Raw genomic sequence first — 72089 nt, 5'->3', positions numbered from 1 at the left:
CAGACAGGGCTCGTTTTCAATCCATCTGTCTCTCTGAATCAGTGGACACGTAGGGCCGAGAAGCTTGCGTAGGGGTTTTGCCCACCTATCGGGAGTCAAATTCAGAGCCGGGGAGGCTCTGTTTGGAAACTGGTGGTACCATGCATTTGGAATTCCAGGGGGTAACAAACACGTCAAAATTCATTTCTAGTGGGGGCCATGGTCAACAAGAGCCTTTTTTTTTCATTGACCTCACATTTGACACTAAAATCCAATCGCACCTTCCCCCATGCGATTACATTTTCATGTCAGTTTTCTAGCTCTGTCCTAAAAGCCCTCTCAAAACCCTCATTCTCCTTTTGCACATAGCACTCTCTTTAAGGTTGTTGTGGGTTTCATTCTTGACTACCACTGTCAAAACTAGCTTTGATAGGCAAAATTAGCCTTTAGATTGGGCATGCTAGTTTACAGGAAGTGTAAATTTTACATATGCCAATTCTGTTTAATATATTCCAGAGGTGGTCTGCCTAACCCCAGCTTGCTTAGTATATCTGAATCTCATGTATTTGAGTTGGTGAGAAAAGAGGTTAGGTATTCCATCACATCATCCACAGGCATTTGTGATTGTTAGAACTATACAAGGTTGTTTATGCTTAGGGTTGGGTGAATCAAGGGTTTGAATTAAGTCCATACCTTTTTTCTGCTTTAGTTATAGATGAAATAACGTCTTGTTTTCTGGTGGAGGTCCCTTGGTATACTCTTTGCCGATGATAAATTACTGATTTGACAAGATAGTAATGATATATAAAAGCAACTAGAACTTTGAAGGAAGATATTAAATAAAAATAGTTTACAAATTAGTAGAACAAAGACTAAATATATCGAGTGAAAGTGAGAACAATGTCATAAGAATACAATATATGCTTATTCAATAATGCCACAAGTTTCAATGTTTAGTGTAACCTCCAAAGCAATTATCGAATTTTTAACATAAAATTTTTACTAATTTCTTTTTCTTTAAATTCTTTTTTTCAAAAACATAATAGAAGATCGTTCTTTCTTTAAAACTCTTTTTCAAATGCAAGTTTACAAACTAGGATAAAAAATCATAGAACAATTTGTACAATTACGCAAGACATAAAGGTCATTCATTTCACAAAATGTAACTTGTATAAAATATTTATCGACATATACATCAATGTACAAAGTTCACAAAACTACATAAGCAGTTACAGGTCTACGCCCATGAATGTCTACGAGTTATCCGTGTGTCCTCTGTTGTCACATTTGCCTACCATTGGGCACCTGAAAATAATAACAATCATAGGATGAGACAACACGTCTCAGAGTGGTCCAACTACTCTACACGATCGTGACAAGGTAGTAGCACAAAATCAAATCAATTGAAAAACCACTTGGTCAAATTTTACTTATAAAACTAGAAGAGTCGACCTTCAACTCAGCAGGTGTGGACCTACAAGTGAAACTCACCCCGAGAAAGAAACTCAGAAGGAGTTGACCTTGATGAACCAGGGGTCAACCCTCAACTAGGGTTAAATCTCTCTAAAAGAACAGGGAGGAGTTGACCCTATATTCTCAGAATTCGACCCTCAAAATAAAACATAAAAAGAAAAAAGACTAGTCGACTCTCCCAATCAAGGGGTTGACATTTGGCCCAACTAAACCATAAACTAAATCAAAGAGAAGTCAACCCACCCAACTCAGGGGTCAACTCTCAAATAAACTGAATTTCACTGTGAGTCAGCCCTCCCATACTCAAGAGTCGACTCTAAGCATGGTCCACTATGTTTACCTTCATGCATGAGTATATTATTCATCTCTTTATTTAGTTGTTTTTGCATTATATGTCATACTCATACACAAATTTTGTTACAATCTTGTTTACCGTCATGAAGACACCACTCCCTCGACACTATGGGTATCATCGGGTCATTCAAGGGGTGTTCATTTATTCATTCATTTCATTTTTTTTAAATCCCCAAGTGGTTACTGTGATACTTGCACCAGAGTTCGGGACCTTCGTCATGGCATCCCTCTTCGTGGGACAACAAAGTTTGAGATACTATTTATCCATCTCCATGTGTTATTGTAGTGCACTACTAAGACTTACTACAATAGCTCCACCTTCGCGTCAAATATCAAAGTCTAGTTATCACACTCCAAAATTTAAAACCTGAAATTTTATCAAAAATTATGAAAAAATCGAGACAATAGAAAATGATGTTTTTGTTGTTGCTACTGGGTTTTGCAATTCTGGAAGGGTCATAAGGGTGAATCAATATCAGTCATATCAGAGTAGAACCAAAATATTATTTACATAACCATTATCAAAAATGTCATATTCATAATATAAAGCTTGGGAAAACAAAATATTATGAACAAAATCCCAAGCTAAGCCCTAGATCCTCTTAAGAGTGTTGGTCCTCGATGCTACTCTTGCCCTGCTATATTCATTATCCTGAACCTGAACAAAAATCCATTAAAGGGTCAGACTTGTGACAGTCTGGTAAGTCTATACCAATTTCAAGTAATTCAGAATATTAAAACATATTCAAGTACCACAATTTAGCACTATTGATACAACTCAGATGTCACAGTTCATCCATAGTTACAACTAGAGTTATTCCATAAAAAAAGTATGTACAAAACATAGAAAAGAACATACTTAGTTGTTTTGCATTATCAGGGCATATTTTGATCTTCAACTGTGTGATTCAAAGGTCTTTATTTTGATATTTAACCATCCACCCTAGTACATGGGGGATGACCATTGTAGATAGCTAAAACATCTCGGGGGTATATTGTTCTTAATTATTTTAATCTGGGTGCTTGCGAAGCAAACCCAAAGTAGGTGATCTGTGATAAGGAGAAATCATCGCTAAGGCAGAACAAAAAATATATCACTTAGGACACATAGATAGCCCCGACCTCCAAAACCTATGAGTGAGTAAAGACCACTATGAGGTCTTGCTCTAAAAAATAATAAAATTACTTACCCTCTCTAGGGTAAATATCATTTTTTAATGAGTTTGAAGTGTTATCTTTATTACAGAGATCATTATTTAATGTGTCTCACTTTTGTAGGCCAAATTGGGGTTTAGTGTAACACCCCAAAATTTTATCAAAAATTTTGAAGATTTTTTTTTTGCAAACACAACGGAATAAGAGATTTGAAACTAATTCAAACTTTGGGTGGGTTACAATAACATAACTACACACACCATTGGGTTTAAAGAAATTAATTCAAACCAATACTCAATAAATTCAAAGTTTACATGTCTAAAAAAAATCTAACTTAATATAAAAATATCCAAAATGAAGCTGGATCCCTTGAGAATAATGGTGATCCATTTGACGCCGCCAAGCAACCCGCCATCAATCCAACTCATGTATTAGTTAAAAAATGTTAAAGTATGAGGCATTAATCCACAACTCCAGTAGGATACACCAAACGACATAAACATGAATATAACCCAAATACAAGATATAAGCATTGATATATCTTCAGACAATCAACTAAAGCATGTAACACAACATAACAATATAAGTCTAATGCATATGTTCACAACCAAATATGCTTACAATCAATATTCATGTCAATTATCCTACTAAGCATAACTTTAAAAATAAACAGATAATTCATGATAATCCCTACAATCATGTACAATCTATAGTAATGCCAGTGATTCAGTACTTAATATTTTGTTTCTCTTTTTTCGCCCTGAAGGGTATACACTCAGGGTTTCTAACTTCGATTCAACTAAGTCAATGGGGTGTTTGTTATGCCATGTGATTTATTAGCCCCATTGATTAGAAAAATCAACCAACTCCCTTCAAAGCTTTTCACTAGAGTGGTCCGTGATTGAGAGAATTTCTCAGTGATCCATACATAATCAATTCCAACTCTATGGAGATTTGAGACATACCACCTAGGCCATACGATAGTCCAACACCCTACAATCGATGACTAGAAACCAACGAAGATGCCTAGCTCTTCAAAACAACCAATGGTTGACCGGTCGAATATACCACTATCCTCTCCAAAGTGGTCCTGGGTGTGAATAGGTCGCTAGGTGTTATTTAAATTTAAGCTCATAAATTAATTTTAAATGCTCTTAGAACACTGGCTCCCTAGCCTAGCTCCACTCGAAAATATTTCATAACACAAGGTTGTTTTTAACGCATTCAAATTGCTCGTAGTGCAAACCCCATCTCTAGTTAACTTTGAGCATGACCTTCTCGAGACAGTTATATGATTATGTGCATATCTTTCTAAGTTATTTCAATCGTGGTGCTCAACAAGCACTCATGGGTCCCATCGAACTTAGACTCACTCACGAGCCATGTTTATGCTCATATCACATATTCATTATCATCATATATTAATTTATATGTTCACATGCTTATATAAAGGATGCATGTATAACTTCATTCATGACTATGCTCATTCAACAAAATCACATGTGCATTCTATTATTTCTTAAGATCACAGCTCATGATGCATAATACACATTTCGATATATGACATATGACTTCTTAACATAATGATTTAACATGAAGAACATTTAGTTAAGATGTATAAAATATCACAAATCATGTATTATTCATCACTCGTCATGCTTAGCAATGTAAAAAATAATTAGGCATTAACACATGTTAATTGGAAAATTCGGATCCATGTTTACCTAATTTTTAAAAAATCACCAAAAATCAAAGAAAATAGTTTTGGCTTCCAAAATTTAACTAGGATTGCCCTAACATGTCAAGAACAAAACAACAAAATTTCAGCCCCAAACTTTTTCTCATAAATCCATGAAAATTATTTAATAGACCTCTAACTATAAAAATTACAAGACATATTTTGTAACCTGCAAAAAAAAATTCCAACTTGATTTTTTTTTTTAGATTTATTGTGAACTCTTTTGACAAAAGCCTTTTTAAAGTCTTCTACGATGTCTTGGATTCTACTCAAAATTTTTACAAATTATTTTGAGTAGGTTTTTAGATTTTTCAAAACAACTAGTCAAAACAGTCCTGCAGATAGGATAGAAAATTTGTGCTCTGTTACAATGAATGTTATGCCCCCAAAACTGATTCAAATTGATCAAAACAAGATTCTAAAATCAAGTTCCAAATGTGTATAACATCTCAATATTTTTTATTTTTATTTTTATTTTTATTTTTATTTTTATTTTTATTTTTATTTTTATTTTTATTTTTATTTTTATTTTTTTATTTTTACTTTTTTTTTTATTTTTATTTTTATATTTATATTTATATTTATATTTATATTTATATTTATATTTATTTTTTAGATTCATATTCTAAGATAAACAGATTTGTTTCAAAAATTGGTCGCATTAAAAACAAGAACAAAATAACAAAGATTTTAAAACTCACAATACATTAAAAAATCAAGATCAAGGATGATATCAAACCATAATCAAGCATGATCATAGGTATTTTAAACCTCTTTACAATGCATTATAATAATTAATTAGACTTTGTCAAGCTTACATAATGAAAATATGAGCATGATTAAATACTAAATCATGGATCTTTAAAAAAAAACATATGCTTAACCCTAAATCACATAAAATCAATCAAAACCATCACATCATGATTTTTGTAGAGATATTAACATGCTTATTAACATTATTAACATGAAATACATTAATTAACATGCTCATGTGAATTCAATTTGATTATGAAACATCAAACCCCAAAACTGATTTTTCCCAAGTTTCTCTACAAAACGGTTTTTCATGAATTAACATGAGTCTAGGCATAAACAAATTTCAGAACTTAAAACACATGCTTGCACCATACTAAATCATTAATCATACATTAGATGTGTTTATCTAAACCAATATCTACATAAAAACATAGAACATAGGCCTTCCCAAACCAAACTTTGATTAAAGGCATAAAAATCTAGCTTTTCAAAAACCATTTTAGTCAAAAACCCCAAGGTGACTATAATTCACCAAAAGCAATTTTTCAAGAGTGAAAATCATATTTAAAGAAAATGTTTTCAGGTCTGATCTACATTGGCTTGGATATGAAAATTGATCGTACTCATAACTCATGTGTTTGGATCAACCTATGTTTGTACGATTGATGCACACACCTACCTCGTCCCCACCCTTTTTCCTCTTCTTCTTTGTTTCTAAAAAATAAATCTCATACCCTATTTCAAAAGTTTCTATTTTGCTTTCTTTTTTTTTACTTTTACTATTTTCTTTTTTTCTTTTCCCTTCTTTTTCCTTATGAATTTCAAAATATTTAAGATTTTAGAAACAAATATCTAGCAAAGGGGACGTCCTACCCTCCTTGGTTGACTTGCTACATTATTTACATTAGTGTATTTATTTAATTGTGATAAAAATCCAAACTTTCTAAATTGGATCTTGGATCCATATTAAGTCTTGAATTTTATACCAAATCCAAAATCCATAAAATTTTAAACCTAATTTGGATCCAAACCCACATACCAAATCCAAATTTAATAGAAATTAAATTCAAACTCTAATTCAAATTCTATTTAAATTCTAATTTACATGAAATTAACCATGAGTTAAATTCGAACTTCATTTTCACTCTAGTTAAAATTTCAATTCAACTGAGATTAAAAATTCAAGTTAATAAGCATAATTAATTCTAATCTCAATGCATATTTGAATAAATAAATATTCATAAATGAGACAATAAAATCATCTTTATTTATTAAAATAATCACAAAAAATTTATGGGTATTATATTTAGTAACTCAAGTACTTGTTCAGGGTAATAACAATAGTCCTGTGTACCCAACCCATCGAGAGATTTCTCTATATAAATGAGCACTTCACCTATAAGGTAGATATCAAATTTTAGGTGTGTGTAGAAATATTTCATTTATGATATAGTGTCCTTCTTTGCACTTCTAGGGTTAAAGTTATCCTGTGCTTGCACGTGAGCCAACCTAATGCAAATATATGCCCTACGCTATTGTACGCTTATGGCACCAAAAAGGTTCCTCGAACCTTGCCCTCTCTTGAGCCACAAGTGTATTATTTTATGCCCTTATTTTGTGGTGAAATATCTCATCACTTGTAGGGTTCCACGAACCCAAAGCTCCATTATTGAGCTAGCAATTATTATTGCATGCTTATCATACACAAGTATATTCATTCTTTTATGCGTGTCCACATGTATTATTTCACAAAATGATATATGCAAACTTTTCATGTGAATGTAAGGTATGCAAAATTTAAAATAATATATGCTAACAATATGATAAAACATATGAATTATGTACATGAAACAAAACATATAGCGAAACACATACAAAATTATGGTTTGCACATAAAATGATGCATGTGAATAAACTATTATTTTTGTGTAACAAAACACATGCAAAAATTAGGGTTTACACATAAAATGATGCATGTGAATAAACTATTATTTTTATGAGGAGCAAACACATGAAAAATTAGGTTTTGCACATAAAACGATGCATAAAAATAACTATTATTTTATTCATAACAAACATATACGATATGAGAATCTAGTTATGTAAAATAATATTAGTTTATGTGTAATGAAAAACACATGCGAGATTATCAAAACATAAACTAATTATACACAAGTATATTCACAACAGAATATATTTTTAACATCAAAATTACGAGCATTTGGCATAGGGACCTACCCTATAGAGCGTATCGACAAGAGATGGAAAATGATCAAAATATCCTAAGAGAATTTCCTCCAAATACAAATCTTTGGCTATCCCTATGTGTGCATAAGTACGTCGACAGAGGTAGAGTCGACTTACGTGAACCAATAGAAAGAAATAACTGATTTGAGAAAATTTGGGTCACTAAGAAAGGGAACCAGGTTTCTTTGAGAACCAAATCACTAAGGGAACCCGAGTCTTTAGGAGGGGAAACTGAGCCAAGGGGGATTGAACTGAGTCAAGGAGACTAAACCAAGCCAAAAGGAGTCTGAACTGGGTCAAGGAGAGGTTGGGATGGTTGCAGCCATCAAAAGAGGTGGTGAGAGGGATGAAACAAAGAGAAGAAGGAATGAGAGAGAGAGAGAGAGAGAGAGAGAGAGAGAGAGAGAGTCTTCCAATGAGTGAAAGAGAAGGGGGGTGAGGATTTAAATAAGGGAGGGAGTGGGCTTTGGTGTTGCCAAGTGGCAACACCAAAGCCCTCTGCGTGAGGGGATCTCTTCTAACAATTGTTAATTTCATTAACACTTGTTAGCTTGGTCAAAACCATGGGTAAAACCGAGGTACAATTTTGGTGAAGGGAGAAAATGGGTTTGGATCTTGGGTAAGATCTAGATCCAACCCATATGACCCAACCAAATCTAATCGGGTTAGTTTGGTTATATTACTTATGTTTTAACTTTTACTAACTAGATCCCTATGTTTTTCCTTAATTTTATTTAACATCAAATGAAAACCTTTAATTATAAATGATGTTTTATAAAGTAAAAAATTGACAAAAATGATTATATAATTAACTGAACTAGGTCAACAAGATCATGAACAATCATGACCCTAAGGTTGCTACGAACCCCGAAATCTACTAAAAATTATCATTTTACCACAAAATCTACTGAAAATTATTATTTTACCATGAAATCTACTGGAAATTATCATTTACCCATCGAAATTGTCGGGCATGTTATGTGCTCATACAAACTTTGATTTTAATGAAATCACTTTCGTTCTCTTTTAATGAAATCACTTTCGTTCTCTTCAAAATTTTGATGTGGTTGCAATCATGCACTCAAACAACATAAAATAATCATAAAAAATATCTAAAACATACATATTTATAACTGATCAGAAATACCAAAAAATTATCGGTTATTATACTAGTGTTCCTTAAGTCACCGTGGTGAAAAACAAATCCCTACAATCTAAAAGACAAAAGCTCACTCATCTATCTAACTCCCATGGGGTTGGTGCATGCTTGTTCACATTTGACAAGCTAGCTTAAGCCATAAATATTGATGAGCTTATGTCACCCTTTGTGACAAACATTTAGTGCATCTTGTTTTTAATTAATGTTTCTTATGTATCAAATTCTCCCAACGTACCTACCCTCTTGGTACCTTGGGTCAACACTCAAAACATGATTTTGTAACAAGATACATCTAGGATCATCACCCTAAAATTTTTAACTGTATGTATACATGCCTCTTTCTTCTCATTGATATTACCATCCTCGTAATACGTATCACTATAATTAATAGGACTCCACATCCACATGCAGTACACAACATACAATAAGAAATATGCATCTATGCATGAACTGGGTCACTCTTAGACCAATTGAAATCAAGTGAGTGTCTCGTTGCACAAAGATTGATCAAAATCAACAAACATTGGTCTCACCGACCCATACACAATTATTTCGGGCTGGTTCCTGTGAATCCCATGTTGAATGACACTTACTAGCACACAAATCCATCATATAAACCATATAAACCATTAAGCAGTCGAACCTTCTGAGTTCAGAAGTCGACTCACCCCCTGTAGAGTCGACTCTGGCTCTTTAGGAGTTGACCCAAGCTAACAGGGGTTAACTCTTAGTCCATAAGAGTCAACCCTTAGTGTTTAGGGGTCGACCGTGACACTATAGGAGTTGACTTCTAATATATAGAAGTTGACTCTCATAAAAATAGGGGTCGACTCTCTGTCCCCAAAAACGCAGGACAAAAACCTGTAACATGAGGGAGTCGACTCCTAATTTGCATAAGTCGACTCCTAATTTGCAGGAGTCGACTCTCAACACAAATGAGTCAACTCTCGAAGACAAAACTGAATGCATAACATAAGGGAGTCAACTCCTGATCTACAGGAGTCAACCTCAGACAAGGCCAAACCAAATATCCAAGCTTCAAAACAATATTTTCAACAGAAATTTCATGAATTTCATCATAAAACACATGATAAATAGTTCAAGCGTTAATTTCTACGAGAAACATGTTCAAAATTGCATTCAAAACTCATACCCACCTAAATACACAAGTATGCTTTAAAAATAATATTTTCTAGACATTAAATAGTCAGATATGCTAGATTTTCACAAAGTTCAAATTTAAACAAGGTTTGTTAACTTCTTAAAATAAAGTAGCATACCATGAATTTTTCTCTGCATAAAACACTCATGAACTACACATAAAATCATTTACCAAAGCATGTCAAAAATCAAGGAAACTAGCATGGTTTCTAACACAAATTCATCTACATGCTAACATGCCCCTAGAGGTTCGTGGAGTAAAGTGATCACACCACTTTGCGCAAGAAATCCAAAGAATCTACTCAATAAATTGGATTCAACCCCAAATCAAAGCACAAATCTTCAAAGTTCAGCAGATATCATACACCTATATGTTCTTCATTCGTAGAAACATCCTCCACAAAAAAAATCAGCTCCACACCCCCACACCTTTCACTTAGGCATGTGAAAGGGATGGGGTCCAATACTAGAAAGAAGAGAAAATGGAGGTGAGAGAGATGAGTGAGTAGAGAGTGTGTAGGGCAGTGAGGGAGATAAGAGAAAGAGTGAGGAGAGAAAGTAAGAATATGCATGAATAAAGAGAAAGAGAATGAGAGAGTTTAGGTTTAATTAAAACTATTTAACCCAAATCATAGTAGGTTAATACATGTCAACACAAATAAATGAGTGGGGATCGAGCTGTACATTTTAATGATAGTTTCCCTATAAAAAATACCAAAATACCCTTAATGATAATTAAATCTCCCATCATACCCTTATTCTACCAAAATTGCCCTTAATTGCTCCTTTAATTTTAATACAATAAAACCAAGAGTTTTTTTAAACAAATTCTAAACCTATCCCATGACAAAGTTGCCCTTCACCTTTTCTAGAATTTTTGGGCATGTCCCTTGCCCAAAATTATGGTTTTGTCCTTGGTTCAAATTGGGTTTGATCCAAACCCAATTTTGATGATTTCAAGGTCTACCCCTCTGGATAATCTCATATACTTTAATATTAACCACAATTTGCATGTAAAATCTCATATGTTTATATTAAAATATGAAAATTACTAGTTTGTAAAAATTCAGGGTGTTACATTTAGGGTTTATATTACAGCAGAATGAGAATTTGAATAAGATATCACTATAACAGCAATGCCAATTAGGTTAAGTGACATGTCATGTGATAAAAGAATACCTCTACAACTAAAGGAACGTTTTTACAAGACTACCATAAGGCCAACAATATTATATGGAGTTGAATGTTAGAAGACTAAGAAGCGACAACAAGACAAAGTGTATATTGTGGAGATGTGTATGTTAAGTTGGATGACTAGGACCAATGAGGCCTTAGCTTGTCTGGAAGAAGCAACTAGAGTATGTCATTACTTGTGTTGGGACATTGCAGGTACTGGTAGGGGTCTGCTTAACCCCAACTTGCCTATAAAAAACCTGAATGATTGGGGTTATAAGAAAGAATAAAATTTAAAACAAATATATTAGAATGTGTCTAGGAGTCTGACTAATGAAGAATAAAATAAGTGAATGTGGCTTAAGATGAGTCGAACATGTTGCGTGAAGACCTCTCAAAGCGTCTGTGATAAAGGTTGACATGATACAATTTGGAGCTAGAAAATGTGGAGTACTAGTGAAGACTTGGAAAGAGACCGTTAGAGATGACACCAAAGATTGTAAAGTGACCAAAGTTTTAGCTCTAGATAGACTTGAATGAAAGATTAGGAGTGGTAAAGCATATAATTGGGATGAGGATTCATGATATATATATATATATATATATATATATATATATATATAAAGTGTAATGTGTAGAACAAATATATATATTTTATGTATAAATAACATAAATTTTTTTTACACGAGCCAACTCGTGTTCTATTCGTCTAGTTCAGGGAGAAGCCAATCTTGAGCTTGGCATGGCTAAACATGAGCATGAGACGAGTCACGAGCTCAATACACTAATAAATGAGTCAAGCCCAAACATGCCCCTTCTTTTGGTTCGTTTAGGCCCACATCATTTTGGGACCAAAATGTACATAGCGACTTTTTTTTAGGAGTATCATTGTATTTCCTTCTTTCTAATGCTTTTCTATAGGTGGGCTGGAAAATAACTCAAAAAGTTATTTCATTTGTTACGGGCTAGTCCCTTTTCCATAGTCAAGAAAAATGGTAGAAAAACAGTTGGTGGGACAACTTATCAACAATTTCAGGCCACCACATGGTTGAGAGAGGAAAATGAAACAACTTAGAAAATCTATGGTGAGAGGGCGACAGACTTGTGGGAGAAGACCCCAAAACTAACCTTTCAAAATGTAAATTTATAAAGAAGGGCCATGGCCGATCGCTATTTAAAAAAAAAAAAATAGCATCATACCTCAATCAAGTAGTGATTCCATGATCAAGAAAAATTCCATAGCATTCATCATTTCATGATTCCAGTTGTACAAATTTGAGGGGCAGTTTTAAAACAAATAGGAAAGATAGACCATACTTTTCACGGGCCATTGCTTTGGTGGACTGAGCTCACTTCCTCGTTCAAATGCATAAAACTCAATTCCGGCTACCAGTTCCTAAATAGTTAGTTGGAGGTTGGTGCACGTTTTAATTTTTTGAAAGGCAAGCTGGGATTAGATAGACTCCTTATCAGTTACACAACTATACCATTGGGTTTTGAACTTGCAACGTTCCGACACAAGGTAACGTGCACTATGGGGGGTTAGACCGTTAAGCAGGTGATCTAGGTTCAAATCTCATGAGTGTCAACTGTTGTGCAAGTGAAAGCGTGGGGACAGGCAATGGTTAAGCCCACAGAGTTTGAAGCTGTAGGGACAGGGACCGAGAGTCTGATCTTGGGGTGAAAAGATCAAGTGCAATTTGATTGCACAAATATTTGTCCATTAAGCCCCCGATACAGACAGGCCTTGTCAGTTGTGAGACCATGCACAAATTTTGTACCATGTGATTGCACCCGATCCGGATTCCATCTTTGGTTTCTCTTCTTGTAAATATCAAAAAAGTTTGCAACAACCGGTTCCTAAACAGAGCCTTTAATTCCGGTCACCTTCCCACCATTCGAGAGGAGAGGGTGGGGGTGCTGATGGAGTCGGGGGAGCCATGGCGCCGTTTGGACGGTAAGGTGGCGTTGGTGACGGGGGCATCATCCGGCATCGGCCGTGACCTCTGTGTCGACCTTGCCAAGGCCGGCTGCGACGTCGTCGCCGCCGCCCGGAGGGCCGACCTCCTCCAATCCCTTTGCGACGAGGTCGCCGCCTTGACCCCGCCGGGGCCAGTCTGGTCCTGCGGCAGGATAGCTGCCGTCCCGCTCGATATCAGTCAGAACAGTGATGCCGTCGACGCCGCCGTCCAGGTGGCGTGGGGCGTGTTCGGGAGGATCGACGTCCTAATCAACAATGGCGGGGTTAGAGGTAAGGCTCATCATCATCTGATTGAGCAGTTTCCTTGTTCGGATTATGATCGGTTGGAATGTGTTATCGATTCAGAGCTCCTCGTTGGTGCATGTGAATGGGGAAGCCTTTGAGGGTTTCACATTGGGGATTAGGGCTTTTTTTCTATTGCTCGCGGAGTGACTGGTGGTTCTTGATGTAGCCACGAGTTTTGCTAATTTTGTTCGTTTATCGGTTGTTTCTAATGATGCTTAGTGGTCTGAGTTACACTTTTGGGTTTTATGCTGCTAAAAAATTCAGGTTTTCTCAGCTTCGTATGATCCGTGAAACCATTCTTTGAGAAAAAAAGAACATTTCCGTGTTCTTGCCTGTTCAGGATTTCTTTACTTGCAATTTGAACTAAAGGCTAACTCATCATTATTCAAATACTCCTATCTCTGAAATGAGAACACTAGGATTGGATCTCAAGAATCTGATTGTTTGTTGTAACTACCTGATCCGGGGCCTCTCGAGCAACCCATATAGACAACTCAGAGTCTACGATGGTGGCCAAACATATGAATCACTCACCGGCCCAGACTACGGATAGTGCTACAGCTGCTCGTCGGTTGCAAGCCGGGAGCTCACAAGTTCAATCGGTAGCTAGTCGAAGAGCTAGAGTGGTTATACCTACTCTCAAGGTGTCTCAAGGAGTTATACCTGCCTCCAAGGTGTCTTAAGAAGCTATTACCTGCCCCAAAGGTTTTGTGGTTCATGCTACATCCTACATGTGTTTGGTGGGTAATATTTTAATCCTTAAGAGTCACTTAAGAACGTCTGATATATTCTCAAGTTACTTACGAGGTACACACCTCAACATTGCTCCAGACCATGCCTTCTAGTAGAGTTCCCCATCATGTTCTGTGTGGTTATCCTATACACAACTTTCTTTCAATATTTACATTTTGAAGTTAGTGCATTATACAATCATCAATGTATGTCCACTAACTACTTTTTAACACATGTTCACATGTCTGAACTGTTAAGGATGACAACCCACCACAGATTAATTCACGACACTTACAATGTCCCTCCTAAGGCATAAGCGTGATATTCTTCAAGGTAATACCTATCCTGAGACTCTGAAACTCTACCCTCAATTCTCACATAACACATCAATCTCTTACTTGCAATCATGTCACGCCACATTCATATAAGAAAATATGCATAATTAGGTTTAAGCATCACACTTAAACTTTATAGATTCTTAGGCATGCAAAACAATGTCTATTCACAATAAACATTACTAACATACTTAAAGCACTTGGAATCACATTGAAAGATGCCTAAACTAGCTAGCATGTGTTTTAATCAAGTAAGGAGGAATTTGCAAATGTCCACTTACGTGGAATGCTTAAATTCCAATTCTCAGTCTCACACAACTTTTGATCTGAAATCAATGAATATCTCGTATCATCGTCAAAATTATCAACATACCCTTGGACTTAAATGTCAAACTCTGACTCCATTCTTTTAGAGTTTGCCATCACATCCTTTGTTAATGGATCCTACTCGAGAAGTAGAATCTAAGGATTCAAAAATCACCTAAATCCGTCTTCGATGTATCAAGTTATGCCTTGTTTACTATGTAGGCTTACCAAGGGCAAAACAATATTTTTTTTCTTTCGACCAATCATAGCAACATCTATGTCATCTTTACGCTATGTTACTTTCAGATCCACATCCATACTAAATTTCAAAATGGATCGTTTAGGTTCTCAACTAAATTCCAATTTGGATCCTAGATCTGGTATTCTCGATCCAATCCCGCTTGCAATGGTTTATCTCGATCTTGATCAAGTCCATCTACAAGAATGGATCCAACTTATTCTATTCCAACTGAGCCAACCTCAAACAAAACTTGACTCGACTCGATCCGGTTAGATAGAGTCGGTTCGTGCATTCCATCCACCCGACTTGGTTTAGTCGGTCTGTCTAGCTAGACTCCAAAACCAACTCGGTCTATTTTGACTGAGTTGGTTCTAATCAGTAATTAGACTCGACTCGACACTGGCCGAGTCGTTCTGTTAACAAAGAGACTTGACTCGATCTGTCAAACTGAGTCGGTCCATCGAACCACCTAGACCTGACTCGGTCTGTCGCCTAGTCTAGACCCCACTGAGTCGGTCTTGCTGTCAACACAGACCCGCTCGGTCTGTTCGGACCGAGCCGATTTGTCAAAAAGCACAGACCCTACTCGGTCTTCTCCAGACCGAATCGGTCTGTTGCTTAACCCAAACCTGACTCGGTCTGTTCAAACTAAGTCAGTTTGTTTTATATTTTTCGTTTGGATTGGTCTGGGCACGCCCAGACTGAGCCTACTTGGTCAGGCTGACCCAGCTCAGTCTGGGTCACCCAAGCCGATGGCGGACTCGGTCTACAGAAATGTAGACTGAGTCTGCCAGCAGTCTCTCAACAGTTCCGGCAATGTCGGACTGTTGCCATTTTCTGTAAATGGGGGGGGGGGGGGGGGGGAGGGCATTGCTGGCGATCGCCGACGGATGTCGTCCCCCTCTCCTTCTCCAGTGACGTTTGCAGAGGGGGAAGCTTTGCTACCCCTCCCTCTGACCGTGGCACAGGGACAGGGTTTTCCCTGTCCCTGTTTCACTGAAACTCGCCGGCAACTCAACGTTAAAACAACAAAGAAAAACAAAAGAGAGGGCGAGGAGGGCTTACCTGACGTTGGTGCTCCTTCCCGTTCTCCCTCTTCTCCTCAGTACTTCGAATGGGGAAGGGGAGGAGCCCCCCCATTTTTACGCACATTTCAAAGTTTTGGGGGGAACCGTTTCCCCCCCTTCTTCCTCTCCCACGTTCAATTTCGTGGGAGAGGAAGGGGGCGGCGGTTCCCCCTTCTGTCGTAACTGCCCCACGACAGGGAAGGCATTACAATAACTATGTTTGGGTTTTGGTCAGGAGGATCGGGTAACTGTGAGAAGGGAGAGTGTTGGTGAAATTTGTGGTCTTACTGTTTAAGGGGCAGCTTTAGGTGTGGTGACTTATCGAGTAAATTGGGATAAGTTGCAAAGTTGCGTGATGCTGGATAAGTTAAGAAATTGCTTATTCTTATCTTGTTGGTACGGTTAAGTGTTGGTGGGTTGCCCCAAGGGGGGGTGGCGTAGTGGGGTGGGGCCTTGGCCGCTAAACGGGCGGTGAGGGTTCAATTCCAATGGGCGTTTCCCCTCTGCGCAAGCCAACCCCCAGCATAGGCCCCAGGGGCAGGGGTCCTAGCCATGGAGTTTTACTCCGCTGGCACAATGACCATAGGTATGGCAGGCTAAGCCAGTGCGGCCAGGTCTTCTTGCCGGGTGCTGTATTTTTGGATTATAAATCGAATAACAAATGGTTTGGTGGGTTGGTTGTCTACCTTGAAGGCTTGCTCATGTAAGGAGACGCAGGATGTTGAGTTTATGCACTGGTATGGGCATTGCCTTGAAGCCCAACTTAGAGAGTGCAAGGGGATGTGTGTTTGACTGTCTAGTGATAGCTAAGACGTGTCTGACTTTTTGGTGATAGCTGATGGTTAACGGATGGGATTTATATTTGGTGTGGACCTTAACAGTAAAATTCCCCTTACCGCTCTCCAAAATAAAAAAAGAAAGAAAGAAAAAGCATTTGTCCCTTCGTTGAAGTAATGAAGCATGAGGAAGAGCTGTGAATCCTAGTGTATCACTTTTGTGCAGTCAGGAAATCAACCTTCAAAAAATTAGACTATTTTCTAGAAGAGCTATTAGACTTTGATAGATGAAAATGGTGATTGATAGGAAAGAAAATTGTGTTTTCCAGACCTGGCTAATATTGCAGAAGAACATAGGTATCAGTTGGCAATATGTGAAATGAATTAATCAAGGTGATGCATGTATCCTTGCTGTGAAACTTTAGTTATCCATCACTTTATCCTGCTTGTTCCAAAATGCACACATCAGTTTTAAAAGCCATTTGATAATATTCAAGGAAATTTGACGTGAAACACATTTAAATGTGTTGGAGGCTCTGATGTATTGGCTATGGTTTCTAGCCCAAGTAGAAGGATGCTTAGTAAAAAGATCATCTAATCAATTTTATCAGTCTTCTGAGAAGCAATGTTTTCACTATATAATTCAACTCCGTCGTCTGTTAAGGATAATTTACATGCAAATTCATGTACTGAAATTGAAAATTGATGCATCACAAAATAAAAAAGAAGGTGGTAGGGTTCAAAATGGCTTTTATCCATGCTGTTCTCTACATGTACTTGAAGCTTTTGTGGTATGATCTTGTCACTCTTAATTATAAAGGTATAGCTGTTGCGTCGAGTGAGATCAAGTTGATACAAGGAATGTTTCTCTAATATTTGTTATATCTAGTTTTTGCTTTCTTGCTTATTTGTTTCAGACCCAAACAGAAACCACATGCATTATTTTTGGTGTAACATATCTTTGAGTGACGGAGTGATTGAAATCTTTGTTGTTCCTCATTGAGAGAGACATTTTTTCAGTAAAATGGCTTCCATGATACATAGACCAACAAAAAGTATGATGTCATAAGAAGGATGATTTTTTTCATGGTCTGTATGAGGACAAGATCTGAACCCATGATGACATTGTTAAGCACTCCATGATCTGGACATTTAACATGCTGAAAAGTTCCATGCAGGTGGACCCATAATCTTCATTATATTCATGGATCGATCTTAAATTTTAAACATTCATTTATTTATTTTCAAGGGTCATACTTCTAAGTTTTCTGACTTACTCCTATATGGGATTTAGTTGTTACGTCTGAAACATGTGCGCTCTTATAACTGTTTAAAGTTCATATTTTTTTGTTCCTGATCTCCAGTTTGTCATTTTCTCAGTCTTTTATACTAATAAGTTGAACATGCAAGGAGAATGCTAGAACTGGTTGCCTTCTAACAGCAGTCTTCTATATGTCTCAGGCACTGTGGCTACTCCTTTAGATTTGAGTGAGAAGGAATGGAATCAAACTATCAATACTAACTTAAGAGGAACTTGGCTTGTATCCAAATCTGTCTGTAGACGTATGTGTGACGGAAACCAGAAGGGGTCCGTAATAAACATTTCTTCGATTGGTGGCCTGAATCGTGGTTTTTTGCCTGGAGGGTTGGCTTATGCCATCTCAAAAGCTGGAGTAAATGTTCTGACAAAGGTACTAATAGTAGTAATGTATGTGAATGATATTGAATCATATATAAGATTCATTTTTTTGGTTCTTGTTCAGGATAACTTATGTTGGAATGTGATACCACCTTCCTTTACTTTCTTGCGGTAGTTATTTCATTTAGGTTTGATGTTCGGAGACTTCAACCATGGTCTACCTCCATTTTGCATGACCTTCCTTTCAAGAAAGAAGAAAGATTGAAGGAGATCTTCAAGATAAAAAGTTTTTTGAAAGTCATTCCCATGGTTTCCATACAATGCTACCTAAGCATTGGAAACATGTTTCCTTAGAAACCACTTACTGAAACATGAACCACTTTGTTTATTTTGAAAATTTTGGGAGGTACAAAAAAAAATTGGGAAGGTAATCTATATTGTATTATCTGTTTAACAACATATATTTGAAAATACTTTCATGTTATTTACATTGGACAAAGATCGTGATACTTTAAATTGAGGGGGATATTTATGCCTATTTAGTTGAATTCAATGTTACTTGTTGTTCATAATGCTTTTGTTTCCATATAAGTTTAATGTGCATCTTTTTTACATTAAGCATGAAGTATGAAGAACTCCTAATTGCAAATTATATGATGTTGACATGTTTTGTGGGAAATTCATTTGTTAACTCTTGTTAATCATCATGATATTGGGGACCACGTGTTTCATGCAAGTTTATAATATTGCATACGTATTATTTTTAGTTTTGCAATTCTATGTTATTGTTGTTAGTGTAAGACCCTACTTCTATAATGATATATGGAGTAGATTAGGAAACTTTGTTGGATTGTGTGTTATAAATTTTTAAAATAGGTTATTTTTGCTTCCTAAAAATTTATCAATCATTTGGCTATTTATTTCCTGCTTTTCATTTCACAACTTGAAGGAAACATTGTTTCTTGCTTCCATTTCCCATGGGGCCATTTGTTTGATGAGACATTGGATCACAAGTCTAGACTTATCTGGGTCCTACATAGGTCCGACCGGTTGACAGAACTACCTACAACCCAGTTGAAAAATCATAGGTGCAAACTGTATCCGCTAAATCCAACCTCATATATGTGTCCAGCATGGTCTATGGTTTGTTCGCTAGGAATTGCACTTTATATCATATTTTTTGAAGCAAAAATGTAATTGTTTGAGTTATGAAATTTTAGTTGGTATAGGTTGTTGATTTTTGAAGCCCTTGAGAAACCTGCTTACACATTACAAGCAGATGATAAAAAACATGGTATCTAGGAAACAAATTGTGTAGATTGTATCTATAAAAATAAGTCACACAAAAAAATTGAAAAAACATGAAGAAAACTGCATTTTCATTAGATTATATATATAAAGAATTTTAGCATCTCTCTCTCTCTATATATATATATATACATATAAATATTTTCATTTTTTGGTTCTTTTTTTGAAATTTAACCTTACAGATATGATCTACATGGTTTATTTAGTAGAAAACACTTTTACACCATTCAATACCACATATGAGCTGGTTTTTATAAGGCTTCAAAAATTAATGGTGTAGAATTTTCATAAATTTCAAAGCTCATAAAATCTTATTTTTCATCAAAAACACATAATCCAATCCAACAGCCGTTTCTTAACAAAGGAATCATGTTGAATGCATTTGTAAGGTCTGATTTTTAGAACATGGAAAATCAGCAGTGTCCACACTGTATGGACAGAAGGTGGAACCAATTCTTCTCTCTCTTTGTATATAGCCACTAGAATATGTTAACTGGAAATATGTGAAAAGTATGAACTGAGATTTTCATGGGTTTTTTTTTCCTTACATTTCACCGTTCGGATGTGATCTAGATGCTTGGTTTTATAGAAACTCTTGGATCATCCGATTACGATGCATAAGAAGGATATTTTAAGGCTTGAAAATCAATGGCTCAGAATTTTTGTAAATATTCAAGCATCCAAAAATCACATTTTTTCATTGAAAAACATGATCCAACAGTCGATTCCTAGCAAATGGACCACGTCGAATGCATCTGCAGGGTTGGATTTGCAGAATAAGTGTCCGAAATGCCTAGTTCACACTCCAGCTCACATATTTCCAGTTAACATATTCTAGTGACCCTATATATATCACTAGAATATAAGAACTGAAACATGAGAACCAAAATATGAGAACTGGAAATATAAGCATTTCCAACACTTTTTTTGCAAATCCAACCATGTGGATGTGCTTGGTATGATGAATTTGCTCGGAATCAACCATTGGATAGTGTATTTTCGATGAAAAAAATATGATTTTTGAATGCTTGAATATTTATAAAGAATATGAGCCATTGATTGTAGAGCCTTAAAAAAATCTCATTTATGCATCAAATCAGATGATTCAAGAGCGTGTTCTCATGAAACCAAGCATGTAGATCACATTCGTACCGTTAGATTCAAGAGAAAAGAATAAAAAAATCATAAAAATTACGGTTCACACATTAGTTCTCATATTTTCAGTTCTCATATTCTAGTGACTATATATATATATATATATATATATATGTGCATTAATTCATAGTATGAGGCAAGGTTTCAGTAATTTTTGCAGATATTTTCCAAAAAGTGGAACTGAACAATTTAACTCTTGTTGAGCAGATGATGGCTTTAGAGCTGGGTAATCACAACATTAGGGTGAACTCCATCGCCCCTGGGCTGTTCAAATCTGAGATTACTTCTGGCTTGATGGAGAAAGATTGGCTCAAGAGAGTCAATGAGAGAACTATTCCCTTGAGAACTTCTGGCAACACAGACCCATCTTTAACATCCCTTGTTCGTTATCTAATCCATGACTCCTCCGAGTACGTGACTGGAAACGTGTTCATCGCTGATGGAGGTGCTACTTTGCCAGGAATCCCTATCTACTCTTCTCTATGATGGATGTCAATAATAATGAATGTCATTTGAGTTTTAAGCAGGGAAGTGGAGCCAATGCTGGGATTTTGGCAATTGCACATCATTCATTTCTGTTACACTTCCGATTAAGATGGATTTTCTTTTGTGCTAATAAACATTTCTTTATTTTACAGCCAACACTCGTGTTGTAAAAGTTTGTGCCGCACTTGGATGATGTCCAAACCTAATCGCAAACTAGGTTTTCTGTGTCAAACATGGTTTTATTACTGAAACTGGATTTTGAGCCTATTTTGTTGCTGCTCAAAACCCGGTTTTCACCAAAACCGAGCTTGAGAATAGTTTTCTAAGCTTGCTTGGGGAAGGGTGGGTTTTGAGTGAAAATTCATCTAGTGATGCACATATAAATAAATCACAAGGATCACATTTATAGGTTTTTTTTTTTTCGAAAGGCAAGCTGGGGTTAGGCGGACTCCCTACCAAAACACCCGCCCCATGTGACAGGGGTTCGATCCTGGGCCATCAACTTGACACGGGACCCTGCTTACCACATGGGAAGCCACCTCGGTGGTTGCATTTATAGGGTTTGATTTGTAAAACATGCAATGATAAATTTAAAACTAAAATTGTTCATTCGTTGTCTAATTTGTAAGGTTTTCAAGTATGCCAATATGTATTTATGATAACCAGGAATCTTCATAAGGTCACTGGAGCTCACAACCTGACGAAGTAAATCTCAAGTGAGTCAACTGGCCCCTAGCCTTACGGGGATAAATGACCCGTTGTTACAGATGAACAAAATAGAGTTTAATGAAAAAAAGAATGAAAAAATGATTATATTGTATGGCAAAAATGATGCATTTTCTAAAATGCCTCATAATTTATCAAATCCACAGAATGAACAATATTGCAGGTTTTCAAATATTTTTTTTTGCTTTTACTCATTGCATGTATGAATTTTTTTATTTTTGCACCTCATGATGCTAAAGTAATAAACCCATGAAACTTGTCAACAAAATTGCATGAGAGGTGATATTACAAAAAAATTTGTGAAATTTCAAACAATTTGCAAAACTATGTGATGAGTTTCACGCAATCACCGGTGCAAATCATAAAATTTGTGAAAGTCTGATAATTGTGAAATTATTGATGAATATCACATTAAGTATTGTAAAATTATAAAATATTTGTGAAATATTTTATTCGAATTGCATCTACATTGTGAAATTACTTTTTCTTGCAAAATTTTGTTCTATATAAATGCCCGTTTAGTTTTTTTTCCTTTTTCTCATTTGTATCTGGAAAGTGTGGTAACCTCAATCCTCCAGACTCTAGAACCCCAACCTTTCTGACCATTCTCGTGAGTGTTGTTCCCTCCACCTCATGTAAGGTTGCGGTATCCTTCTCCACTTCTTCGGTTAACTATTAAGGTGAATTTCATACAATGTGTCTAGTATTTTGTTGTTTTTTTATTTTTTTTTACAATGTAGTTTCTTCTTTTTGTTTGGTTGTTTTTGGAGACTTATTATGTATGTTTCGTTGTTGTGGATGTTACTCCTATGTAAACATATAATTTTTGTCACTTGATTTACCGTTTAGGGTTTACAATCTTTAAGGATTTTTACATGTAATATCTATCATTTTGTTGTTTTTTTTATTTATAATGTTAATGGTCTTCTTTTTGTTTCATTGTTGTTGTGCACTTATTATGTATGCTTCACTATTTAGGGTTTACGATCTTTAAAGATTTTCGCATATAGTAACCTACATAAGTCATCACCAATATGCATAATGGAGTTTACCTTTAAGTAGCATATTGTCATTATGGAGTTTTGTCAACAATTTTTGCTACCTATCCATTTTGCTTTCTAGTTCATAGTTTTTTTAATGCATCAAACTCAACTATTCCTAAAAAAACTATGTTTGTCCATAATTTAGGTTATGATGATGAGTTAAAAGCACTTGGTGCCAAATATTTCATGATTTTGTGATCTTTTCTTCAACCAATGCATCATTTCTAAATAACATGAAAGTCTTCTAGTCATTAGAACATGAAAGTCTTTAATTTACAAATCTACATGGAAAGATTGAATATGATTTTGTGATCTTTTTATTTTTAAATCATAGGTAGGTCACAATGTTTAAACATGGTACAAGCAAAGCAGTCAACAATCAATCACCCGACACAATTCTGGTGGCTGAGACTTTAGAGGAACAACCAAAATATAATGAAGTGCTACTAGTTTTCAAATAAACTTTTTTGGTCAGTGATGTATATTATAAGTTTTTTTAGGTGTATTTGTTTGTTCTGATCGTATGTAGAGTCTTTTAAAAATAACATGAGTGTATTTACTTATTTGATGCAGCACCTACAAAGATTTATACATAGACTTAGTAGTTTTCACACAAAAAAAATGACATGAGGATAAGCTCTGAAGATTATTTGCATAACCCTATACTTCTTTATGAGTCTATAAAACAATGTTTCTAATTTTTTTCTTTCTTCTAATAGAAACTATTCAGTAAACATTAAAATTCATAGTAAATGCTAAAAAATCCCCTACATTGAGATAGGGCACGCGCATGTTTGGAGCTCGATCGTTTGTCGTATCCGTTCTATAAATGTAACAAGGTATATGCTTACATAACACAAAATTCAAACTGCACAACTACCTTAAAATTGATTTATTTTACAAATTTTGATTCATGTCAAATGGATCAATTATCACTAGGTTTTTTAGGAGATGAATGTGAAAGCGAAGGAGTTAAGGTTGTACAATTTGATGAAGAATAACAAACTTGCTGATAGTAACGTCGTAAAAATGGTATGTAATGTTATTACCTATTTTATATTGTGCTTCTTTTGTTCAAGTATTCATTCAATTTAATGTTGTGTTGTAGGTTTATTTTTTTCATGAATGGATCAATTATAATTTACTTAAAATGGTCGGCCACTATTGTGCAAGACATTCTTAAGCAATCAAATTGATAATTACTATTTTACATGTTTGATAACTAATTTTGTATATGTTTGTTCACTTGGTATATAAATATTACAGGTATGATTGCGGAATATATGTTCTTTTGTATGTGCGATACTTAGGATTAGGCAAATCATTAAATTTCACCCAGGTACACCATGCTATGTGTTAGTGTTTTGTTCCTTTTTTCTGTGATATTTGTCACATGTTTACTAAGTGACATTTTTTTAGGCTAATATAATTGCATTTAGGTATCGATTGGTAAAAGTCTATAAACATGAAAAGAAGATTATTCATGAGGAGTGGAAGAAAAAGAGGGCTGAGCTTGGGGCAATGAAATCTAATGAAAAATCAAAGACAGAGGATGCCCTTGCCCTTGAGGATGTAGATATGACATCGGATAATGAGGTGTCGAATGATGATGAGAGTTTGCAAGAGCTTTGGCAGTCATGGGTGACCTAACGAAGCAATGAGCCAATGACCCTCTTTTGTGTTTTTGTTATGTATATTAATTAATTAAGTAAAACTTTATATATTATTGAAGTTGTTTGAATTTTGTTATGTACATTAATTAATGAATGTGCATTTAATTAATTAATTAAAGTTGTTTATGAATGAAGTTTTTTGAGTTGTATTTTTTGAGGAGGATGAATTATGTATATAATAGAGAATAAAGCTGTTTGAGTATTATTTTTTGAGGAGGATGAATTGTGTATGTAACAAAGAATAACATTGTTTGAGTCTTATTTTTTACGAAGGATGAATTGTGTATATAACAGAAAATAAAGTTGTTTGAATCTTGTAAGTTATTGGATATGTATTGTTTTTGTATAATGTGTGAAAAAACATAGAATGAACATGTGTTTGTAACTAGTGAATTTTTTACCAGAAAGGAATTTTTCATGGTGCATAAAAATTTTTATTCATTTTTTTTAAATGAGAAAGTAAATTTGCAAGATACTTGCAAAATTTTTTTTATTACTTTTTATTTAAACTAAAATGAATGAAAATTCACACATACCTTGCGAATTTAGTTTCTTATTAATAACAAATGAATGAAAATTCGCATGCACCTTACGAAATTCCTTTCTGGTAAAAAATTCACCAATTACAAACACATGTTTATTTTGTATTTTTTCACATATTATATACAAATGATTCTCACAAACAAATCAATCACATGTTATAAAAACAACACATATCCAACAACTTACAAGATTCAAACAAATTTATTTCCTATTATATACACAATTTATCCTCCTCCAAAAACAAGACTCAAACAACTTCATTCATAAACAACTTTAATTAATTAATGTACGTAACAAAATTCAAACTTCATTCATAAACAAGTTCAATTAATCAATTAGTGTAAATAATAAATTTCAATAATATAAAAAGTTTAATTAATGTACATAACAAATTTCAATAATATATAAAGTTTAAATAATATACACAAAATTCATTGCTTTAGATACTCATTGATATAATTTTGCTAATTAGTGATAAGAGTACCATGAGAGATAAGCATCTTTCTTAAATGAGCATTTTTTTTATCTTAAACGGGCATTTTCTATATCCGCTCTGATAGCACTTGTTATAGCCCTAAGTTCTTCGTGTATGTGGACCTTATGTCCCTCTTCATCCATTTGTATATTAGCCATGGATTTTCTATTGATGTCTTTCCTACCACTGTACCACTTTTCCAGTTTATATTCAAAGAGAGTGGGGGTAATCCTTCTTCTTATTATTCATTATGCCATGGATTGTTTTACTAACTACTCCAAGACGACATGGTGTTTGCTGAATAAAGTCAAACTATCATATCACTCGATTGGCTAGTGGTCTCTCAACTTCGTTTATGTTATGCAACCAAATGTCACTCCTTGCAAGGTCTCTCATGTGCACAACCACATCCTCACGGTCCTCATCACTAGGTCTACGTAGGGGCGCCACGCTACCTAAAATGTAACAAACATCATAAATGCCTCCAACAAAAGTATGAATACCTTCAACAATAGAATAAATACTTGTAACAAATTATTTGAAAAAAACTTGCATGTGCTTCAGTAATGTTCTGTGATTGTGCTATGCATGACGCCCTATTGATATTAGGACCCAACCATCTTCGATTATTTCTATCCTTATTGTCACGTGTCTGTCTCTATATTGCAGCACATGAAAATTCAGAGAAAGGGTTAAGTCTCAAGAGCCTTCCAATAGATATGTGCTCCCATATCCAAACATGTAAGGATCAATACAAGGATTAGTACCACATCAACAATTTATAGATAATGAATGCAAAAAAATATCAAATAGGAAACATGAAAGAATGAATACCTCTAACAAAACCAAAATGCTGCAATATTTTTTTTACTAGTCTTGTACTCAAACAAACCTTCATACATGTGTGCAAGAACGGTATCTCCCCATGCATATTCATCTATGAAAATCAATGGTTGCAACAATTCCAAGTACGATCCATGGATCGTCTTCTCACCCGAGTCAATGAATAAGCATCCACCAAAAAAGTAGAGAAAAAATACTATGATGTCGTTCTGCAGATTCTTTCCACCCTTCACTTTAAAAGTCGGCACCAGCTTTCCACCAAAACACTTTGTCAATGTGGGGTCATAGTGCTTCCTTAAACATGATAACTTGACCCCAACACTGTCTCATGCCTGATCATATGCATCTATGAGGAAACAATCCAAATCATTGAATAACCCCAGCGACGTCCAGTCACTGGCTTCTCATGGCACTTCAATCTGGTGATTTGTGCCACGTCCTTCAACATAATTGTACTCTCAATGTCTCCGAAGATTAATGTGTTTGGAGATGAACTTCAAAATTGCATAATAGAATCTATGAGACTATGACCAATGTTCCATGAGGTGATTATAAAAAAGTTTCAAAAATGCATCTGATCCAGTAAATCCTTATTGGACTCCATCAGTGCTAGAAACCACAAATGTGCTTTGTGCCAGTAGAATCGATGCATGCCGGTTGGTGAAGGTTGATGTGGCTATAAGTACGCATACACACATTAAGTAGTTATAATATTTTCACTGATTAAAATGCAAGTACACAAACATATAAATAAACACATGGTTACACACACACACACACACACACACACACACACACACACACACACACACACACACACATATATATATATATATATATATATATATATATATATATATATATATATATATATATATATATATATATATATAAACATAAATACTTTTTTGTTTTTGTTTTTTAAAAACGACTCAAAGATGTTTTAAACCTTATGTTCATAAATTAAGCTTACACACACAAATATCAAGTGGTTCGTCAATGCTTACAAACATCAAGTGGCAATTATATACATACAAAATAAATGTAGAAAAGTACATATCCCTTGGCACGAAACATTGTTTCGCTGAAGGAGGGGGAGAAAGAATAACCTCTTGTGCGCTATGTTGTATCACATTGCTCTCCTCTGCTTGAGGTCCCTCACTCTGCTCTACCTTCAGGCACATAATCACATCTTCTGCTTGAGGACCCTCCATAATTGATCCAACCCCAACATCACTCTCTTCCACATCTGGGCGACTACTTTCCTTCGATTCGAAGACATCCTGAAGAACTACCTTTATCTTCATCTCCCCACTACCTCTAAAAGTGGCCATGTCTCCATCTTGTTCGAGTTGAGTATTGAGGTTGACAACAACTTTACCTTGAGTTAATAGCTTAATCTGCTTCACTAATGAGTCCCCTTTTTTCTCCTTCGATGCTTGTGGGATGAGAGACAAATAGTTGACAACAATATCATCAACTTTTTTTTGCAAATTCAGCAATACTTTTGAGCCACTCTGAAAATTTTAGCAACATGCTGTATTTTTTTGGACAAGATTTGACAACCATATTTTTGGTGTTGGAGTAGAATCCATCTCTATTAGGGTGGCAAGCTTATTGTGCATGTCAAGATATGTGTTGTGAAACATCATGTAATCATCAAATACTAATGGTCTTTGAGGCTCATTCTGCATGTTAGGCTGATTCTGCCTATTATTTTTGTTTTTTGTGTTGACAAGTTTAACTTGTGTGTTTTTTTATCTTCTTTGGTGCCATCTCGTAATAAAAAAATTAATTTCAATGATAACAACAATAAACCGAATAATATACATGCAAAAACTAAAACAATAGAAAACCAAATAATATACATGCAAAAATCATTAACACCTATACATGCAATAAACTGAATAAATCAAGGAAACTAACATGCAATGTTCTACACACTGGAAAAAACTCGGTTAAGGGATGCCAATGAAGTCATTGCCGATGGTTTTACTAGAATATTCAAATGAGATTCATTGAAAAGCTCGTTAGAGGAAGGCCAAAATTTAAGGTTTTCCACTGCCGGTGAACCGCTGCCAATAAACCACCATCGATGAAGGATTTTCACAAAGTCGTCACCTGCTGAAGTATTCGCTTGAATGTCATTGAAATATCCCTAAAATGTCATCGGAAGATCACCAAAAGGATTGGGAACCAACCGTTGGGGACCACAAGAACAAAGTATTGCGAAAATAGGGCATCCAGGTGAAAAAAAAGGGTTGCGAAATGATGTGTCATTTATATGGGATAAAATTTTGCAAAAAAATTTAATTTCGCAATACATGTACGATTCGAATACGATATTTCACAATATTAGACTTTCGCAAATATTTTATAATTTCACAATACTTCATGTGATACTCATCAACAATTTTGCAATTATCAGACATACACAAATTTTATGATTTCTGTTGGTGATCGCGCAAAACTCTCACAAGTTTCTCAAATTGTTTGAAATTTCATAATCTTTTTTGTAATATCACAACCTCCGATGTGATTTTGTTGACGAGTTCCATGAGTTTATTATTTTAGCATCATGATGTGCACAAATAAAAAATTCACACCTGCGAAGGGCAAAAGCAACAAGAAAAATTGAGAACATGCGATATTGTCCATTCGGTGGTTTTGGTAAATTGTGGGGCATTTTAGGAAACATGTTATTTTTGCTATACATCAGTCATTTTCCGAAAAAAGAACCTTTCACTATTTTGGTTAGTCCCTTTGTTCTTTCTTCTCTCTCTTGGTTTGCAAGGATACTTCCCAGGTTTTCTCTGATATCTCTAAACTGGCTTATTCATCCTTCACCTTAATGTAAAAATGAGTGTTTTTACCTAGTTTTGCTTTAAAAGCATTTTAAAAATCACACAATGATTATGATTTAAACATTTAACTGTATTTAGCTCTATGTATTAAAGCAATTCTTGACTCAAAGAAAAAAAAATAGAGGATCATAATTAAATTAAGCAACCATCCAATTTACATAGGAGTTGAACAATGCTATTTGAATTCACTGCTATATATAGAAACTGATTTTTTTAATAGAGAAACAACTGCTATGGTTTGGATATCACATCCTGTTAGGCATCACATGAACATGGAATGTGTTGGGCGTCCACAATGTAAAACTCTACAAGTACTCCCGTGCTCACCGAACTAGTTTCCCATTTTCTTAGTGTTTCAGCAAAGAACACACACTTGGGTATCAAACTCTTGAACTCCTTCAATTCAAAAGCCTTAAGCTGACCCACCTCCACCTGGTCAGGTGTCTGAAGCTCTTGTAGGCCAATATTGCTATATAAACTTATATCAAGAAAATAAAAAGCATGTGAAGTTTATAGATTTATGCTTTTTAATTGAATCCCACAAGAAGGAAAATTTTGCTTATTATTATAAGAAAAAAAGAGCTCAAGGAATGATTTTGCTGCTCTTTCACATAAAAACAGGTCAAGAAACCATTGGATACAATTTTATACAACAAAAAGGGAATCTCTTTAAAGACCCTTTTCCCTTTCTTTACAAAGATGGAAGAATAATGTCTGAAGTGGGCATGGAGGAACTTAATTATGATGAGAACAAACATCTTCACACACCGTATTTAAGGAAGTAACTTTTGATTTCAAGCGTTCAGTTGCAACCTCCGAGCAGCACCCCATACATTCCAATAATGTGGCCTTGAAAATTATGCCATGATACCTGCCTATAGACAAAATGGAAGATCAAAAGTCCTATACATTTGAATTGGATCTTAGTTTTATCTCTTCTTTTATAAAGGAACACTACTATTAGGGATTTTTGTTACACAAAATTGTAGAAACAGAAAAGAAAAGAAAAAAAAACAATTGAACAAAATTTTGTGCAATAATGCCCTTCTTGTCGACTTTTTCTTTACAAAGAAGCAAGATATGTTTGAGATGAGTAATGGTAGAGCATGAGAGTCATGGGCTTCACACTCTTACAAGACGTTCTTCTTTCCAAACAACAACCAGACTTGAAAATAGCTTGTTAGCATGGAGCAAGTATCTCTCAACTTGAAGATAATGATAGTCCTAATAAAATTGCAACCAAACAAAATAAAGCTTACTAAAATGAGAGGTAATTTTAATTCCAAAACTAATATACATTTACTAAAGGAGAGAGAGAGAGAGAGAGAGAATTGATCTTGTTGCTCCATTTTCTAGCGGTGGGTGAAAAAATGAGGTGGTAGGCCATAATTGGTTGGGACTGCATGATTTATCTTAAGGAGTTTGCTTAAGAAAGAATAAAAATAGTTTTGGCAGGATTACTAAGGTTATCCTAAGGTTTTGAAAGGCTTAAACTCAAAAAATCATTATTTAGGTAAGTTGGTTAGGGCCAAAACACATTTCTCTAAGTGAAACAGGTTTAAAATAACTTTCATCATTTTCATCATACCTCTTAAATATTAACATGATTTTTATTTTATTGGACAAGATAACACATTTATCTACAACTTTTGTTTTAATTTCAAGCCCCAAAACATAATTTGATAGGCCAAAAATGTGTTCTAAGGCCTAACTGAAAATTAGGGTCTCTCTTGAACAAACTTTACTATTTTGGCCATAAATCCCTTATAGAGCAACCATTTTTAACCATTTTTTTATTCCAAAGGCAAGACATTCTAGAACGTCTGAACTTTTTGTGTGCACCAGCAAAATATTATACTAGCACAGTAGGTCTAGCACCAATATTACCAACATTTTCACTGGCGCTACGTAAAATAGTGCTAATAAAAATGCTCGTTTACCGACTCACTTGGGGGACACGCTTGTAAAATAGGTTTTTTTTTCTAGTGAAGGTTTGATCTTTAGCAAACAAACCATGATGAACACATCAGCATGTTCAGATTGATGAGACTAAGCATGAATATATATATATATATATATATATATATATATATATATATATATATATATATATATATATATATATAAAGAAATCACAAATGTCGTAGGTTCAAAGGTAGGTTGATGTTGATGGAGAAAATGTTGATGGAGAAAAGACTAAGTCAATGGTTAGGAAAGGTGTAAGATAGTGGAGGGAGAGGAGAAACAGACGAGTTTAGCAAGGTTTGAGAATAATATAAGTAACTAAAACACCATAAGAACAAGATTACACAGCCAGCATCACAATTTAATCTTTCGTTGGAAAAAGACATCATCACGGTTTAATTTGGACACAAAACAAAGTTAACAAACAATGACATTGTAGTAAGCTTTTCATATATAATTCTACCTTAGAACTGCAATTATTTCTTCTTATTACTGTAAAGAAATCCAAGTACGGGATGCCTTGAGTTGTCGCTTTTTATTAGAGTTGCCATCTTGTTTTCTCCCCAATTTGAGAATCGAGGCTAGAACCGAATCATCCTCAGCCCATCGAACTTATGAAAGAAGAGTGGTTCGGTGGTACTGCAACCTCAACCGCACCTTCCAGCATCTGTGTCACCTTCTTCATTGTGGGTCTAAGTGATGGCTCTTCTTGAATGCACCACAATGCCACCATCACTATCTTCTCCACTTTTCTCATGTCATTTTTTGCTTCTTCATCATTTTCCACCAACTTGTCCAACCGCTTCTCCACGAAGCAGTCGTAGGCCCAGTCAACTAGAATGGCCGATTGTTCATCCGTGTTCTTCAGTTCTACATTCTTCCTGCAGCAGATGATCTCCAACAGCATCACTCCGTAGCTATAAACGTCAACCTTCACTGTGATGGCCATCTTTCTAAACCATTCAGGAGCTACATAACCTCTTGTTCCCCTAATGTCTGTGTTGGTCTTTGTTTGATCATGTCTCAAAAGCTTGGCCAGTCCAAAATCTGATATCTTCGGAGTGAAATTGTCATCAAGGAGTATGTTTCCGGGCTTGATGTCACAATGTATGATCTGGGTGCAACACTCTTCATGGAGGTACATGAGCCCTCGCGCAATCCCGAACGCAATTTGGACTCTCTGATTCCACTCCGGTCTAATGCTTCCAAAGAGGAAGCTTGATAGAGAGTCATGTTCCATGTACTCATAGACCAGTAACCTTTGAGAACCTTCATCGCAGAAACCAAGTAACTGGACAAGGTTCTTGTGATACGTTCTTCCAATGACGCTCACTTCTGTTCTGAATTCCTTCTCCCCATCTTCCACCAACTTGTCCAGCTGCTTTACTGCCACGACCGGTTTCCCAACATCCTCGGAAGCCAGCGTCCCTCTGTAAACAGTCCCAAAAGAGCCGCACCCAAGCTTCTCCTTGAACCCGCCGGTAGCCCTTTCCAATTCCTTGTAACTAAAACTCCTCAAGTACATCCCAGGCAGACAGGATGCAGGTGCCGGTCTCTGGGGATTTCGTCGCTTAAGACACAAAATGGTTGGGACAAGGACGAGCAGCAGGAGATTGACAGTTCCTGAGACACCAAACAGAACAGACCCACCGTTGAGCAGGCGCGACTGTTTGCACATCACGCTTGGCGCATTCTCTTGATCGCCGGTCGGTTGTGGTGGGGGAAGAAGAGTCAGAGAAGTATTGTCCCTCGGCACCTTAATCAGAGCTTTGGTCGCTACAATAGTAGCCGGCCCGCCGCTGCGCAACGGCAGCATCTTTTTGTAGCATGTCGAGCTCCCGTAAACTGCCACAGTGCACTGGCAATCAGACAGACATGATGCCCTGCATGAGCTCTCATCCGCCGACAGCTGCGCGTAATTCCCACTATCCCAGTTCACGTTCTCAAGCGTCTCGAGGACATAGTCTCCTGCTTGCTGCCTCCTGCAATCCCCCACCGGGAAATCCTGCTTGCAGCCCAGGAATGCATGGTCTGGATCAACGTAAGAGAAGCCTTTGGGACACGAGCATCTGAAATTCACCTCAGATCCATCGTTGCAGTAGCTATTTAACCCGCAGATGCCCGGAACCGTGCAGCGATCAGTCTTGGTGGCCCACACGACATTCCAGGACTGCGTCCAGTTACCGTTGTTGCTTCCCTTGGGGTAACTGTACTGCCGGAAAATCCCATCGCAGTCGATGGTTGCTCTGTGGTAGAAGTCCTTGGCCGGCTGCGGGATTTTGTCAAGCTGAGTCAAGTTTTTGATCTTATTCTGCGACTGAGAGATGTAGATCCTCCCAGACTCGTCGAACACCAACTTTCCTGGAGTTCCATACGTATCAGAGGCGTAAACTACATCTCTGTTTCCCACGCCATACACAACGAGGTTCCCATCGCTCTGCATTACGATGTAGAACCTCCCGGTAGAGAGATTGGCGGGAGAGAACGCAGCGTAGACTTTGTAGTCCACAGCGAGGTTCTGCGTGGGCAGGATGGTGTCGGTGGGCATGTCGAAACTCTGCCATTTAAACTCGGGGCCGGCCGAGCTCTGAAGCACCAGGTTGCCTGTGTCGAGCATGGCGGCATGGCTGATCGTGCCGTTGTCCGAACTGCTCGCGATCACGGAAAGCTCGACCTTGTTCGGATCTTTCAAGACGAGCCTGCCGTCACTGGTTAGCTCCACGGTGGATCCGTTGGGGGCCGGCTTGTTCCTGTTTGCCGTCCAAACCAGAGGTTTTCCCGAGATCTTTTCGAACCGAACCCCAACGTACAGATCGCCTCCGACGGTTGAGAAACCGAACGAGAACTCGCCGGAACGTGAGATCCAGGCCAAATTGTTGTCTAGGGAAGAAAGGGAGGTGCCAAGAGTAATGTTACGGTAGGCCTGTGCGTTAGCTGAAACGTGTAACAGCAAAAGGAAGCAGAGGATCAGGAGAAGGACCTCCATCTGAGGAAAAAGATACAATTTCTTTCTCTTACTTTATTCCTGAAGCAAACAAAGTAAGACTCTTTAAAGGAGATCGAATTAAGCGAGAGATGTTGATGTCTGGAACGACCAATTCAGATAATGTTTAAGTATTAAAGTCAAGTGAGAAGTTTTTATCACCACCCACATCACCTGTATTTGAGTTGGTGATAAAAAATGTTGGAAGAGTGGACAAGAGTATGTTGACACTTATATATAGAAGAATAAATGTGATATTCAAAATTGCTTTAATTATAGAGATATTAAACTTATGAGGCATACACAAAATTATGAGAGAATATAATAGAGCAACGCTTTGAAAAGATAATCAAATGTATCACAGAATCAACTGGAATTCTATGATAAAAGTTATGTTATTGTTAAGATAACTTATAAAAAGATTTAGAAAATGATAGAAATTTAGTCAATGTTATGGAAAAAATAATTTAGTCCATAAAATTCATCATTTCATGATTCCAGTTGTACTAATTTGAGGGGCACTTTTAAAACAAATAAGAAAGATGGAAGTTGCTTTTGTGTATCATCATTCATGATCCTTTTTAAGCATTGGGTTGCAGAAGAGCAATTTGACTCAACGACTGTCTAATTAATGACTTCACTACCCATTTCTACAAGGTAGGCCTAGTCCAACCGCGTTCCGATTCCCAATAACATTATGGTCGTACGCACCACCCATAGTGACAAAAGTTAAAAACTGCAAAAATCTAGGGAGTAAAAAACTGGAGTGATTTTGAAAATTTTCATAAATCTTTTATTTTTCTGTAAAATCTTGGAATATAAAAATAATTTTAAAAATATAAAAAATTATTTTTTATAAGAAAATATAAATAAAACACATTTAAAAATAAAAATCTCGAGGGGTTTCATGATAAATATCGCAATATTTGTCATGGTTTTAAAATCTCATAAGAAATTACAGTTTTAAACTTTCGGGCAATTCCTAGCGATATTTGTTACTGATTCTCTCTACCCACCAAGTCGGGAAGCTGGCTTTTTTTGGTTGCCTTCTACCTCTCTTAATTTCCTCCCTTCTTTGTTTCCACTCCACTGCTAATTAAGGATGGGCCAAAATTACAACCAAATCGAGCCTTGTGGGCCCCTCGTCCATGTTTGGATCAACATCAGAATGTTCAGGATGTTTGGGTCGATCACACCATTTGATTTTGTGCTTTCTTTCCGTTTAATTCACCCCTCAGATGGGGAGCTGGATTGGGTCTTTAAGTAGATGACAGTTTTGTCATCTGCAAATCCTGGCCGTTGAAAAACTGTGCCAGGATTTTGACATGTGGCTCCAAAAACAAAGATACCGCCCAAATGGTAACGACGTTACATCTTACAAAATAAAAACAAGAAAGAAAAAATAAGGAAACGAAAGGAAAGTTACTACTTTCCTCGTTGGGTTTCCCTGTTTACTTTCACATCTTATTCGATGGGGTTGATTAACTATGAAACATCACTTGGATCGTGTTTTTTGGTAAGAACCATGATTTTTTAACCCTTGAATATTTAGAAAAATCTTAGACAATTTTTTTAAACTTTATAAAAACCTACCTGTATATCGAAATCAGATGATCCTAGAATAGATTCCTATAAAATCAAGCATGTAGAACACATACCCATCATTCGTGCCACATGCTTCAACATAATTGTCATCTCAATGTCTCCGAAAATTAATGTGTTTGGAGACAAACTCTAAAACTGCACAATAGAATCAACGAAACTGTGACCGACGTTTCATGAGGTGATATAAAAAAAGTTTCAAAAATACATCTGATCAAGTAAATCCTTATGGGACTCCATTAGTACCAGAAACCACAAATGTGCTTTGTGCCAATAGAATCAATGCATGCTGGTTGGTGGAGGCTGATGTGGCTACAAGTACACATACACACATTCAGTAGTTATAACATTTTCACTGATTGAAATGCAAATACACAAACATACAAATAAACACATGGCTATATATATATATATATATATATATATACAAATAATTTTTTTGTTTTTGTTTTTGAAAGACGACACAAAGATGTTGTTTTAAACCTTTTCTTCATAAATTAAGCTTACACACATAGAACTATCAAGTGGTTCATCAATGCTTACAAACATCAATTGGCAATTTTATATATATATATATATATATATATATATATATATATATATATATATATATATATATATATATATATATATATATATATATATATATATATATATATATATATATATATATATATCACTACAAGAAAAATGTTAATTAGCGACAGAAATTTGCGACGGATTTTTTCCGTCACAAATTAGCGACAGATTAGCTAGAGAAAACTTTCTTAATGAATCTGTCGCTAAGTAGCGACGGATTAGCGATGAAAGTTGCTTCATCGCTAATCCGTTGCTATTTAGCGACGAATTAACGACAACAATTATTTCATCGCTAATTCTCAATACAAGAAAAACATTTTAGCGAGGGATTTTTTCCGTCGCTAATCTGTCGCTAATTTTCGATTTAAACCGAGCACGAAATTTTCCCTCTCTCCCCGTTCGAAATTTAAATCGATCGCACTCGATTTAAACCGAGCGACGTCGGAGAGCATGTACATGAGAGTGGAGGACGGCGACGCCGGAGGACAGTCGGTGATCGCTGGAGGACGTCGGCACCGGTTCACGGAGGACGACAACACCGATTTACGGAGGACGGCGACGCCGGAGGACAACGACGCCGGAGGACGGTCGGCGATCGCTGGATGACGTTGGCGCCGGTTCACGGAGGACGACAACGTCGGTTCACGGAGGACGGCGACAACGAAGGATGGTCGACGATCGCTGGAGGACGTCGGTGCCGGTTCACGGAGGACGACGACGCCGGTCCACGGAGGATGACGGCGACGTCGGTTCACGAAAGATGACGGTGCCGGTTCATGGAGGACGGCGACGCCGGAGAGCACCGGTTCATGGAGGACGGCGACGCCAGTTCACGGAGGACGATGATGCCGGTTCACGGAGGACGGCGATGCCGGAGAGCACCGGTTCACGGAGGACGATACAAGTCCGGCAATGACGCAGAGCGATCGTTCTGTGCATGCAATGCCTGTCGGGTGTTGTATAAGTTCGGCTTAGTGCTGCCGGAATACCGCCCGATAGGGATCAATTTTTTTTTATTTTTTTTTTAAATTTAGCGACAGAATTAACGACAGATAAGTTTTTCCGCTAATTAGCGAGCAAAAATTTGCGATGGCCTATATCCATCGCTAATCTGTCGCTAAACTGTTTAGCGACGGATTAGCGATGGATATAGGTTGTCGCTAATCCACGGTTTTCTTGTAGTGTGTGTGTGTATATATATATATATATATATATATATATATATATATATATATATATATATATATATATAAGTACATATCCCTTGGCACCAAACATTGTTTCGCTGAAGGAGGGGAAGAAAGAACTTCATGTGCGCTATATTGTATCACATTGCTCTACTCTACCTTCGGGCATATAATCACATCTTCTGCCTAAGGACCTTCCATAATTGATCCAACTCCTGGCTCACTCTCTTCCATATCTGGGTGACTACTTTCCTTCAATTGGAAGACACCCTGGAGAACTGTCTTTATCTCCATCTCCCTACTACCACTAAAAGTGGCCATGTCTCCATCTTGTTCAAGCTTAGTATTGAGGTTGACAACAACCTCACCTTAAGTTAATGGCTTAATCTACTTCACCAATGAGTCCCCCTCTCCTTTTTTCGATGCTTTCAGGATGAGAGATAAATATTTGACTGCAATATCATCAACTTTTTTTTGTAAATTAAGCAACACTTTTGGGCCAATCTAAAATTTTAGCAGCTCATTTGTTTGAACGACATACAACGAATTGGATGAGTAAAGATCATTGATGTTGTATTTTTTTTGGACAAGATTTGACAGCTATATTTTTGGTGTTGGAGTAGAATCCCTCTCTATTAGGGTGGCAAGATTATTGTACATGTTAAGATATGTACTGTGAAACATCATGTAATCATCAAATACTAAAGGTCCTTTAGGTTCATTCTACATGTTAGGCTAATTTTGCCTGTTATTTTTGTTCTTTCGGTTGACATGTGTAACTTGTGTATTTTTTTATCTTCTTTGATGCCATCTCGTAATAAAAAATTTAATTCCAATGATAACAACAGTAAACTGGATAATATACATGCAAAAACTAAAACAACAAAAAACTAGATAATACACATGCAAAAACTAAAACAACAAAAAATTGGATAATATACATGCAAAAATCGATAACACCTATACATGCAACAAACCAAATAAATTGAGGAGACTAACATGCAATGTTCTACACACCAGAAAAAACTCAATTATGAGACGCCGATGAAGTCATTGCCGATGGTTTTACTAGAATATTCAGAGGAGATTCGCTAAAGAACTCATTAGAGGAAGGCCAAAATTTGAGGTTTTTCATTGCCAGCGAACCGCTGCTAATAAACCACCATCGATGAGGAATTTTCGCAAAAGTCGCCACATGCTGAAGTATTTGCCTAAATATCGTTGAAATATCCCTAAAATGTCATCAAAAGATCACCAAATGGATTGGGAACCAACGATTGGGGACCACAAGAACGCAGGTATTACAAAAATAGGGCATCCAAATGAAAAAAAGGGTTGCAAAACAATGTGTCATTTATATGGGATGAAATTTTGCAAAAAAAAATTAATTTCACAATACCGGTACAATTCAAATAAGATATTTCACAATATTTGACTTTCATAAATATTTTATAAATTCGCAATACTTCATGTGATACTCATCAATAATTTTGCAATTATCAGACTTTCACAAACTTTATGATTTTCGTTGGTGATCACACAAAACTCTCACAAGTTTCGCAAATTGTTTGAAATTTCATAATCTTTTTTGTAATAGCACAACCACTGATGCGATTTTTTCGATGAGTTCCGTGAGTTTATTATTTTAGCATCATGATGTGCAAAAACAAAAAATTCGCACCTGCGAAGGGTAAAAGCGAAAAAAAAAAATTTAAACATGCAATATTGTTCATTCAGTGATTTTAGTAAATTGTAGGGCATTTTAGGAAACACGTTATTTTTTAATTTTTCACTATTTTAGTTGGTCCCTTTGTTCTTTCTTCCCCCTCTTGGTTTGCAAGGATACTTCCCATGTTTCCTTTGATATCTCTAAACTGACTTGTTCATCCTTCACCTTATTGTAAAAATGACTATTTTTACCTAGTTTTGCTTTAAAAGCATTTTAAAAATCACACAATGATTATGCTTTAAACATTTAGCTGTATTTAGCTCTGTGTATTAAAGCAATTCATGACTCAAAGAAAAAAAACACACAGGATCATAATTAAATTAAACAGCCATCCAATTTACATAGGAGTTGAACACTGCTATTTGAATTAATTGCTATAGAAACTATTTTTTTTAATAGAGAAACAACCGCTATGGTTTGGATATCACATTCTATTAGGCGTCACATGGCCATGAAATGGGTTGGGCGTCCACAATGTAAAACTCTACAAGTACTCCCATGCTCACTGAATTAGTTTCCCATTTTCTTAGTGTTGCGACAAAGAACGCACACTTGGGTATCAAACTCTTGAACTCCTTCAATTCGAAAGCCTTAAGCCGACCCACCTGGCCAGGTGTCTGAAGCTCTTGTAGGCCAATGCTATATAAACTTATATCAAGAAAATAAAAAGCATGGGAAGTTTATAGATTTATGCTTTTTAATTGAATCCCACAAGAAGGAAAATTTTGCTTATTATTATAAGAAAAAAGAGTGACACCATTACCAACTCAAGGAATGATTTTGCTGCTCTTTCACATAAAAGCAGGTGCAGACCAAAAAGGAAAAGAAGAAACCATTGGATACAATTTTATACAACAAAAAGGATATCTCTTTAAAGACCCTTTGTTGGCCCTTTCTTTACAAAGATGGAAGAATAATGTATGAAGTGGGCATGGAGGAACTTATGATGAGAACAGACATCTTCACACACCGCATTCAAAGAAGTAACTTTTGATTTCAAGCGTTCAGTTGCAGCCTCCAAGCAGCACCCCATACATTCCATTAATGTGGCCTTGAAAATTATGCCATGGTCCCAGTTACTCCTTCTGCTTCCAATGGTCACAAATATTTTATTGCTGTCACAAAATATTTTACAAAATGGGTTGAAGTGGTTACTCTGCATACAATGGAGGGCCAACATGTGGTTTCTTTTATTCACAAGAATATTCTTTGTCATTTTGGCATACCATATGACATTGTTTTTTATAGTGGCAGTCATTTCAAGAATGAAAGGATAAGACCTTTTGTTTAAAATTCAGGATTTACCATCATTTTTCAGCTCTCTATTATCCTCGAGAATAGTCTGGCAAAAACCACTAATAAAATCTTAATCTGCATCCTGGAAAGAACTGTTGAGATGGGACATGATTGGCATGAGAAAATCTAGGAAGCACTTTGGGCATATCGAACTACCATTCAGACTCCAACCAATGCTATTCCTGCAGGATTTATTTATGGGACTGAGGTGATATTACCTCTTCATGTTCAGAAACTTGCTCTCAAATTTGCATCACTGCTAGAATTACCACTTGATCAGTATCATCAACAAAGGTTGGTATTAGCCATGGATTTCCTATTGATGTCTTTCCCACCATCGTACCACTTTTTCAATTCATATTCAAATAGAGTGGGCGTAATCCTACTTATTATTCAGTATGCCATGGATTGTTTTACTAACTACTCCAAGCCGACATGGTGTTTGCTGAATAAAGACAAACTACCGGATCACTCGATTGGCTAGTGGTCTCTCAACTTCATTTATGTTATGCAATCAAATGTCACTCCTTTCAAGGTCTCTCATGTGCACAACCACATCCTCATCACTAGATCTACGTAGGGGCGCCACTACCTAAAATATAACAAACATCATAAATGACTCCAACAAAAGTATGAATACCTCCAACAACAAAATAAATACTTGTAACAAATTATTTGAAAAAAACTTGCATGTGCTTCAGTAATGTTTTGTGATTGTGCTATGCAAGATGCCCCATTGATATTAGGACCCAATCATCTTCGATTATTTGTATCCTTATTGTCATGTGTTTGTCTCCATATTACAACACATGAAAATTCAGCGAAAGGGTTAAGTCTCAAGAGCCTTCCAATAGATATGTGCTCTCATATCCAAACCTGTAAGGATCAATACACAGATTTGTACCACATCAACAATTTATAGATAATGAATGCAAAAAAAAGATCAAATAAGAAACATGAAAGAATGAATACCTCTAATAAAACCAAAATGCCTGTAATATTTTTTAACTAGTCTTGTACTCAAACAAACCTTCATACATGTGTGCAAGAACGATATCTCTCCATGCATATTCATCTATGAAAATCAATGGTTGCAACAATTCCAAGTATGATCCATGGATCGTCTTCTGACCTGAGTCAATGAATAAGCATCCACCAAAAAAGTAGAGCAAAAATACTCTGATATCATTCAGCAGATTCTTTTTATCTTTCACTTCAAAAGTCGGCACCAGCCCACCAGAACAATTTGTCAATGTGGGGTTATAGTGCTTCCTCAAACATGATAACTTGACCCAGCACCATCTCATGCCTAATCATCTGCATCTATGAGGACACGATCTAAATCATTGAATGACCCCAGTGACGTCCAACCAGTTGCTTCCCATGGCACTTCAATCTGGTGATTTGTGCCACATTCTTTAACATAATTGTAGTCTCAATATCTCCAAAGATTAATGTGTTTGGAGACGAACTCGAAAATTGCACAATAGAATCTACGAGACTATGACCGATATTCCATGAGGTGATATTAAAAAAGTTTTGAAAATGCATCTGATCCAATAAAATCCTTATAGGACTCTATCAGTGCTAGAAACCATAAATGTGCTTTGTGCCAGTCGAATTGATGCATGACGGTTGGTAGAGGCTAATGTGGCTACAAGTATGCATACACACATTCAATAGTTATAATATTTTCACTGATTGAAATGCAAGTACACAAGCATACAAATCAACACATGGCTACACACACACACAATATATATATATATATATATATATATATATATATATATATATATATATATATATATATATATATATATATATATATATATATATATATATATATATATAAACAAATACTTTTTTGTTTTTGTTTTTTAAAGACAACTCGAAGATGTTTTAAACATTATGTTCATGAATTAAGCTTACACACACAAATATCAAGTGGTTTGTCAATGCTTACAAACATCAAGTGGCAATTATATACATATAAAATAAATGTAGAAAAGTACATATCTCTTGGCACCAAACATTGTTTTGCTGAAGGAAAGGGATAAAGAACCTCTTGTGCGCTATGTTGTATCACATTGCTCTCCTCTGCTTGAGGACCCTCACTCTGCTCTACCTTCCGGCACATAATCACATCTTCTGCATGAGGACCCTCCATAGTTGATCCAACATCACTCTCTTCCATATCTGGGTGACTACTTTCCTTTAATTCGGAGACATCCTGAAGAACTACCTTTATCTTCATTTCCCCACTACCACTAAAAGTGACCATGTCTTCATATTGTTCAAGCTAAGTATTGAGGTTGACAACAACTTTACCTTGAGTTAATAACTTAATTTGCTTCACTAATGAGTCCCTTTCTCTCTCCTTTGATGCTTTTGAGATGAAAGACAAATAGTTGACAGCAATATCATCAATTTTTTTTTGCAAATTCAGCAACACTTTTGGGCCAATATGAAAATTTTAGAAACATGTTTTTTTTTTTTTGACAAGATTTGACAACCATATTTTTGGTGTTGGAGTAGAATTCATCTCTATTAGGGTGGCAAGCTTATTGTGCATGTCAAGATATGTGTTATGAAACATCATGTAATCATCAAATACTAATGGTCTTTCAGGTCGATTCTGCATGTTAGGCTGATTCTGCCTGCTATTTTTGTTTTTTGTGTTGACAAGTGTAACTTGTGTGTTTTTTATCTTCTTTGGTTGCATCTCGTAATAAAAAATTTAATTTCAATGATAACAACAATAAACCAAAAATATACATGCAAAAACTAAAACAATAGAAAACTAGATAATATACATGCAAAACTTGATGACACCTATACATGCAATAAATTGAATAAATCAAGGAAACTAACATGCAATGTTCTACACACTGAAAAAAACTCGGTTAGGGGATGCCAATGAAGTCATTGCCGATGGTTTTACTAGAATATTCGAAGGAGATTCGTCAAAAACTCATTAGAAGAAGGCCAAAATTTGAGGTTTTCCACTGCTGGTGAACCATTGCCAATAAACCACCATCGATGAAGGATTTTCACAAAGTTGCCACCTGCCGAAGTATTCGCTTGAATGTCATTGAAATATCCCCTAAATGTCATTGAAAGATCACCAAAAGGATTGGGAATCAACAGTTGGGGACCACAAGAATGAAATATTGCGAAAATAGGGCATCCAGATGAAAAAAAGGGATACAAAATGATGTGTCGTTTATATGGGATAAATTTTTGCAATACAGGTACGATTTGAATAAGATATTTCACAATATTGGACTTTGACAAATATTTTATAATTTCACAATACTTCATGTGATACTCATCAACAATTTCACAATTATCAGACTTACATAAATGTTATGATTTCTATTGGTGATCACGCAAAACTCTCATGAGTTTCACGAATTGTTTGAAATTTCACAATCTTTTTTGTAACATCACAACCTCTGATGTGATTTTGTTGATGAGTTTCGTGAGTTTATTATTTTAGCATCATGATGTGCAAAAGTAAAAAATTCACACCTATGAAGGGTAAAAGCAACAAGAAAAATTGAGAACATGCGATATTGTCCATTTGGTGGTTTTGGTAAATTATGGGGCATTTTAAGAAACACGTTATTTTTGCTGTAGATAGGTCATTTTCTGAAAAAAGAACCTTTCACTATTTTGGTTAGTCCCTTTGTTCTTTCTTATCTCTCTTGGTTTGCAAGGATACTTCTCAGGTTTCCTCTGATATCTCTAAACTGGCTTATTCATCCTTCACCTTATTGTAAAAATGAGTATTAAAGCAATTCATGACTCAAAGCAATTAAACTGTATTTAGCTCTAAAATGATTATGATTTAAACATTTAACTGTATTTAGCTCTATGTATTAAAGCAATTCATGACTCAAAGAAAAAAAAAACACAGGATCAAAATTAAATTAAACAACCATCCAATTTACATACGAGCTGAACAATGCTATTTGAATTCACTACTATAGAAACTATTTTTTTTTAATAGAGAAACAACCGCTATGGTTTGGATATCACATCTTGTTAGGCGTCACATGGCCATGGAATGGGCTGGGCGTCCACAATGTAAAACTCTACAAGTACTCCCGTGCTCACTGAATTAGTTTCCCATTTTCTTATTGTTGCGGCAAAGAATGCACACTTGGGTATCAAACTCTTGAACTCCTTCAATTCGAAAGCCTTAAGCTGACCCACCTGGCTAGGTGTCTGAAGCGCTTGTAGGCCAATGCTATATAAACTTATATCAAGAAAATAAAAAGCATGGGAAGTTTATAGATTTATGCTTTTTAATTGAATCCCACAAGAAGGAAAATTTTGCTTATTATTATAAGAAAAAAGAGTGACACCATTACCAACTCAAGGAATGATTTTGCTGCTCTTTCACATAAAAACAGGTGCAGACCGAAAAGGAAAAGAAGAAACCATTGGATACAATTTTATACAACAAAAAGGATATCTCTTTAAAGGCCCTTTGCTGGCCCTTTCTTTACAAAGATGGAAGAATAATGTATGAAGTGGGCATGGAGGAACTTATGATGAGAACAGACATCTTCACACACCGCATTCAAAGAAGTAACTTTTGATTTCAAGCGTTCAGTTGCAGCCTCCAAGCAGCACCCCATACATTCCATTAATGTGGCCTTGAAAATTATGCCATGATACCTGCCTATACACAAAATGGAAGATCAAAAGTCCTATACATTTGAATTGAATCTTAGTTTTATATCTTCTTTTATAAAGGAACACTACTATTAGGGATTTTTGTTACACAAAATTGTAGAAACAGAAAAAAAGAAAAAACAATTGAACAAAATTTTGTACAACAATGGCCCTTATCGACTTTTTCTTTACAAAGAAGCAAGATATGTTTGAGATGAGTAATGGTAGAGCATGAGAATCATGGGCTTCACACTCTTACAAGACGTTCTTTCCAAACAACAACCAGACTTGAAAATAGCTTATTAGCATGGAGCAAGTATCGCTCAACTTGAAGATAATGATAGTCCTAATAAAATTTCAACCAAACAAAATAAAGCTTATCAAAATGAGAGGTAATTTTAATTCCAAAACTAATATACATGCACTAAAAGAGAGAGAGAGCGAAGATTGATCTTTTTGCTCCATTTTCTAGTGGTGGGTGAAGAAATGAGGTGGTAGGCCATAATTGGTTGGGACAGCATGATTTATCTTAAGGAGTTCTCTTAGGAAAGAATAAACATAGTTTTGGCTGGATTCCTATGGTTATCCTAAGGTTTTGAACTCAAAAAATCATTATTTAGGTATGTTAGTTTGGGCCAAAACCCATTTCTCTAAGTGAAACAGGTTTAAAATAACCTTTATTAGTTTCATCATACCTTTCAAAATATAATTGATATTAAACATGATTTTTATTTTATTGAACAAGATAACATATTTATCTACAACTTCAGTTTTAATCTCAAGCCCCAAAACATAATTTGATAGGCCAAAAATGTGTTCTAAGTGGACTAGCTGAAAATTAAGGTCTCTCTTGTATAGACTTTACTATTTTAGCCATAAATCCCTTCTAGAGCATCTATTTTTAACCAACTTTTTATTAAAAGGCAAGACATTCTACAACATTTGAACTTTTTGTGTGCGCCAGTAAAAGTATTATACTAGCGCAGTAAGTTTAGCACCAATATAACGAACATTTTCACTAGTAAAAATGCTCTTTTATTCGGTTACCAGGGGGCATTGTAAAAGAGGTTTTTCTTGTAGTGAAGCATATGAATCTAGGATTTCCAGATCAATAGCTCCGTGCCGTCAAATAACAACAAATATTAGCCCATGTATATATATATATATAAAGAAATCACAAATGTCGTAGGTTCAAAGGTAGGTTGATGTTATGGAGAAAAGACCAAGTCAGTGGTTAGGAAAGGTGTAAGATAGTGAAGGGAAAGGAGAAACAGACGTGCATCTATTGTGCAGCAGGTAAGTTTTAGCAAGGTTTGACTATTATAAAAGTAACTAAAACACCTTAAGAACCAGATTATACAATTTAATATTTCGTTGGAAAAAGACATCATCACAATTTAATTTGGATACAAAACAAAACAAGCAATGACATTGTAGTAAGCTTTTCATATATAATTCCACCTTACAACTGCAATTATTTCTTCTTATTACCGTAAAGAAATCCAAGTACGAGATGCATTGAGTTGTCTCTTTTTATTAGAGTTGCCATCTTGTTTTCCCCCCAATTTGAGGATCGAGGTTAGCACCGAATCATCCTCAGCCCATCGAACTTATGAAAGAAGAGGGGTTCGGTGGTACTGCAACCTCAACCGCACCTTCCAGCATCTGTGTCACCTTCTTCATTGTGGGTCTAAGTGATGGCTCTTCTTGAATGCACCACAATGCCACCATCACTATCTTCTCCACTTTTCTCATGTCATTTTTTGCTTCTTCATCATTTTCCACCAACTTGTCCAACCGCTTCTCCACGAAGCAGTCGTAGGCCCAGTCAACTAGAATGGCCGATTGTTCATCCTTCTTCAGTTCTACATTCTTCCTGCAGCAGATGATCTCCAACAGCATCACTCCGTAACTATAAACATCAACCTTCACTGTGATGGCCATCTTTCTAAACCATTCAGGAGCCACATAACCTCTCGTTCCCCTAATGTCTGTGTTGGTCTTTGTTTGATCATGTCTCAAAAGCTTGGCCAATCCAAAATCTGATATCTTCGGAGTGAAATTGCCATCAAGGAGTATGTTTCCGGGCTTGATGTCACAATGTATGATCTGGGTGCAACACTCTTCATGGAGGTACATGAGCCCTCGCGCAATCCCGAACGCAATTTGGACTCTCTGATTCCACTCCGGTCTAATGCTTCCAAAGAGGAAGCTTGATAGAGAGTCATGTTCCATGTACTCATAGACCAGTAACCTTTGAGAACCTTCATCGCAGAAACCAAGTAACTGGACAAGGTTCTTGTGATACGTTCTTCCAATGACGCTCACTTCTGTTCTGAATTCCTTCTCCCCATCTTCCACCAACTTGTCCAGCTGCTTTACTGCCACGACCGGTTTCCCAACATCCTCGGAAGCCAGCGTCCCTCTGTAAACAGTCCCAAAAGAGCCGCACCCAAGCTTCTCCTTGAACCCGCCGGTAGCCCTTTCCAATTCCTTGTAACTAAAACTCCTCAAGTACATCCCAGGCAGACAGGATGCAGGTGCCGGTCTCTGGGGATTTCGTCGCTTAAGACACAAAATGGTTGGGACAAGGACGAGCAGCAGGAGATTGACAGTTCCTGAGACACCAAACAGAACAGACCCACCGTTGAGCAGGCGCGACTGTTTGCACATCACGCTTGGCGCATTCTCTTGATCGCCGGTCGGTTGTGGTGGGGGAAGAAGAGTCAGAGAAGTATTGTCCCTCGGCACCTTAATCAGAGCTTTGCTCGCTACACCAGTAGCCGGCCCACCACTGCGCAACGGCATCCTTTTTTTGTAGCATGTCGAGCTCCTGTAAACTGCCACAGTGCACTGGCAATCAGACAGACATGATGCCCTGCATGAGCTCTCATCCACGGACAGCTGCTCGTAATCCCCACCATCCCAGTTCACGTTCTCAAGCGCTTCCAGGACATAGTCTCCTGCTTGCTGCTTGCTGCAATCCCGCACCAGGGAATCCTGCTGGCAGCCCAGGAATGCATGGTCTGGATCAACGTAAGAGAAGCCTTTGGGACACGAGCATCTGAAATTCACCTCAGATCCATCGTTGCAGTAGCTATTTAACCCGCAGATGCCCTGAACCGTGCAGCGATCAGTCCTGGTGGCCCACACGACATTCCATTTCTGCGGCCAGCTGCCGTTGTTGCTTCCCTTGGGGTAACTGTACTGCCGGAAAATCCCGTCGTAGTCGATGGTTGCTCTGTGGTAAAAATCCTTCGCCGGCTGCGGGATTTTGTCGCCAGGAGTCACGTTAAAGATCTTATTCTGCGACTGCGAGATATAGATGCTCCCAGACTCATCGAACACCAGGTTTCCTGGAGTTCCATCTGTTCCGGAGGCGTAAGTAACATCTCCGTTTCCCACGCCATACAGAACGAGGTTCCCGTCGCTCTGCATTACGATGTAGAACCTCCCGGTGGAGAGATTGGCGGGAGAGAACGCAGCGTAGACTTTGTAGTCCACAGCGAGGTTCTGCGTGGGCAGGATGGTGTCGGTGGGCATGTCGAAACTCTGCCATTTAAACTCGGGGCCGGCCGAGCTCTGAAGCACCAGGTTGCCTGTGTCGAGCATGGCGGCATGGCTGATCGTGCCGTTGTCGGAACTTTTCGCGATCACGGAAAGCTCGACCTTGTTCGGATCTTTCAAGACGAGCCTGCCGTCACTGGTTAGCTCCACGGTGGATCCGTTGGGAACCGGCTTGTTCCTGTTTGCCGTCCAAACCAGAGGTTTTCCAGAGATCTTTTCGAATCGAACCCCGACGTACAGATCGCCTCCGACGGTTGAGAAGCCGAAGGAGAACTCGCCGGAACGTGAGATCCAGGACGAATTGTTGTCTAGGGAAGAAAGGGAGGTGCCAAGAGTAATGTTACGGTAGGCCTGTGCGTTGGCTGAAACGTGTAGCAGCAAAAAGAGGCAGAGGATCGGAAGAAGGACCTCCATCTGAGGAAAAGGATACAATTTCTTTCTCTTCCTTTATTCCTGAAGCATACAAAGTAAGACTCTTTAAAGGAGATTGAATTAAGAGTGAGATGTTGATGTCTGGAACGACCAATTCAAATAATATTAAAGTCAAATCGCGGCTTAATTCCTAAAGTAAAGAGAAGAAAGGCGAGAGATGACGAAGAAGGTTCTGTTTACATTGCAAGTTGCTGGTTGCTTCCTTTACTGGTCTTGACCACAAAAGCAATTTGGCTTGGAGTGAATAGCTACTAGGGATGGGCAACTTCTAATAGCCGAGTTCAGGCTAAGCCTATTATATTATGCATAAAATATATACCCCATGTTTATATATATATATAGGCTGCAGGCCAGCCTGTGTCGACCTGCTTCATCTCAAAAGCCTGTTTCTGGTCAAGCTTGGGCCTAATTTATAGGCCAAACCCCACCCATAGTGGGCTAGGGGCTAATTTATAGCCCTCCCCGGTCATTTTTTTTTTTTGGGCTAATGTTTGAGACCCATTTTTTTTATGGATCATACCTGATTTTTTACTTGCAGCTTAGTTAAAACTGCATAAAAAACCTTAATTTTTGGTCAAATGAGGACTTTGACCCTCATTTAATTAAAAAATTCAAGGCATGTATGCCTCAACTTGAGGCGCGTGCCGCAAGGCGTATGAGGGGCACACCTCAAGGAGTATGAGGCGCACGCCTCGGGGCTCTTTTTTTTATTTATTTTTTTAAATTTTGTGACAGATTAACGACAAATATTATCCGACGATAAATGATTTTTTGTGGTTTGCGATGAATTATATTTCGTCGCTCATTTCGTTGCTAAAATAGCAACAAAATTAGAGACAGAATATAATTTGTCGTAAACCCAAATCGGTGCTTATTTTGTGATGGACTCGCGACGAACATGATCCATTGCTAACCCATCGTAAATTAGCGATGAAAGTAACGACATATAAGTTATGTCGCTAATTAGTGACCAAGATTATGCGACTGATGATACTCATCGCCATTCCGTCGCTAAATTATTTAGCAACGGATTAACGACGGATATCGTCCCTCGTTAATCCACATTTTTCTTGTAGTGAGGGGCTATTTTTTCTTTACTATAGTAGATGACTACATAAGATGTACGTGGGTCTATTTCATGAGGTATAAGTCTGAGACATTCAATGTTATCAAAAATTTTATCGCGTTAATTTGCAATCAATTTCAAACCAATGTTTTATGCATTAGATTCGATAATGGAACCAAATTCTTTTCAAATGACATGCAAACTTTTCTTACAGAAAATGAAATCAATTGTCATCATAGTTGTGTAGCAACACCGCTACAAAAAGGTATTATTGAACGCAAACATAGAGATTTATTGAATGTGGCTTGGGCTCTCCGATTTCAATCAAATTTATCACTCAAATTTTGGGGGCAACATTCTTACTACCACATACCTTATTAATTGTCTCCTTTTAAACCCCTTAATGGGTAAAATCCCTTATAAGATGTTATACAACCAAGCGCCTAATTATGTTTATTTATGCATATTTGGATGCTTATGTTATATTTTTAACATCAACCATACCCACAAATTTGACACACGTGCCAAACGATGCATCTTTGTAGGATATTCATATGGTCAAGTTGGTTATAAAGTTTATGATCTTGAATCTCAAAAAAAAATTGTCAGTCAAGATGTTAAATTTTATGAAAACGTTTTAAAGATCAAACAACCGTTCTTATTAATGTCAATAATGTCATACCCATACCCATTTTTGAATCTCAAGAATTATCCCCACAACCTCAAGTCATTAAGCCTTTGTCCATCATCCCAAATGCCCCCAATGCTCCTGCATCGCCATCTATTTCAAACAACCCACCCATTCCTTTCGACACCCACAGTATGCCTCCACTTCACTGATCTGATCGTCCTTGCCAACCACCTTCTTACCTCAAAGTTTTCAAGTGTTACTCTGCAGCTCCCGTACTCCAATTGGATGTTTTATGTGATGTGGCTCCAAGTACTCACCATTCTCTCCACCATTACCTTGCATATTAGTGATTCTCTCCTTTCCATCGAATCTTCTTAGCTGCCATCACTCAAGCTTGTTTGCCAAAGACTTTTTCTCAAGCCATGAAATACCAACATTGGTGTAATGCCATAGCTGCTAAAATCGGAACAATTAAGGCAAACCATACCTAGACGGTGATGACATTACATGAAGGTAAGCATCCTGTTGATTGCAAATGAGTCTATAAAGTTAAAATTTGGTCTGATAGTTTCATTGAACGTTATAAAGCCTGCTTTGCTGCCAATGAGTACACTCAAAACGAAGGTCTCAATTACAATAAGACATTTGCTTCAGTGGCCAAGATGATCATCGTTCATTGCCTTTTTGCCATTACTTCTATCTATCATTGACATCTTTTTCAAATTGATGTCAACAACACATTCTTTCATGGTGATCTTGATGAAGAGATATACATGTGGCTCTCTCCCAGATTCATTCATCAGGGGGGCACACCCAGTTTTCCACCTACATAAGTCCCTTTATAATGTCAAACAATCATCGCGGAACTTGTTTGCAAAGCTCTCCTCTTATTTAATGGAAATAGGTTTCATTTAATCCAAGGTCGACTACTCTTTATTCTTCAAAATTGGGACTGCTAATTAGTTGCTCATCTTGGTGTATGTAGATGACATAATCATCGCAGGTGATAATCTTGATCAGATCTATGCTCTCAAACAGAATTTTCATCAGCGATTTTGCTTTAAAGATCTCAATGCTCTCAAATGTTTCCTAGGCATTGAAGTGACTCGATCCAAACATGAAAGTTTTCTTTCTCAATGCTAGTATACAATAGATATATTGGAAGACATAGGATATCTAGGTTCAAAGCCATGTTTCTTTCCAATGGAGCAGCATTCCAAGTTCAATAATGCAGATGGTTCACTTTTGGTAGACTTGGGTCTTTTTCGATGGTTGATTGGTCAATTAATATACCTCACCATCATGCGCCCTAACATCTCATATGCCATCCACATTTTAAGCCAATTCTTCAGCCAACCATGCACTCCTCACATGGATGCAACCCTCTGCATTTTGTGTTATCTCAAAGGCACCCCAAACTCAGGGATTTTAATGAATTCATTTAGTAAGTTAATTGTTCTCAGTTATTTTGATTCAGATTGGGTTTCTTGTCTAATAACTCGTAGGTCTACCTCTAGATATTGCATTATGATCGGCCTGAGTCTGATTTTTTGAAAATCAAAGAAATAGTCCAATGTATCTCGATCGTCTGCAGAAGTCGAGTATTGTTCTATGGCATTAGCAACTTGCGAGCTTATTTAGGTCAAATCTTTATTGACTGAGTTTGGGATCTCTCATCCTCAGCCCATGACTCTATTTTGTGATAATCAAGCAGTCTTACATATTGCTGCTAACCCTGTCTACCATAAACGCACCAAACACATTGAAATTGATTGTCACTTTATTCGAGAGAAAAATCAAAATGGGCTAATCTGTACTCAATTTATTCTTACCCATTCACAGTGCACCAAGATATTCACAAAAGCCTTGGATATAGCGCAACTATCACTTATGAATATCAAGTTGGGCATGCTCGGCCCACATGATCCAACTTGAGGGGGCGTATTAGTTGTTTTAGATAACTCGATAATGAGTTGTCACCTACGTATGAGGATTAATTTTCAAATCATTACATTTGATAACGATATACCTACATATGTGATAATTGTTAAGCTTTTTTGTTATTTGTTATCTATTGATAACGATAGTTGAGATATTCCTTATTTTTGTGTAACTCGGATAGATAATGTTGCCTAAGGGATGAGAGTCGGTCTGGCCGATCTTGTAACCTGCAGATGTAACATAAGAAAAAGGGAACTCCAATAAAGTGATCGTCTTCTTTTTGCTTCTTGGTTTCCTGCAACACTTCGGTCTTTTACCAAGAGCTGAAGAAAGGTGTGGAGTTTGATCTCTTGAAGGAGGTGGATGCCTTGAGGAGGGCCAAGAGTTCGAGGGTGGAGGTCAAACACGTGAAGAAACGGTCATCACGGGACATTGTGACCCTCTTATTTGTTGCAATCCCTTGGTCGGTGTTGGGTGTTATCAGAGTTATCTTGTGTAGTTAGATTGGAAGGCAGGATTTTGGGGTTTAAAGCTCTCGATCGGTTCCCTTTTCAAACTTTCACAAATGGGGATTCTTTGTTTTTGTTATCTTTTGCTCTCTTTTCCTTGACCTGTACGCTCGATGGGCCAAGTAGAACGTTTTGTTCTACTGATGCTGCTTTTTTTCTATTGGAATGTTAATGGAGTGGGCACCATTGGGATGAACTGTAAGAAATCATATAAGATCGGTATTAAAAATTTAATAATTCCAAAAAAATATGTACACCGTGTACCATGACTCTATGAGTTTGAGATGTCAATAGGTAACTTTTCTTGGGAAGAGAGAAACGTAAAAAAAGAGATGACTACTTATTTGGGGGTAAAAATAGTGAAAAGACTATGATGAGTTGTCATTTAAGTACTTTGTTATTTTACTAGTTATGACTTGACAAGAGAAAAACATGAAAAAAAGATGATTGCTTATTTTGTGAAGAAAGAATACTAAAAAAGTAAAATACTATGATGACTTGCCATTAAGCATTTTGCAATTTCCTAAGTGTGACGTTACATTACTGTTATTTTAAATTATTACCAAATCACTAGTTTACCTTTCGTTTTTTACCCTTCTAGATTTTAACAAATACAATGCCATGATTTTTTTAGAGCAAACAAGAAAAACTTGAAAATACGTGAAACATTTAAAATTTGTTGTTGTATCATAAAAAATAAAAAAATGACATGTATTTTTCAAGATTTGACAATTCATTTAGCATAAAAAACTTAAAATTTAAAAAATATCTCAAATTAGAAAAGTAATAAAATTTCTGTAATAAAATAGCTACAAGCCTACAATCATGTTTGAATTAAGGTAACTAGAATAAAAACTCAAGTGGTTACCAATAGGATACCACAATCAATTGTTATATATATCAAATGTATAATATATTTGCATTTTGATTCTTTGGAAAGGAGAGATGTAGCATCCAAATTTTATTTTATTTTTCTTAAACTCATTTAAATTTTTTTTGAAAGGAAAATATAATAGAAAACCTTTTCCAAAACATGAGTTTCAAACTAGCACCTCCATTATTTAAATACTTTATGCATCTTTGCAAAATCATCATTTTCGTTGTATATCATTTGGGCACAAGGTCAATATCCAAAATATTTTCATTTCATACACAAGGTTTTGCCACCAAATATGTTCATTCATTTCACAATATATAAGTTCACAAAGTACATCATATGTTCACAGCAGAGTATCAAAAAATAAAATAACATTCAAAATCAATATCAGGTCCAGTTATGCATACGTCATCGAGTCAACCATGTCGAACCATCCGCCTGTATGTTAAGTCCTTGAAAACAATTCAAGAAGTATGTCAATACATTATGGTTATATGTAATCACATTTATGAAACTAAGTTGATTCTTTATAATTTTGCTTATTGTTGATTTTGCATAAAGGATATCTCATTTGGTTAGAGATAATAACAATATTAAAGGACCAATAGAATGGGTTAAAGAGTAAACTTGACATGTTAAAGCACTGAAAACAAATTATATTATAGTACATGAAAATATAATATTTCATATAGAAGTGTTCATCTCCATGACTCATATGATTCATTCTTGTGATACCGGATAGCATGTGAACCCAAATGAAGAATTAAGTTGAGATAACGATATAAACCTTGATTTTTATGTTCTTCTATATTAATAGGTCAAGTGAGAGAATATTGGACATTTCAGATCGGGTCAAACCCTAAGTGTGACCCAGTTTGACACTAACAAGTAAGGTTGTAGTGAAGTATTAGTGAGAAATTAGCGGAAAAGGAGTTACGTGAACGTGAAAGGTTCACATCCAATATGACATCTAAAGAGTTCACATACATGAATGTCATGTATGTAACCCCTCATTTTTCTCATAAATTGAGGCATGGTTGTTTGATGAGTGCAACAAAGGTGCCCTCGTTTCTCATTGGGTTCAGGGTCTTGCTCAATATTGACTTAACGGCTTGAGCTCAGCGTGAGCGTCTATAGGTTGAGGAGAACACCGTGCACTTGTGTCAATGCTAGTCTCATCTATGGCATCAACCGGTATGTGTTATTTATTTTTTAATTCTAGATATTATTTTACACGAACACCAACAATCGCCTTCCACGGTTGAAAAATCGAACGAGAACTCGCCGGTACAAGAGATCCTAGGTGAATTATTGTCTAGGAAAGGAAGGGAGGCCCCAAGAGTAAACTGACGGTAGACTTGTGCGTTAGCTGAAACGTGTAGCAGCAGAAAAGAAGCAGAGGATCGTAAGAAGGACCGCAATCTGAGGAAAAAAGATAAGAATTTCTTTCTCTTCTTTTATTCCTGAAGCACAACAAAGTAAGACTCTTTAAATGAGATCGAATTAAGCGTGAGATGTTGATGTCTGGGACGACCAATTCAAATAATGTAATAAGATAAAAGTCAAGTGGGAAGTTTCTGTGGGGGTGCTTATTTTCTATCTTCTTTTTTGTCACGTATGAATAGCAGCATTATCAAGCATGAAATTGGAAGACAGGGTGCCCGTGTTAACTGATAGGTTGGCCATTGACCCATCAAGTCAATCATTGTTTTGTCAAAGCATGCATAGACTTGAGAGGTGCATGGCAGCTACTCCTCCTGTATGTTATTGATTTTTGAAGCCATATAAAATTTAGTCTGTGTATCATAATAATTAGATGATCTGAAAGACAATTCCTACTGTTCAAACCATCTGTGAAGGCCCATTTGTTTCACCCATTGTCGTATGAAAATCCAATCACGGTCAAACACGCCATTGGGGTTTAGTGTCTCGCCAGGACGTAACAAACACGCCAAAATTCATTTCTGGTGGGGGCCATGGTCAACAAGAGTTATTCTTCCCATTGACTGGACATTTGACACGAAAATCCAATAACACCTCCCCCCTTGTGTGATTACATTTTCAACTCAACAGTTTTCTCGCTCTAGCATTAAACCCTCTCAAAACCCTCATTGCCCCTCTTGCACATAGCACTCTCCTTAAGGTTGTTGTGGATTTCATCCTTGACCACCACTGGAAAAACTAGCTTGATAGGCAAAAATTAGTCTTTAGATTGGGCGTGCTAGTGTATAGGAAGTATAAATTTCACATATGCCAATTCTGGTTAATATACTCTAGCGGTGGTCAGACTAACCCCAGCTTGAACCATCTAGAATCTAGATCATCTAGAATATGTCTCGTACTTTGAACCATGTGCACTGTATTCAAATCAGACTTAGAGAAAGCTTAAACAAAGTCTCAACAAACATAATTTAGTCAATGTTGGGGAAGAAATAAATCCCTTATAGATGTATTAAAATAAATCAATATATGTATGTTGGGCAGTTACGATTGTTAGAACTTCATGTGGTGAAACAAGGTTGTTCCTACTTAGGACACCAAGAGTTTGATTTAAGCTCATAGCTTTTTAACCAAGAGTTTGATTTAAGCTCATACCTTTTTACAGATGAAATAATTTATATCCAAGTGAAAGCCCTTTAGTGTATACTTTTTTGCATATGATATATTACTGATTAGTCAAGATAGACATGGTATATAAAAGCAATTATTACTTTGAAGGAGGACACCGAAGAAAAATAATTTACAAATTAGTAGAACAAAAACTAAATCTATAAAGTGCAAGTTTAATACAGAAGCAAGTGAGAGAAATGCCATAAGAGTACAAGATATGTCTATTCATTCAATGATGCCATAAGTTTTAGTATTTAAGGTATATATTACAATAAAATGAAGATTCCAAGAAGATATCACTATAAGATCAATGCTAGTTGGGTTAAGTTGCATATTAAGTGATAAAAAAATTACATTTACAACCGCCATAAGGCCAACACTATTATATGAAGTTAGAATGTTGGAAGACTAAAAAAAGACAAGATAGAGATAGTGTATGCTAAGATGGATGTCTGGGGTTACAAGAAAGGATAAAATTAAAAATGAATATAATAGAATATGTCTAGGAGCGTCACTGATAAAGGTTGACATGATAGCTAGGAAATGAGGAGGGCCACTAAAGACTTGAGAATAAACAGTTAGATGTTACACCAAAGATTGCAAAATGACCAAAGTTTTAACTCTAGATAGACAACAATGGAGAAATAGGACGCGTAAAGCCCACCCCATGTAGTTGGGACGAGGATTCATGATGATATATATTAAGTGTAATGTGTCAAATTAAACAAATATATATTTCCTGTATAAATATGATTTTTTTTTTTTACAAGAGCCAACTCTTGTTCTACGCGTTTAGTTCAGGGACGAACCGAGCTTGAGCTTGACATGGCTAAACAAGAGCATGTGCCGAGTCATGAGCTCATTACATTAATAAATGAGCCAAGCCCGAGCATAACATGTTCCGTTAATTAGTTGGGCTCGTTAATAAATGTATTTTTCTTCTTTCTAGTGTTTTTCAGGCCAACACATGGTTGAGAGAGGAAAATGAAACAAGTCAGAAAATCTACGGTGAGAGATTCGTGGGAGAAGGCCCCAAAAATAACCTTTCAAAATATCGTTATTTAAAGAAAAATAGCATCATAAGTTTTAATTAAGCATTGGGTTGCAGAAGAGCACTTTGACTCAACGACTGTCTGTCTAATTAATGACTTCACTAGCCATTTCTACACGTTGAGATTTTTCCTTCCCTTAAGGTCTAGTCAAACCGCGTTCCGATTTCCATAACATTAATTGTGGTGGTACTCACAACCCATAGTGACAAAAGTTAAAAACGGCAAAATCTCGGGAGTCAACAACTTGAGAGATTTTGAAATTTTTCATAAAATCTTGTGTTTTTTTTCGGTAATTTTTTGGGCAATAAAAATAAATTTAAAAATATAAAAAATAAAATTTTATAAGAAAATATAAATAAAACACATTTAAAAATAAAAAACTCTGGGGCTTTCACGATAAATATCTGCTAAACCGTAAAATATCGCAATATTTGTCATGGATTGAAAATCTCGTGAGAAATTGCCATTTTAAACTTTATGGCAATTTCTCGCAATATTATCGCAAGATTTTTATAAATCTCGCCATATTTGTTACAGAGTCGGTGACCCACGAAGTCAGGAAGCTGGCTTTTTTTTTTTGTTGTTGCCTTCTACCTCTCTTAATTTCCTCCCTTCTTTGTTTCCACTCCACTGCTAATTAAGGATGGGCCAAAATTACAACCAAATCGAGCCTTGTGGGCCCCTCGTCCATGCTTGGATCAACATCAGAATGTTCAGGATGTTTGGGTCGATCACACCATTTGATTTTGTGCCTTCTTTCACTTAATTCGCTCCTCAGATGTGGGGGGGAGCTGGATTGGGTCTTTAAGTAGATGACGGTTTTGTCATCTGCAAATCCTGGCCGTTAAAAAACTGTGCCATGATTTTGACATGTGGCTCCAAAAACTAAGATACCGCCCAAATGTTAACTGCGTTACATCCCGTTAGTCTTTACAAAATAAAATAAAAAAAAGAAAGAAAAAATAAGAAAACGAAAGGAAAGTTGCGACTTTCCTTCGTTAGGTTCCCCTCTCTACTTTCACATTTTATTCGACACTGTTGATTGACTATGAAACATCACTTGGATCATGTTTTTCGATAAAAAAACATGATTTTTTAAGCCTTAAATATTTAAAAAAAAAAAAATCTTAGACCATCAATTTTTTAAACTTTATAAAAAACTAACTGTATATCGGAATCAGATGATCCCAGAGTCGATTCCTATAAAATCAAGCATGTAGAACACATCCCCGTACCCAAGTTTCCAAGTTTTTTGAAATTGTTTTATTGTACCCACACCAATGTGACATAGACCTGCAGTTAGTTTTGAATCTTAGATCCAATTCAAGATTTGAGAATTATTTTTGCAAAACACAATTTTAGTGTTAGTCCCACACCAGATCAAGGTAGGGATGTAAGACCATGGCATTCAAATGCACACATCTACATTTCAGCATCAATACTTTTGCATTGTCACATTGTGGTGCAGCAAGCAAATTCTTCCCTTGTTTTCAACCATCCATCTCAAAGATGTTCTTGATGTAGCCATGGATTTTGCTAATTTTGTTCGTTTATCGGTTGTGTCTAATGATACTTAGTGGTATGAGTCACACTTTTTGGATTTTATGCTGGTAAAAAATGCAGGTTTTCTCAGCTTCGTATGATCCGTTGAAACCATTCTTTGAAATAAAAAAGAACATTTTCGTGTTCTTGCCTGTTCGGGATTTCTTCAAACGCTCCCTTCTCTGAAATGGGAACACTCGGATCTCATGAATCTGATTGTTTGTTTTCTATAACTGTGTTTGGGTTTGGAGTGTTGTGGCTAGATATGGTCAGGAGAATGGGGTATACGGATAGTGTTGGTGAAATTTGTGGTGTTAATGCTTTAGAGGCAAATTTGGGTCCGGCGACTTATCGAGTAAAATGGGATAAGTTGTGAAGTTGTGTGGTGATGATGCAATCTAGCAACTTTGTCCCACTTTTCTGGATAAGTGAAGAAATTATTCTTATCTATCTTGTTGCTCTGGTTGTCTACCTTGAAGGCATGCTCATGCAGGTATTGAGTTTATGCACTAGTACGGGCATTGCCTTGAAGCTCAACTTATAGAGGGCAATAATTCACATTCTTTAGTTAATTCTCCTGACATACATGTTTTAAACAGTAATTAAGCTTATGCAGATGCAATAGCCTCTACTGAGCTTAAGCACGTATGATTCCAACCTGTTCTAAGGTTATCGACTATCACTTTGGGGCACTAACAGAATCCTAGTCCGATTGACCATATATAAGGTCAAGAGTGCCTATCCGGGCTCGAACCATGCCTCATTTTAGTGCAGAGTCCATGTGCATGACACACATGCGATGATATTAGGCTTAAACATAAGCAACAACATTCTTAAGCATGATTTCACATGATTCATGTGCATATCATTCATTCTCATGCTATTGATCGAAGCATATAACCCATCTCATGCATTGCATGTATCAATATCATGTAGTAAAACATCACATTTTCAATTCTGCCAATAGATATAGCATTATCACATTCATTTTAATGTAAAAACAGTCTCATTGGACCACTAGGCACTAACCTACGTATTCTATGTGAGGTTGTAGCGAAAAACAGGTCTCTCGGCTTGGTCTTGGGGTGATTCATTTGAATCCCTCACTTGACAACCTTTATCTGATATCAAAACATCAAGAACTCATACCCAAATACCAAAGAGTCAACTCTTCGAGGATCAGTGGTCGATTCATCTGAGTCAGGAACAAAACAACATAAACATGTCAATTTTCACAGTAGGGATAGACTCTTTGAACTTGGAGTGTCAACTTACTACGTTCTGGGGTCAAAACCAACAAAAACGGGACAAGGGGGTCGACTCTTCATTTTTAGAGGTAGACCCATCTTCTACAAGAGTCAACTCTATGTAAATAGATGGCTGACCCTGTTTAAAAGTAGAGGGTTCTACCTTCTGACACAACATGGGTCGAATATTGAATTTTGAGGGTTGACTCTGCTGCAGTTAGGGGTCTATGTAAGACCCACAAAATTTCTAAAATTTTTAATCAAAATAACGAGAATTTTGTATGTAAAAAATTTAAGTTGTAAAAATATTGACTTAATATTTATCCTGGCTAATTAAGATTTATTAGTATTTATAGAACTAAAAATTAAGGCATTAATTAGTCAAAGTAATTAAATTAGTATTTATTTGTTAAGTAATCATAGTTAATTATAAACTATGTCTAATTAACATTAAGTGAATAATTACACTCGAATTATTAATTAAATTATGAATTCAAATTAAGACTAAATTGTTAAAGTGTTCTTGTAAAGTTTGGATCTATTTTGGATTTGGACCGGATCCAACTAGAAGATCCAAAGTAAAAATTTTATGATTTAATGTTTCTAAAAATAAAATAAGGACCAATATAGAAATTTTATAATTTGAAGTTCCTGAAAGTAATATCAAGAAAAAGTAAAACTTGCAAATAATAAAATATACTAAAAAGGTAACTAGTTGTTAGAACTAGTTGGAATAAAACCAACTAGAGGCCAACTAGGGGGGGGCGATTTTGACCTAGTCCCTACCTTGGTAAATGTAGCCAATGGGATTCCACATGGATCCCAATGTAGAATCTCTATAAATCTTCAGAAAAACAAGAATTTAAAAGGCTGCAAATAATAGCATTTTTGTAGCTTACCAAATTTGTGAAAGTCTTCACATGACTCGAGAAGTTAAGGATCAATCTTGAGAACTTTTTTTTGAGAAGAGGGTTTGACCAATCTCAACCCTACATTTTCTTATTTGGAGTTTCTCTCTTTTTTCATTTAAGTATTGTGTAGTGATCATGCATATATTTTGCATTTTATTCATCCATATTTATGCATGATTCATGAAAAAATCATGTTAAAAACCCATTTTAATCGTTGCTTTTGAGAAAGTGTTGTAAATTAAATTTTTGGGAAAAATCGCATTTTCTAGTTCGACCCTGTGTTTTTCCGTGTTTTAGCTAGTTTAGAATTTTTCTAATTCGTAGTTTGATTAGGTTAGGAGTGTATTTACTAATTTTAATTAGTTTAGAAAAAACCTCTTTTGAAAAAATACATTTGTGAGGAATACCTGTTTTGGAATTTTTGAAAATATTTCAAACTTCCATAGAAAACATGTTTTTGACCTAATATTTTTTATAAATAAATTTTTTTTCCAGCCATGGAGGTTGTTTTTCCCTCTTGAAAAAAATGCAGCTTCTTCTCCCCTCTCTCTTCTCTTCCTCCTCCACAATCACAATCGGTTCTCCCTTGATTTTTTCTGTTCCCCCCCTTGATTCATCTTGCATCTAACCTTCTTCTGTCACCGATTCTTCTTGCCTTACTCTATGGAAGCGTGCGTTGCTCAATAGAAAAACCAGTCTTCTTCTTAACCCCTCCATTAGATGCGGATCGTATGGTTTGTGTCTTCTTCCCCATCTCCGTAGTTTAGGATTTTATCATCGCATGCATGGTTATTTTCTGTGTTTTCATTGCATATAGCATATTTAATTTTATATATGGCATTTTAGATAGATTACGATAGTTTTAGTTGCTATCATTATTTTTTTTACTGTAGATTGTTTAGTTTTCTCGTTTTGTTTTTGCGAAGATCGCGCCGATAGTGCAATAGCGAGGCCATCAAACAAATTTGCGTGAGTTCCTATTCACGCAGATCAAGTTGATTGACTTCAATCAGAACCACATGATCGCGTGTTTGATCACGATCAGAATCACCACAGCCAGCGTCAATCATGCTTGTCCACGTGATTGACGGTAGCCATAGATTTGCAACAATTTTTTTTGTGGCGTTGATTCATGATCTGCAGGTAGGTATAGGCATAACTCGTTTTAGTATTTTTTTTATGTATCTAGCACAGTGTTTCACGTCGTGAATAACTTTTTACAGACTACGTCAAACACGCCATAACTGTCAATGAACCAACGTGAAAATGTTGCTAACGTTTTCATATAAGTTAGTCAACATTTTCATATAGGTTAGTTAATTTATTTCACATGGGTTAGTTAATTTATTTCATATAGGTTAGTCAATTTGTTTCATATAGGTTAGTTGTAGGTATTTCATTAGGTTAATGTTTTCATAAAGTTAGTTTTAATGTAGTCTTTGCTTTAAAAATTAATTTAGCAAGTTAGTATAAAGTAATTAATATTAGGTTGAGTTAGTTGTAACTTACCAATTCTACTCTTTCTTTTGAGTTCACGCTGATCACTATTCCGTCTTATATAGTTTAATTGTTTCATATAGGATTTCATAGATTTTTTTTTTAGTTTTTTTTAATATGATTTGGTCAAACTGTATGGACTTATGCTTTAATTGATTAGTTTAACTTTCAATTGTTTTGGCTGTGTAACTTGTTTGCAGTAGTCGTAAGCTAATTAGATTAGCCACTTATGTTTAGTCTATGATTTCAGTTAAATTTGTTTTAGAGATATTTCTGTGATTTAAACTCACGCTCATCTACTGTAGTTATTAGTTATTAATTAGTTTGTTATGCTAACATTTTACTCAATTAGTTTATAGATCAATCCATGTTTTAGCTATTTTCATAATTCAGTCCTTATTTATTTGTTTAAAGTTAATGTAGTTAATTCTTAATTGACGGGAGGCAGTTAGGTAGTTTAACGTGTTTTAGCTTAGGTTGATTTGAATTTGCTTTATTTGTTGTTTGAAACTCACATTTTTCATTAGTCGTCTATAGTATACATTGCTGCATTTTATTAATTTTTAGTTCATTAGTTGTTCTTTCATACATGTTTTATTTTTCAGTAGGTTGTTTACTTCATTAGTTATTTAATTCATTAGATTGTTTATTCCATAAACTATTTTACATCATTAGTTGCAATTTGGTTAACTTAAGTTAACGTTTTACATAGTTTGTTAGTTTGTTATGTTATTTTGTTCTCTAGTGTAGTTTGTCATTTTATGTTAGTTTACTTCATGTTTTTGTAGTTTTTGTTCATACTAACCTTCGAGTCTTGTGTAGTTTTTTTTTTTTTTTGGTATTTCATTTTTTATTCTTGCAGTGAAGCATTTAGACGTGCGGTGAGCCCTTGAAAGTACCCCTGAAGAGCCCTCTGAGGTCACTAAAAAGTCCCCTCAAAAGGCCCTTCAGGCCCTCAAAAGTTGAATCATTTCAGTATATAGCCCTTATCACTAAAGGGAAGAACAAAAGGGAATCAAAACATCAAGGGGACTAAAGACTCAAGCACTCAAGACTTTTTCTTATTTTTTTTAGCTTAGGATTTATTTTATTCAATTAATTGGGTTTGTAATAAAGCACTATTATTTTATTTATTTCAGGCCTCCGCAAAGGGTCGCACTCTCTTAGTTATTTATTTAATTAATTCTTTTTATTTTTGACAATAAAGAGTAGTTAATTGTTTGCTTGAATACAAAGTATTTTCCCATTTCTTGAGATCGACCCGAACTCTACCACTCGTGCGAGCCGATTTTTATATATTTTGGTGTTTGGCTTTCACACTTGTTTTTACTTAAAATATCTTTTTAAAAATCATTTTCCAAAACTCACACCATGTAGGGTGCCTTAGAGGAACTCTATTCTATATGATTTGTGATTGAGAACAAAACTTGAGGTTTGATTCAAAGCATCATTTCAAGGAAGAAAGGTAAGTCAATCCTCATTCTTGCATTTTGATTTTTGTTTAAGCTCTTTTTCTTCTTTCCCCCAATCGTACAAACATGCATTTTATGTAGTGCATGTGGGTATGGACACTTCATGGATAAAACCATGATTCTTTATCTATATGTTCTCTCTTTTAATCTATATATATTTTTTACATAAACCCACGGTTAAAAATGATGTTCACCAATACTAATGGTGCTTCATCATTTCAAACTATGTTTCATGCTAAGAAAAGTGATTTGCATGTTGTTTTGGTTGCTTTATCATTCTTGAAAGAATTGTTCTTTTGTATTTCATGAATCATACCACTTCTTCTAACACAATTATGGTTAGAGATGTGATTCTCGCTATTGATGACATTTTCACAACTCTTTTACGAATAAACATGTGATTTCCTCATATGTTAAGCATTCTAGTGACTCCTTATGGTTAGAATGTGGTTTATACTTAGGGTTTGTATTTTTCATAAAAAGATATGTGATTTTATAACTTTTTCATGGATATAAATGTTAGTACCTCATGTTTTAGGCATTTTTGAAATTTATTCATAAATAAAAATGTTAATACCTCACATGTTAGGCAATTTGTAACTCATCCATTATCAAGAGGATTTATATCTAAGATTGAATTTTTTAAAAGAGAAGTGATTTTTGAAACATGGGTATAAACTTGACTCACCCATAAGAAGTAGATTTGAAACTCACTCATGGTTAGAAGGTCAAAAGAATGTTTCATTCTCGAAACACCACCATAGACATAATATGGTTTATTCACAATGTGATATTCTTTGTCAAAATTAGTTATAACATGTAACTCTCTTAAAATATGTATGATACTTAGTATCTAAAACAAATCAAAAATATATTTGTTGTAGTCATATATGAAAATGTTTTTGCAAGAAGAAAAAATGAAAAAATGAAAGGAAAAAAATATGGTTATATATATATATATATATATATATATATATATATATATATATATATATATATATATATATATACTTAACGGCAGCTAGATAGACACGACCTGAACCATGCCCATGGTTCATACCAAATCTGGACCATACTCAGATTTGACAAGTCTAAACCAGTTCATGGTTTAGACCTAGACAGGACTGGTCGATCAGACTGGCTTGAACCGAGTCATTCGGTTCAGGCGCAGTCTATGCCTAACTGGGTTAGACTGACCAAACTGAGTTGCTCAGTTTATCCCAAGTCTGAACCCAGACCAATTTGACTGGCATGACCTAGGCCTAGTCTACACTGGTTGGGCAGACCAGCTGACACCTGTAGAAAAAAAAATATATGTTCTCCTAAGTGAATGCCTATATTGCAAAAGTATCTACCTACAAATCACTCGCTTGGATGTGTCTATCCGCTCTATAGGTACTATGGTAAAATAATAATTAGCATAATGAACATCGTAGTATACTCTAACAGACGTGATAACAATTATCTCTGTGTACCTGAAGGTGTAGTCATAAAGAAACAAAAGTTTACAAACACTGCTAACTGTCTAACTTGGTTATTGCATATTCATCTTATCCATGATGTTTATCTACTTAAGATTCCATGTCATGATGTTCAATACTAAGGTTCACATGTTGAATTATCTACATTTATATGGTTGTTAGAAAGCATGTTATGATATCCATGATAGATGCTTAATATTTATCATTATGCATATTATGTGGATTTACTTACCAGCTTGTAAGAGTTTTGACCCTATTTTATAGAAAGCAGGTAATGAATGAGGAATCGATGTGAGAATAAGATATGGAGGCGAGATCGAAAACCATCATTTCTTAATAGTCTTGGTGATCTTAGGACAACTCTTAGGTATCTCAATCCAATTGAGATATTTTGATTTTATTGCAATACTTGTGTTTTCATATACTGAACTATATTATGAAAATGGAATGAAATTGGTTTCTTTCATTATGCGAGTTAGGGATGGATCTGGTTCTAATAGGAATTGTGTCCAGCCTCATTTAATTGTTTCATTTCTATAAACCACCAGAATTGTCTGACTTTTTAAAACTCAATTATATCCACTGCGCCATCTCTATTTCAAAAAAAATTATTTAGTTAAAATCTTACATTGTCTAAGTTGGAGATTTTGGGGCGTTACAGCTTTAGTATCATAGCAAGATTAAGAAAAAATAGTTCAAGGCTCATCAAACATCAACAATCACACTCCAAATATCACCAGCTTTAGGTTCATTATTTTATTCTATGTTAAATGATTATAGTTTACTTATGATTAACTTAGTAGATTAACTTGTGTTTAAATGTGTAACGCCCTAATTTTTTAAACCAAAATTTTAAGAATTTTATTTAGAACTCTTTTACATGATTTTCAAGAAACACAATGAAAACTTTTTTGAATACGGTTTAAGTCTTGGACGAGTTACAGAAACAACACACACCACATGTAAGACTAGAATAACTCAATAAAACCATTGTTTGCATTTAAAATAAATCAAATACTAGTCTCAAGCATTATCCGAATTTACAGGACTTAATCAAATAAACAAATAATAAAATATCAAACCATCAATGCCTTAAAGAATTATGACCCTCTTAGCGTCACCTCAAGCTTACTATCATCATTTTTTAGCCTACTCATTACCTAAAATATTATAAGTAGAAGCATAAGTCCACAACCTTTGTAGGTAAATACCAAACTCGTGAATATAAATATTTCAATCACAGAAATAAACATTAGCATTTTTTTTAGATAACATCTAAATCATGCAACATAACATATCAGAATTAAGCATAAATCATATTTACACAACTAATCATGTTTGTATTCGTATTACAAAAATAAACATGCTACATGCATCATGCTAATTAAATAACAATTTATGCATAAACTCAAATAATGTAATGATTTCATTCAAATTTATTATGTTCTATTTTTCCTCCCTCCTGAATGTACACTCTCAGGTTCTTAATTTTGATTCAACCAATTCAATGTAGGGTATATTATGCCATGTATTTTATTAACTTTATTGAATTAAAGAATCTGCAACCTCACACTGAGGTTCCACTGGATCGGTTTGTGACCGAGAGAAACTTTCAATGGTCTAATACGAAATTGAATCATACTCTGCAAAAATTTTGAACATACCACCTAGGCCACTTGGTAATTTGGTCGCCCTGTGATCAGAGACTAGGGATTAGGCAGACACCATTTTCCTAAAAAAAACAAACAACAGCTAACCTGTCATATGTACTCTCACTCTCTCCAAAGTTGGCCCCAGTCCAAAGGACCTGGTATGAATGGGTCGTGGGTGTTATTTAATTATTAGGCTTATAAATTAAATTACATTTACTTATAGCACACACACTCGGGCTCACAAGCCCAATCTCCTCATAAAAAATTTCATAAGCAAGTTTGTTTTGACCCATTCAAATACCCATAGTTCACACTGTGAGCTTGGGCTCCACGAGGCAATTATGTGATTATGTGCATGAATATTTTTCTGTCCCTAGTGCACTACAGACACTCATATGTTCCACCGAATCCAGGATCACACCCGAGCTATACACATGCTCATATCATACATCATTATTAACATGTCATATGCCCGCAGGCATACATAAAGGTTATAACCATATGCAATCATGATCATGCTTAAACAAACAATAACATGTGTAACAATTTATTTTAAATTAATCATGCCTTATGATATACAATGTTCATTAATATGCATGTCATATGAATGATTATAAATCAAGAATAACGTGAAATATATTCAATTTGCATGCATATAAACTCAAATTTCAAGATAAACATCCATAACCATGTTGCATGATGTAAAATACAATTAGGCATCCATACATGTCATAATATGCAAACACTACAAGAAAATCATGGATTAGCGACGGACTATATCCTTCGCTTATCCGTCGCTAAGCCGTCGCTAAACTGTTTAGCGATGGATAGAGGCCATCGCGAATTTTTGCTCGCTAATTAGCGAAAAAACTTATCTGTCGTTAATGTCGTCGCTAATTTGAGACAGCTTAGCGACAGACATTATCCGTCGCTAATCTGTCGCTAAATTTAAAAAAAAAATAAAAAAAAAAAATTGATCCCTGTCGGGCGGTATTCCGACAGCAATAAGCCGGACTTATACCGCGCCCGACAGACATTGCACAGAACGATCGCTCTGCCTCGTCGCTGGACTTGTATCGTCCTTCGTGAACTGGTGCTCTCTGGCATCGTCGTCCTCCGTGAACCGTCACCATCCTTCGTAAACTGTCCTCCGTGAACCGGTGCTCTCCGGCGTCACCGTCATCTGTGAATCGGCGTCGTCATCCTCCGTGAACCGGCATCGCCGTCCTCCGTGAACCGGCGTCGCCGTCCTCCGTGAACCGACATGCTCTCCGACGTCGCCGTCCTCCGTGAACCGGCATCGTCATCCTCCGTGAACCGGCGCCGCCGTCCTCCGTGAACCGACATGCTCTCCGACGTCGCCGTCCTCCGTGAACCGGCATCGTCATCCTCCGTGAACCGGCGTCGTCGTCCTCCAGCGATCACTCTGCATCATCGTCGTCCACCATGAACTGACTTGCACAGAGATCACTCTGCATCATCGAAGTCGGTTTAAATCGAGTGCGGTCGATTTAAATTTCGAACGGGGAGAGAGAGAAAATTTCGCGCTCGGTTTAAATCGAAAATTAGTGAGGGAATTTTTCTGTCGCTAATTAGCGACGGATTAGCGACGAAAAAATTCTCACGCTAAATCCCTCGCTAAAATGTTTTCTTGTATTGAGAATTAGTGACGAAAAAATTGTGGTCATTAATCCGTCGCTAATTAGCGACAGATTAGCGATGAAACAACTTTCATCCCTAATCTGTCGCTACTTAGTGACGGATTCATGAAGAAAGTTTTCTCTAGCTAATCTGTCGCAAATTTGCGACGGAAAAAATCCGTCGCAAATTTCTGTCGCTAATTAACAGTTTTCTTGTAGTGAAATTCGGATCTCTGTTAACCTGATTTTAAAAAAACCACTAAAAATTACAGGAATTGAATTACACCTCCCAATTTTACTAGGACTGCTCCCATATCTCACAAATACAATTCAAGAAATAGAACTGTTGTAATAATAAAATCAAGAAAATTCTTGAACTAAACCTTGTTTAAATAAAATATAAAAAAATTTATCTTGGTTTGAGAAATTTCTTCATACCTATAGAAAAATCTTTTAACAAAACTCTTTTTACAGGATCTTATATATGTTACTTTTCATCCAGATTTTTTTTAATTTATTTTGATAAGTCTTGATTGGGTCTTTAGAATAGTAAAAATTGTTGGTCGAAACAGTCCTATAAAAAGAGCATAAAACTTTTGCTCTATTAGAATGGATATTTTGTCTTTAAAACTGATCTAAACTGTACCAAACAAGCTTTTAAATTCAAGTTTTAAATGTATAAAACATGTAAGTATTTTTATTTTAATTTATTAGAGTTTATTTTTGTATAGATATCAATTTGTGTCTAAAATTGATTTATATAAAAAACAAAGACAAAAAGTCACTTCCGATCCACTGATCATGATTTACTGGACTGCCAACTCAGCTCAAGCATCCACCTGCCAACGTTAAGCGATTATTTTTCTCAGTATTGATGATTTATGGGGGATGGTTAATCGGGCGCACATCAGGTCATGCTGAACACGAGCGTTTTTGCTCATGAGGACATCGTGGCCGTCTGTTTGCATTTTGGATGAATGCCACGTGGTTTTATTGACTTTTGAGTTTTTTAAAATGCAAATCTGATGGCCATGATGTGTTCAGCATGACCTGATCCGCTTCCTGGTTAATCTCCTATTATAAAGAGATACGTCAATTGAGCCATTGATTTTTAATTTAGAAAGGAAAGGAGCCCACCTCATTTACGAGGAAGGTGTTTCTGGTACTATAAGTGGGTGGGTTCAACCAACAATAAATTGATTCCCTTTTGATGCTGACAACAACCAGAATTGCAATAACGCCTTAAGGTGCCCTTCAGCTGAAGTGAAGGAGAGATGCTGACAACAACCAATGGTTCTTTTTTTTTTTAGCTTCGGTCATGTACGAAACCATGTTCCATTCTCATACCTTCAAGTTTCCACGCGCTTTCAAACTCCCTACAAGAAGCAGCTTCTTGTGTATGCACTTGCCCCGTTAATGGTAGAGAAACCGATTCCCACGAAGAGGTTGCCGGCAACGGTGGAGAAACCGAAAGCAAACTCGCCGGAGGGAGAAGTCCAGGCGGATGGGCCGTTGAGGGAAGAAAGAGAAGACCCGAGAGTAACGTCCTGGTAAGGTCGAGTCTGAGAGAAGACCGATAATGGTAGCAGCAAGAAGAAGCAGAGGATGGAAGAGAGAACCTCCATTGGAGCAAAATGAGCCTAGGACGTCTCTCCCTCACTCTATCTCCGCAGATCTGGTTTGAAAAGATTCCCGAAAAGCCTCTGGTTTGGACAGCAAACAGGGACAGTCCGGCCACGAAAGGATCAACCATAGAGCTCAAAACAGATGGTAGGCTCATACTAAAGGATCCCAAGGGCGTTGAGCTCACGGAAATTGCAAGAAGTTTGGATGGCGAAGTCGGCTCCGCAGCCATGCTTGATACAGGCAACTTCGTACTTCGGAGCTCGGGCGGCTCCGATTTCAAGTGGCAGAGTTTCGACAAGCCCACAGACACCATCTTGCCTGGGCAGGTTCTAAATGCAGAACAACAGCTGCTCTCTGCATTCTCGCCCACCAATCTGTCCACTGGAAGGTTTTTCCTCAAGATGCAGGCCGATGGGAACCTCGTGATCGATCGGGTCAGGCCGATGGACAGCATCGTTTATTCATCGGACACAGCAGGGACCACTGGAAAATTGGTTTTCAATGCCACCGGCCGCATCTACATATTGCAGTCCAATAACAGTATGCACTATCTCACACCTGACAATGCAATCCCAACACCTGCAAATGGCTTCTACCACAGAGCAACTCTAGGCTATGATGGGGTTCTTCGGCAAT

General features: G+C 36.3%; 4 protein-coding genes across 4 annotated transcripts in view; 2 read left to right on the top strand and 2 right to left on the bottom strand.

Annotated features, from left to right (window-relative positions):
- Window positions 1-13054: 13054 nt before the first annotated feature.
- LOC149827930 (uncharacterized) lies at window positions 13055-21672 on the top strand. Its single transcript, XM_090019734.1, has 3 exons — window positions 13055-13446; window positions 18380-18609; window positions 21228-21672. The coding sequence occupies exons 1-3, from the start codon at window positions 13119-13121 to the stop codon at window positions 21504-21506; spliced, it is 837 nt and encodes a 278-aa protein (XP_089875860.1). The 5' UTR covers window positions 13055-13118; the 3' UTR covers window positions 21507-21672.
- Window positions 21673-32206: 10534 nt separating this feature from the next.
- On the bottom strand, window positions 32207-38310 carry LOC149827929 (G-type lectin S-receptor-like serine/threonine-protein kinase LECRK4). The gene is made up of 3 exons (XM_090018604.1): window positions 38184-38310; window positions 36470-36535; window positions 32207-34572 (listed from the first exon to the last, which is right to left on the bottom strand). Exons 1-3 carry the CDS (start codon window positions 38308-38310, stop codon window positions 32237-32239), a joined length of 2529 nt encoding a protein of 842 aa, XP_089874730.1. The 3' UTR covers window positions 32207-32236.
- Window positions 38311-47024: 8714 nt separating this feature from the next.
- On the bottom strand, window positions 47025-49681 carry LOC149827928 (G-type lectin S-receptor-like serine/threonine-protein kinase LECRK3). Its single transcript, XM_090018603.1, has one exon. The coding sequence runs from the start codon at window positions 49679-49681 to the stop codon at window positions 47297-47299; it is 2385 nt and encodes a 794-aa protein (XP_089874729.1). The 3' UTR covers window positions 47025-47296.
- A 21499-nt stretch (window positions 49682-71180) lies between these two features.
- Window positions 71181-72089, top strand: part of LOC149827927 (G-type lectin S-receptor-like serine/threonine-protein kinase LECRK3) — a 2750-nt gene continuing 1841 nt past the window's right edge. Inside the window, exon 1 of the mRNA XM_090018291.1 lies at window positions 71181-72089. This exon is cut by the window's right edge and continues 1841 nt beyond it. Within this exon, the coding sequence (XP_089874417.1) occupies window positions 71462-72089 (628 nt within the window). The 5' untranslated portion in view covers window positions 71181-71461.

Source organism: Nuphar pumila, chromosome 10 (genome assembly GCF_984573655.1).
Source record: "Nuphar pumila chromosome 10, dmNupPumi1.hap1.1, whole genome shotgun sequence".
In the NCBI taxonomy this organism is placed as follows: domain Eukaryota; kingdom Viridiplantae; phylum Streptophyta; class Magnoliopsida; order Nymphaeales; family Nymphaeaceae; genus Nuphar; species Nuphar pumila.
Note: the sequence above shows the minus strand (reverse complement) of the source record. Positions and strands in the feature narration are given on the sequence as shown.

Coding starts and splice junctions, on each gene's coding strand:
- LOC149827930 (XM_090019734.1), top strand. CDS start 13,119: ATGGAGTCGGGGGAGCCATGGCGCCGTTTGGACGGTAAGGTGGCGTTG. Junction 13,447..18,379: donor CAACAATGGCGGGGTTAGAG/GTAAGGCTCATC, acceptor TATATGTCTCAG/GCACTGTGGCTACTCCTTTA. Junction 18,610..21,227: donor GAGTAAATGTTCTGACAAAG/GTACTAATAGTA, acceptor CTTGTTGAGCAG/ATGATGGCTTTAGAGCTGGG.
- LOC149827929 (XM_090018604.1), bottom strand. CDS start 38,310: ATGGCCACTTTTAGTGGTAGTAGGGAGATGGAGATAAAGACAGTTCTC. Junction 36,536..38,183: donor AGTTGGATCAATTATGGAAG/GTCCTTAGGCAG, acceptor GTGTACTTGTAG/CCACATCAGCCTCCACCAAC. Junction 34,573..36,469: donor AAGCACATTTGTGGTTTCTG/GTACTAATGGAG, acceptor TACACGTTTCAG/CTAACGCACAGGCCTACCGT.
- LOC149827928 (XM_090018603.1), bottom strand. CDS start 49,681: ATGGAGGTCCTTCTTCCGATCCTCTGCCTCTTTTTGCTGCTACACGTT.